The 72,089-nt window shown below is 34.9% G+C and overlaps 1 protein-coding gene across 1 annotated transcript; it reads left to right on the top strand.

Annotated features, from left to right (window-relative positions):
- The first annotated feature begins 17,017 nt into the window (after positions 1-17,017).
- LHX5 (LIM homeobox 5) lies at positions 17,018-57,717 on the top strand. The gene is made up of 5 exons (XM_053700548.1): positions 17,018-17,190; positions 20,045-20,268; positions 38,078-38,355; positions 45,461-45,626; positions 57,353-57,717. The coding sequence occupies exons 1-5, from the start codon at positions 17,018-17,020 to the stop codon at positions 57,715-57,717; spliced, it is 1,206 nt and encodes a 401-aa protein (XP_053556523.1).
- The last annotated feature ends 14,372 nt before the right edge of the window (positions 57,718-72,089 follow it).

Raw genomic sequence — 72,089 nt, 5'->3', positions numbered from 1 at the left:
GTGCTTGGGAGCCCATAACAGCCAGTCTATACATAGGCATGTGCAGAATGTGTAAAATCCTAAAGTAGGGGAGCCTATTATCAGTGCAGTTTGCAGGTCCAATTAGCTATCTTTGTTCTCTTGCTATATTTATTTTTAGAAAAAACAGGAATGTTAGCTTAAGAGCCGGCCCATTTTTGGTACAGCATCTGGGTAGTGCTTGCTGATTGGTGTCTTAATGTAGCTACCAAACAGCAAGCACTACCCAGGTGTTTAAAATGTTTTCACTCTCCTAACAAGATGCGTGCAAAAAGCTGAAGTAAGAGTATTGCGTGCACGTGTATTGTATTCCCCCATAAAAAATAAATACATTTAAAAAAGTAAATGGAGCAAAAAAATAAAAATCTAATACCCTACTCATGCAGATATTTTAAAGTGCGCTGACCCAACATGAAAATATTAAAGTTTCCCATTCCAATGTTCTATTTCTTTCTGTATATATATTTCTAAATACTTAGAACATATTCTGCTATGTGCAGAAAATTGGAATGTGAAATATTTACAGTAAATACACTTTATTAAATATGAATATTGCATAATTATGCTTTTTCATGTTTTCATCTACTTAAAGGGACATTAAACCCAAAAAATTAGTTCATGATTCAGATAGAGCATGTGATTTTAAACAGCTTTCCAATTTACTTCTATTATCTAATTTGTTTAGTTGACTTATTATCCCTTCTTGAAAAGCATACCTAAATAGGCTAAGGAGCTTCTGATTGGTATCTGCACATGTATGTCTCATGTTATTGGCTCACCCAATGTGTTAACTAGCTCCCAGTAGCGCGTTACTGCTTTTTCAACAAAGAATACCAAGAGAATGAAGCAAATTAGAAAGTTGTTTAAAATGGTATGTTCTATCTGAATTCTGAAAGAAAAAAAATTCGGGTTTCATATCCCTTTAAACTGCAAAGGGCTCAAATGCACATGTGTATTTATCTGTAAATTCATATGTATCTCAATGTTAAAGTCCCTTGCCTGCCTTTTTTTTCTTCTAACACCTGAGACCTCATATATTTAAGCCCTTAGATAACTTTTTTTGTGCAACTTATCTTATTTAATAATTTTTATTACATAGTGTTATGAGTGTAACTGCACTTTGTAATGTATTTTTAATGCATTTTGTGACACCTTTTTGTTTCACGAAACAGTTAACCCGATCTCTAAGGTAACGATATTAACTTCAATTGCATTCAAGCAATCGCATTTGCTTTCAACTTGTACGAGTGCTACACCCGACGTGCGCAAACAGCTCCGATAAACCTTTTCATTTGCGCAACTGTTAGTGTGCCACTCATAATCTGGCCCATAATGAATAACAGTATATTGCACCTCCTGATACCATAAACACAAAAAACAGGATATACATTGCTCATTCTGTCACTCCTAAAAGTGCGAGGGCCCCCCAAAACATGGTGCCCTGGGCCGGTGCCCCTCTCACCCTGCCAAAAAGACAGGTCTGATAAGAACAATTTGAATATCAATTGATCAGACTTACGGCCACCATAATAAGATCCAGAAATTGTATGGAAAAAAACAAACATATTTCTAAAGGAAATGGGAATTGTTGTAGAAAGAAGCCCTGATTCACTGAGAAACGCATAAAAAAAAAAAAAAAAAAAAATCTGTATATGTATATTAAAAAATCCCTACCACAAAGTGTGCAATCCCAGGAATACTTATTTGGAACTCTACCTTATTTTTACATGCATGTGATTATCTTGTACACAATTCATGGAAGCGACCTTATGTTACAATGTTTATAAATAAGTCTTAAAGGGACATTCCAGTCAAAATTGAAATGCACATGGATGAATTACATCTTTGGACAGAAACATTTATAATATAGTCTACATAAAACTTGGCAAAAATGCTTCTAGTAAAATAAGGGTTAGCATTTGTCCTCTGCATGTGAAGTATAGTTAGATATTATCAGTGCACCAGACTCAAGCCCTACTCCAAATAAGGCAAATTGTGGGTGGAGTTTGGCTATTGAAAAACAGTTAGTACCTGAAATGGGCCAGCTGAGTGTTACAAAAAAAAAACCAAAACACAACTTTCCTCTCCTAATTATAATAGAGATATAACAGTGCTCTTTTAAATACCCCATCAACAACTGGCAGCAAAATGATGGTAGTAATAACTGCAAAGATCTGCCACCCTCTGGACTTTTAAAAATGAAAGGTGTATTTATTCAGTGAGGTTTCTGGAATAAACAGACAGATCTGAGGAGGGGGAGCCGTTTATCCCTGAAACATCACTGAATTAAAACAGCTGTGATTTTAAAAGTCAAGAGTATATATATATATATATATATATATATATATATATATATATATATATATATATACATATACATATATACATACATACATACACACACACACACATATATATATATATACATACACACACACATACATACACATATACATACATACACACACTTGACTTTTAAAACCACAGCTGATTTTTTTATGGTGGCCGTAAGTCTGGCCAATTGATAATCAAATTGTTCTTATTAGACCTGTCTTTTGGGCATGGTGAGAGGGGTAGCGGCCCAGGGCCCCATGTTTTGGGGGGCCCTCGCACTTTTAGGAGTCAGGGAATGAGCAATGTATATCCTGTTTTGTGTTTATGGTATCAGGAGGTGTTACATACTGTTATTCATTATGGGCCAGATTACGAGTGGCACACTAACTGTTGCGCAAACAGTCGGGTGTAGCACTCGTACAAGTTGAAAGCAAATGCGATTGCTTGAATGCAATTAAAGTTAATATTGTGACCTTAGACCATATATATATATATATATATATATATATATATATATATATATATATATATAGTGGGGGGGAAAAGTATTTAGTCAGCTACCAATTGTGCAAGTTCTCCCACTTAAAAAGATGAAAGAGGCCTGTAATTTTCATCATAGGTATACCTCAACTATGAGAGACAAAATGTGGAAAGAAATCCAGACAATCACATTGTCTGATTTGGAAAGAATTTATTTGCAAATTATGGTGGAAAATAAGTATTTGGTCAATATCAAAAGTTCATCTCAATACTTTGTTATATATCCTTTGTTGGCAATGACAGAGGTCAAACGTTTTCTGTAAGTCTTCACAAGGTTTTCACACACTGTTGCTGGTATGTAGGCCCATTCCTGCATGCAGATCTCCTCTAGAGCAGTGATGTTTTGGGGCTGTTGCTGGGCAACACGGACTTTTAACTCCCTCCAAAGGTTTTCTATGGGGTTGAGATCTGGAGACTGGCTAGGCCATTCCAGGACCTTGAAATGCTTCTTATGAAGCCACTCCTTCGTTGCCCGGGCGGTGTGTTTGGGATCATTGTCATGCTGAAAGACCCAGCCACATTTCATCTTCAATGCCCTTGCTGATGGAAGGAGGTTTGCACTCTCACGATACATGGCCCCATTCATTCTTTCATGTACATGGATCAGTCATCCTGTTCCCTTTGCAGAGAAACAGCCCCAAAGCATGATGTTGCCACCCCCATGCTTCACAGTAGGTATGGTGTTCTCTCTCCTCCAAACACGACAAGTTGTGTTTCTACCAAACAGTTCTACTTTGGTTTCATCTGACCATATGACATTCTCCCAATCCGCTTCTGGATCATCCAAATGTTCTCTAGCATACTTTAGATGGGCCCGGACATGTACTGGCTTAAGCAGGGGGACACGTCTGGCACTGCAGGATCTGAGTCCCTGGCAGCGTAGTGTGTTACTGATGGTAGCCTTTGTTACGTTGGTCCAGCTCTCTGCAGGTCATTCACTAGGTCCCCCTGTGTGGTTCTGGGATGTTTGCTCACTGTTCTTGTGATCATTTTGACCCGACAGGGTTAGATCTTGCGTGGAGCCCCAGATCTAGGGAGATTATCAGTGGTCTTGTATGACTTCCATTTTCTAATTATTTCTAATTATTGCTCCCACAGTTGATTTATTCACACCAAGCTGCTTGCCTATTGCAGATTCAGTCTTCCCAGCCTGGTGCAGGTCTACAATTTTGTTTCTGGTGTCCGACAGCTCTTTGGTCTTCACCATAGTGGAGTTTGGAGTGTGACTGTTTGAGGTTGTGGACAGGTGTCTTTTATACCTATAACAAGTTCAAACAGGTGCCATTAATACAGGTAATGAGTGGAGGACAGAGGAGCCTCTTAAAGAAGAAGATACAGGTATGTGAGAGCCAGAAATCTTGCTTGTTTGTAGGTGACCAAATACTTATTTTCCACCATAATTTGCAAATAAATTCTTTCCAAATCAGACAATGTGATTGTCTGGATTTGTTTCCACATTTTGCCTCTCATAGTGGAGGTATACCTATGATGAAACTTACAGGCCTCTCATCTTCTTAAGTGGGAGAACTTGCACAATTGGTGGCTGACTAAATACTTTTTTTCCCCACTGTATACACACACACACATACTATATATCTATATATCTAGAGGTGTATTTATATTTATATTAAAACACAGAAGAAAAAAAATGTGAATCAGATTACATGTATGCAAAAGGAGGTACCCTGTGCCCACAGTCTGCAAGATGGTCTGACCCAATATTACTGTATATAGTGATACTGTTTAACCCACCAGTACTGTATATAGTGAGTCAGTGACACAGTCTGTAATCTGCCAGTGAGATGGCTTGCCTGACCCTATCCGCCCCAGTACTTTATACAGTGACCACAGTAGTCTGTGACATGGTCCAGCCCCCCCGTACTGTATATAGTGGTACTGTATAGTGACACTGTTTACTCCCCGCCCCCCATGCTGTACTAACAAGGTCTGTAATTTGCTGGTTCCACAAACATACACACATACATGCATAAATACATACACTGTCACATACATACACACACACACATAAACACCAATGGGTAAAACAGAAACACTAACCCCTGTATTCAGAGACACTAGTGAAGCATCATGTCACACTCACATGATATCAGTGCAGGCAGTGGCAGGTCAATGTTTTTTTATTGTAAAATATTTGTTTTATTAATTTTTTTAACCTGGGCCCCCACCCTTGGGGGCTCAGTCGCAATTGCGACCTCTGCACCCCCTGTAGTTTCGCCCCTGTGTGTGTGTATATATATATATATATATATATATATATATATATATATATATATATATATATAAATAAGTTTGTCCCCAAAATGGGAAATGTCACAATAAAATGAGCTTTTTTTCACCTAAATCCAGGAAGTGCGGTCATCTATACTGGATATGCCTCACTTTACCTGCACCCTGGTGGTTGTCCCTATTGGTGTAGGGCTATGATAGATTAGAGATAGCTGTTAAAAATAAAAAAAACACAGCAAAAAAAATGTGTGAGCTAATACCATATAGCATCAAAGTCAGGGCCGAAACTACAGGGGGTGCAGAGGCCGCAACTGTGACTGGGCCCCTGAGGGTGGGGGCCCAGCTTAAAAAAAAAAAAATTCAAATAAAAAACGTTGACCTGCACTGATATCATGTGAGTGTTTCATGATGCTTTACTAGTGTCTGACAACAGGGGTTAGTGTTTCTGTTTTACCCATTGGTGGGTGTGTGTGTGTGTGTGTGTGCAGGTAGGAACATGTATTGTGTTTCTGGACAGCACTATTCATATTCCTGTCTGCACACCCTGCAGCATGTGTAACTTATAAGTGTTCTGTATTTTAATGGACGGATGGCAACCCTAATTATACAGTACGGGGGGGGCTGGACCATGTCACCGACTACTGTGGTCACTTTATAAAGTACTGGGGCGGGTAGGATCAGGCCAGCCATCTCACCGGCAGATTACAGACTGTGTCACTAACTTACTATATACAGTACTGGTGGGTTAAACAGTGTCACTATATACAGTAATAGGGGGTCAGACCATCACACAGACTGCGGGCACAGGGTACCTCCTTTTGCAGACATGTAATCTGATTCACATTTTTTTTCTGTGTTAAATGTAAAAAAAAATAAAAAATAAGATGTGTATCAAATTTACCTTTTTTGGGGGGAGGTGGTAGTGGGGGGCCCTTCTTAGCTTCTTGCACCTGGGCCCTGTGGTTTCTAGTTACGCCTCTGATCCAAGTTTATAGGTGTTTTGTTTTTGTTTTCTGCTGAGATCAAGGGCACATACACATTCAGCATTGATTGGAGAGTATGCTCTATGGACTTTGCATATAACATTACCTGAAAGATCTGTGATCATGCTCATACAGTATCAATGTTACAATTACGTTAGATAAGCTTTTTTTCCATTAGTATGCAGTCTATACAGAACAATTAATATTTACTCAAAAAAAAAAAAAATTAATTAAAAAATCTGGCATAAATTGTTAAAAATAAAAAACATTAAATTTAAAAGGGCATATAAACTGCTCTATTTTGTTACAGCAGATTTTTTTTAAATGAATTCCCTTCTTTCTTATATGTTTATCCCTTTTAAACACATATGTAAACTGATGCATAGGTCTGCACCTCTGCTAGTCACAGAAAATCCTAGTGTATTTAACCAATCAGTAGAGGTAGAAGGACTATGTGCAACTACTGATTGGGTGGTCTGAATGTATTTTTCTCCTGGGCATGACACAGAGTGATCCGAGTATGTGAATATGCCCGTGTGTTTGACCATTTAGCATGAGTGAAACCCCTATGGCAAAGAAGTATTTGTAAAAATGGAGCACTTTATAAATGGGTTTAAAAAATGAATATTGCTCACACACACACACAATGATATAAAAATATTCAGATTCACATCGACATCACTGTCTCCTATTTTCCCGCTATGAAACCTTCCTTTTGAAGGGACATTAAAACTGAATTTCTGATATGTTAAAAAAATAAAAAAAAACACTTTTGCAATATACTTCAGTGATTTATTTTGCCCTCTTTTCCTGCAATTTAACTCTGAAAAGATTTCCTCCCAGTCACTGTAAGAAAAGAAAGCCTAACCCTACTAGATTATATGCAGCATTTCTCCCCAGAACTTTATGGTCGGCATTATGCTCTTCACCACAGGAAATTTTGATCATTCACTGCACCATCCAGTTGGAAAAGGTTTAGTGCAATCAGTCACTAAATCCATAGACTAGTTACAGTAGTTTAACTTTGCCTTCAAGTCGATTGTGCTTTATGAGGTTTGTCTTATACGTTGTTGCTCTGCATGACAGCAAAGGCTGTGACTTTTGCATGTCGGCAACTAGCTATAGGTAGTATAAGGTATACTCTAAGGTCTGTGCAGCATATTGTGAAGGGGGATATCTTCCCACGTGTGCTCTACAGCTTTACAAATTGTATTACAAATGACTGATCCCTGGCTGTCTAGAGTGGTGCATGACCTCCATGGAGGGCTCTGGTTGTTGTGTAATTTGTGCCTCATATCTCACAATCACAGTAAAAGAAGGTGGTTTGCACTAGGGTTAAAGTTGCAGATAGCACATATTGCAACAGCATAAAGCTGACCGGCTTCACTCCTACAAGTGCTTCATCATAGGCAAATCTGAGAAAAACCCTTTTGGGGATGGATGGGTTTGGGAGTCTCAGATTTCCCAAGGTCTAAAGCAGCAGAAAACCTAAATCCACTATTGAACTAGCAGATACCGGTCATGTTTAGCAAGTGAAAAGAACCCCACTGCATGAAAAAGCACTTGAGTCGCTTGTCCCATCCCCCATTTACCCAACTGGGCAGCCAGAAGAGACCTCAAAAAAACTTTTTTCAGCATATTGAAAATCTTTATATATTTGGAATATTTATTTCTAAATAATCACAGTTAGTTCATTTATGGCTGGTCCTCGCATGTACAATGATGAGCTAGAGATCATTTACTGAGAGTGCTGATAGTTGTAATCAGCTGATGCTACAACACACAGGGTATCCGAGTGAAATCACACTGGGGGATATCCTGTAAAAACTAACTAGCCAGACAAATGTTTGTCTGCAAACAGAAGGCTGGTCAGACTAAACTGCTTGAACTTGGGTTTAACCCCATTTATCTAAATAAAGCAACTTTTTCAAAATTGAGAAAACTTTATCTGAATCTTGATAAAGTAGGTATGATTGACTTTCAGACAATGGTTCAAAATATTGTAGACCCCCTTACTGTTTTAGCCACAGTAAGAGTAGTCTACCTCAGAATAACATACAAGCCAAATCTAAACATTTAACAAAAAATCTTGTCTGCTGCTATTGTTTTTCCACATTCAAACTCAAACCACCTCTTGCCTTATTTGCAGGGGCCAATCCAGGCCTACTTATTGAGAAGGCAAACTAGCCACGGTCATTACATTAGTATAAATTGCATGATTTTCCAATTATCTGCTGAAGCCAATTATGTACAGATATGTAGCAGTGTTAGCATTGAGAAGTCTACAAGGAACATTTCCAGTTCTTAGAATTGGAAAATTAATAATTTTCAGAGCTAAAATTACATGAAAAGGATTCAAAACAAACAAAAGTATATTATTGCAAAGTTGTTTTACTATACTTTACTAAATCACCAAACATTTTATATAAGCATATCTAGATGTACAAGGCCTGATTCTCTAAACTCTCTCGTCTGGTGAGATTCTCTAAGAAGCCGTGTCAGTATCACCAAGTCCCTCAGGGATGGTTATAAATACAGGGAGTGCAGAATTATTAGGCAAATGAGTATTTTGACCACATCATCCTCTTTATGCATGTTGTCTTACTCCAAGCTGTATAGGCTCGAAAGCCTACTACCAATTAAGCATATTAGGTGATGTGCATCTCTGTAATGAGAAGGGGTGTGGTCTAATGACATCAACACCCTATATCAGGTGTGCATAATTATTAGGCAACTTCCTTTCCTTTGGTAAAATGGGTCAAAAGAAAGACTTGACAGGCTCAGAAAAGTCAAAAATAGTGAGATATCTTGCAGAGGGATGCAGCACTCTTAAAATTGCAAAGCTTCTGAAGCGTAATCATTGAACAATCAAGCGTTTCATTCAAAATAGTCAACAGGGTCGCAAGAAGCGTGTGGAAAAACCAAGGCGCAAAATAACTGCCCATGAACTGAGAAAAGTCAAGCGTGCAGCTGCCAAGATGCCACTTGCCACCAGTTTGGCCATATTTCAGAGCTGCAACATCAATGGAGTGCCCAAAAGCACAAGGTGTGCAATACTCAGAGACATGGCCAAGGTAAGAAAGGCTGAAAGACGACCACCACTGAACAAGACACACAAGCTGAAACGTCAAGACTGGGCCAAGAAATCTCTCAAGACTGATTTTTCTAAGGTTCTATGGACTGATGAAATGAGAGTGAGTCTTGATGGGCCAGATGGATGGGCCCGTGGCTGGATTGGTAAAGGGCAGAGAACTCCAGTCCGACGCCAGCAAGGTGGAGGTGGAGTACTGGTTTGGGCTGGTATCATCAAAGATGAGCTTGTGGGGCCTTTTCGGGTTGAGGATGGAGTCAAGCTCAACTCCCAGTCCTACTGCCAGTTTCTGGAAGACACCTTCTTCAAGCAGTGGTACAGGAAGAAGTCTGCATCCTTCAAGAAAAACATGATTTTCATGCAGGACAATGCTCCATCACACGCGTCCAAGTACTCCACAGCATGGCTGGCAAGAAAGGGTATAAAAGAAGAAAATCTAATGACATGGCCTCCTTGTTCACCTGATCTGAACCCCATTGAGAACCTGTGGTCCATCATCAAATGTGAGATTTACAAGGAGGGAAAACCGTACACCTCTCTGAATAGTGTCTGGGAGGCTGTGGTTGCTGCTGCACGCAATGTTGATGGTGAACAGAACAAAACACTGACAGAATCCATGGATGGCAGGCTTTTGAGTGTCCTTGCAAAGAAAGGTGGCTATATTGGTCACTGATTTGTTTTTGTTTTGTTTTTGAATGTCAGAAATGTATATTTGTGAATGTTGAGATGTTATATTGGTTTCACTGGTAAAAATAAATAATTGAAATGGGTATATATTTGTTTTTTGTTAAGTTGCCTAATAATTATGCACAGTAATAGTCACCTGCACACACAGATATCCCCCTAAAATAGCTAAAACTAAAAACAAACTAAAAACTACTTCCAAAAATATTCAGCTTTGATATTAATGAGTTTTTTGGGTTCATTGAGAACATGGTTGTTGTTCAATAATAAAATTAATCCTCAAAAATACAACTTGCCTAATAATTCTGCACTCCCTGTACATTTTGTACCTTGGGAACAGTATCTCATTAAATAGCTTTGTGAGAGGGGAGAGACACTTACTTTACACTATAGTGCTCAGTAAACTAAGCTGATGATTTCTCTCCATATCAGCAAGTTTTTGATAATCTGACTGTTACTGTCTCAGAAATGGCATTGGTTAAAAACTAAAATCTGAGGGGCCAATTTATAAAGCACCGTATGGAGCTTGATGCCCCTGTTTCCCTGCGGGCCTTCAGGCTCGCCGGAATCAGAAGTTATGAAGCAGCGGTCTAAAGACCGCTGCTCCATAACTAGTCCACCTGCTCTGAGACCACGGACAGAAATCAACCCGATCGAATACGATCGGGTTGATTGACACCCCCTGCTAGTGGCCGATTGCCCGCAAATCTGCAGGGGGCGGCATTGCACCAGCAGTTCACAAGAACTGCTGGTGCAATGATAAATGCCCACAGCGTATGCTGCCGGCATTTATCGATGTGCAGCGGACATCACACACTACATCGTATCATGTCCACTCGCACTATGATAAATCTACCCCTGAGACTCACTATAATTAGGTTTTTATTTCCTAAATGTAGCAAGTTGTCAAAATATTTTCACTAATAGCTGGCTTGAACCAACTTTCTATATGCAGGTTGGTTGTACAAAAAGGGGACTTGGACATTTATTTTTTCTATTTACCCAAGTTTGCAAAGTGACCTTTAAACACTAAATACTTTTTATAACATCACGTGGAGGTTATTCCCCGCCTCCCTCTAGTCATGGTGCCTCTAACTTGAAACCTAGATCTCACTGCATTCCAGTGCTGACCGGTTTAGAAACTCTACTTCAGTGAAACCTAGATTCCAAAACGGCTTCACCCATAATTAGAGGGAGGTGCATGAAATGTTTTTAGTGTCCCTTTATTCTGTAATATTCCTTTTTATTTCAGTCTTGAAGATTCATTAAAGGGACATGAAACACAATTATCTTGCATGATTCAGATAGAGCATATAATTTTAAATAACTTTTCAATGTACTTGTTTTGTTTCTTTGCATCCTTTGTTGAACAGCATACTTAAATAGGCTTAGGAGCAGCAATGCACTACTGGGAGCTAGATGCTAATTGGAAGATGAACATATATGCTTCATGTCATTGGCTCACCTGATATGTTTAGTTAGCTCCCAGTAATGCACTGCTGCTCCTTCAACAAACAAGACCAAGAGAATGAAGCACATTTGATAATAGATATAAATTGGAAAGCTACTTACAATTGTATGCTCTATATAAATCATGAAAAAGAGAAGTTCATATATAGGTTCTATCATGCATATGTTAGAGCAAGAAGTCAGAGCTTGGCATGAAAAAGGTAAAGTTAAAGTAATTCAAATGTACATTAACCCTTCCCATCTGGACATATTTGTCTACATCGGAACAAATGATGGGATTGTGTCAGGGGGAGTGCCTACGATGCTAGGTACCCCCTCCAGCCCGCAATCCCTTTCAGAAAGCACCTATGGCTTCAGTACAGCCAAAAAGCTGGGACGTTCTATGCCGTCCTAAGGGCGCTAAAGCCCAGTGCAGTTAGGACGGCATAGAACGTCCTAAGGGCAGGAAGGGGTTAAAAACGAATAAAAATGCATGTTTTTGCAGAACAAATACTCATCAACTAATAAGAACAACTATATTTGTATTGGCTATCGGAGAAAGTCTCTACAAGCATACAAAAAAAATAAAGTTATTTTATTAAATATAGAATGTCTTTCAAAAAAAGATTTAAAAAGTGTACATTTGTAAAATGGCCTCAAGAGCAGCAATGCACTACTGGGAGCTAGCTTAGGATATTTAGCTACACACATGCCTCTCCTCAATGGCTCAGATGTGTTCAGATAGTTCCCATGCACAGCTGCCCTAAAGCTGACTTTATACGTTTAACCCCTTTGCAATGATTAAACAGTGTTATATGCAGGTAATAGTGCAATAATAAAATGTGCATTCAATAATGAAAAAGAGCATTTTATTTGTGCATATTAATGTCCACTTAAAGGGACACTGTACCCAAATGTTTTCATTAGTGATTTTCTTCATTCTCTTGGTATCTTTATTTGAAATGCAAGAATGTAAGTTTAGATGCCTGCCCATTTTTGGTGAGCAACCTGGGTTGTTCTTGCTGATTGGTGGATAAATTCACCCACCAATAAACAAGTGCTGTCCAGTGTACTGAACCAAAAAATGACTGGCTCCTTAGCTTATATGCCTTCTTTTTCAAATAAAGATAGCAAGAGAACAAAGAAAAATTGATAATAGGAGTAAAATGGAAAGTTGCTTAAAATTGCATGCTCTATCTGAATCATGAAAGAAAGAAAAAAAATGGGGTTCAGTGTCCCTTTAAGGAGACGGTAATCTTTTATGTTCTCCCTTTTAATGTGTCCAGTGTTATATATTTTACCTAATGTAGTGTATAAAATAGTTAACAAGCAGCTCTTTCCCCTTTATTTTCTCATTTGAAATAGCTGATTTTGCCTATTGTATCCCCACCTATACTGATCATTTCAAAACTTAAAGGGACACTAAACCCAAATGTTTTTATTTCATGATTCAGATAGAGCATGCAATTTTAAGCAACTTTCTAATTTACTCCTATTATCAGTTTTTCTTCCTTCTCTTAATATCTTTATTTAAAAAGCAGGAATGTGATACATAGGAGCCGGCCCATTTTTGGTTGAGAACCTGGGTTATGCTTGCTTATTGGTGGGTAAATGTCAGCCTCCAATAAGCAAGCGCTATCCATTGTGCTGAACCTAAAATGGGCTGACTGCTAAGCTTTACATTCCTGCTTTTAAAATAAAGATAGCAAGAGAATGAAGAAAAATTCATAATAGGAGTAAATAAGAAAGTTGCTTAAAATGTCATGCTCTATCTGAATCATGAAAGAAAAATATTGGGTTCAGTGTCCCTTTAAGTTCTGGTTACAAAACAAAAAAAACAAACACAAACGTTTTGATAAAATAATGATCCCAGTGAAATACACTACTGGCTTTTGATTAAACTATAATAAAGATGACAAGGAGGGCTTTGTATAAATAATTACATATCAATGAGTTATTCTGTCACTGAAAGATCAGCCCCACTGAATTGGGTTGTGTTACCAGAAACAGGTATTTCATATACATAAATATACCTAAAGGAACAATTTCCCATACATTTTTATACTCTGCTGCTGGTAAAACAAGTAATTGGAAACACATGAAGGAGAAAATTTTTACAATACACTGTCCTTTAAAAAAAAAAAAAGGCAACCTGTGTCTCGAAGTTTATGAATTACAGTTTAACCCTTCTTACTTTGTTTCAGCAAGGTTACTTTATAATAAAATGCAATATCAATAAAAGTATAGACCATTATAATACTGCAGATTTTTATGTTGTCCAGCTCTAGTTTCAGACTAAGAGAAAAAAATCCAAATTTAAAGACCAAATAATGTGCTGGTTTTTTTTTTTTAAAAAAAAAAAAGATTTTTTTCAAATTCTTCTTTACATGATACAAATAACTATGTTTTATGCGTAAAATTTGGCATGTAAGACCTGTCCTTTCAGCACATAATCCTAATGCATATCAGAACATATACATTTCTGTTCCTCCTAATACACAAACATTAGGACAGAATAAATGTATTTCCATATCACATAAACACACAGACAAATAACCGACCTCTTTATACACCAAGAATAGAAACAGGTTAATTCTACCTATTCCACAGGTATCAGGAGTTGGACACCTACCTATACCTACACTGTTGCCATGCTTAGTTTTCAATATTTTGAAATAAAGTAGCTTTTTATCTTTACCTAATTAGTGCACACTTTGGTTTTATTGAATCAGGACACCTATCAAGTACCTTCCCCTTATTCGCAGAGGTCTGGACCCCTCCCTTATAAACAAACATCAGGACACTTGCCTTACTTCCTCCTAAATCACAACACATATCCCCAACCACCTCGTAATACAGAGGCCAGTTAATATACCATACCCTTGCTCCTATATTCAGACATTAGGGCACATAATGTTTCTGCTAATGCACAGTTATTAGAGGACAGACAATTAAGTTCCTTCACAATGACATTGGGACAATATACATAGTAAGCAAGAAGCAGCCCTTGCCCCCTCCTAATACAAATACATCAGGGTCATATCATTAGGACAGATTCTTCTCACCTCATCCAGATCAGGATAATGCCGTCATTTACATAAGAACTGGTTTATGTGTTAGTTTAAAAACACAGTAAAACATTGAAAAGTACAATTTAGCTAAATGTTGCTCCATGTAATCTCTGTTCCAGATTAGATGATGTATTTACCTACAAAAAAACTTGTGACAAAGAATGTAGCACTAGGTTAAATTGTTACAATATTTTGATATATTAGATGACATTTTTATTCCATGTATTTTATATTTTGGGATTATTCGCATATAAAATGGATTAAAAATAGAGTTGTTATACCATTTTCTCGCCCAACCTCCAATGACTGGGGTTAGAAAAGGAGTTTAACCTCCTAACTTCCAGAGATGGTTGCAAGAAAATTGTATGGCCCTACTGCTGATACACAGGCTAATTCTAAATCAGATTGGTTTCAAACCTGGTTTTGGGCAGTTACCTGAATGAAAAGGGCATAACATTTTCATTAACAAAATATAGTTAATGATATAGTTTATATGAATTCCTAAATTTTCACTTTGCGAAATAGAAAAACATGGATTTTTATTGAAATAGTAAGTTATTTTATTTTATTAGTTGATTTTTTTGTAAACATTGCTTTTAAAATAATGCGATATATATATATATATATATATATATATATATATATATATATATATATATATATATATATATATATATATATAACATTTTGACTTATGATACAGCGTCAAGATTTTAAGTAAAAATTATATTTACCTGGCTTGATTAGTTTATTACTCACCTGTTATTTATGCTGAAGACTGCCATGTTTTCTATCATTTAACCCATTAAAGCTATCACTGATCATGTCTAACCCATATGGATTTAATTGAGTTAACTCTATTGTAACCTCTTAAGCCATGAAAGCGTTATTGGATGGTTTGCTTGCAGTGTCCAATAAAGGCAGGGGAGGGGGTCAGGAATTTAGTTTTAAACTAATCTGCTGTTTGCAACTCAAAAGGACAGTAGGTGGTAAGTCTCTGCTGGACACCAAGGTAAATAAACGTAGTATTAACTTAACAATGTATATGACTTCATCATGAAGCTGTTTCTCCTCCCAGTTCATCCCCTTCAGGTCTGAAAGGTTCACTAAGGCGTTATATTCGCTACTGAAAATGTAAATGAGTTGTGGGATTTTGTAACACACCTTTTCAGAAAGGCTGTAGCTCTCATTAACCAATAAGGGCTATGATCTTGTGTAGGTGGCTAATAAAAGGGCAATAAATACTAATTAAGCTAATGATATAATTAGACAATTCACACAAAAAATATTACAATGAGGCTCTCTCAAGTGTTCAGTATGCACTAAGGCAGGTAAAACAGACACTGGTAAGCAAAGAGTTTAGTTTATCTATGTTAAGGAAAAAGTTATGTTACAGGGAAATTTCAGACTTCTGAAAAACTGTCTAAAACCAAAAGTACCTCCTTCCAATTTATTTTTTTGGTGAATGCATTTGTGATATATATATATATATATATATATATATATATATATATATATATATATATATATATATATATATATCCCTCACTGCACACACACACATTATATATATATATATATATATATGTGTGTGTGTGTGCAGTGAGGGAATAAAACCTGCTGATGGATCTATTCTACATAACAAAGCTGTGAGTTTAGGACCTGGAACAGAGTATGATGATCACTTAATGCAAAAGCCATTGTTTAAGCACATGCATAGCTTCAGGGTCCAATTCATTTGGCTGCTGAGTTGCGATTAGTACTTCCCACTGTAGTAAGGTTGCATCTACCATTTTAATGAAAGGTGAATGTTACCAAAACAGAGGAGAATGGAACTATCTGTAGATATGCATGAAAACAAGCATTGTCCTTTTTAACAAATGTGATCGCGCTGCAGGTGCCATCTCCTTTTGTGTCCCCACCCCAACTACCTGCCCCTTAACCCTTAGGCTACGAGGGAGGTCTTCAGCACAAGCCTCTGTAGCAAATAAGAGGTTAATGAGAATAATAGGCTCAGCAGACCTACAACAACTGTATCCACCTAGATCCAGCCTCCCTTGTTCTAAGCAGGTTAGAAATGCAGAGCAGGAGCATCCCTGTGATCCCTCCTTGTCAAACCAAGGGACCATTCTCCAGCCAATGTAGCCTTGCTATAAATTAACTGGTTGCTATGGATACCGGGCACTGATTGGCTCAGGGCAGCTTACGTTGTAGGAGACGTCATTAAATCTGAATAAGGATGCGCGAATTACCAGGCTGGGCACACAAAGCTGGTTATGGGGTATAGAGGGGGACTTGGAGAAAGTATTTGCAAGACAGTTTTCTAGGACATTTGTTTGTGTCCACACAGGGGGACGTTTAGCAGTGACTTGGATTTGAACACAAATAATGAGGATATAAATCAGAAGGACACTGGGGCTCCTCATCACCTGCACCACTAGACCTGGAGGAATTGTTGTCCCTCAAAGTCGCTGGGTGTCACTGCACCTTAGTGATTATCAGGACCACCAGCTGCTTGAGCTCCAGCAGTAGGGCTGTCTGGAGTCTATGTGGAATTTGCTTTTGTAAAGAGGTCCAGGTGTAGGATTTCTGCTTCAGCCATGATGGTCCATTGCGCAGGGTGTGAGAGGCCCATCCTGGACCGGTTCCTCCTCAATGTGCTGGACAGAGCCTGGCACGTGAAATGTGTGCAATGCTGTGAGTGTAAATGCAACCTGACCGAGAAGTGCTTCTCCCGTGAGGGGAAACTCTACTGCAAGACTGACTTCTTCAGGTAGGTACCTACTGTCTATGGGCCAGTTGGTAATCACTTTATATCCTATATAAGGGAAGATTCCTTGTCCCGTAATTATATGAAGGGAGCTTGACTGCTAAGGACTCTAAGCACAAACATTACTGCATTAGAATATTTGTTTAATCTCATTGCAGTATTAATGTATATTTATATAAAATATTTTATCAATATAAAATCCTTTCTTTTTTATTCTATTTTATGTAACATTTTTGGAAATGTGTGTGTATACACACACAAATTATATATATATATATATATATATATATATATATATATATATATATATATATATATATATATATATATATATATATATTGTAAACTGATATAGTATAGTCATTTATTAATTTAGAATATAAAATACCAAGTAATGACTCAAGTTTATCTATTTTACTAGCATTTTATTTAACATTTTTATATAAGAAAATATATTTTAAAAAAACTTGAATTTATTAAGTACATTACATTGTTAGTAAAGTGTATAATGAATGCAATATCAGAATTTTGGCAAGACGAATATACAGGTACATATTTGAATATATAGTGGCATAAGAAATGACCAAATATAACTAACTTTATTTTTGGGCTGACCCATTTACTTATGAAAAACTTATACTGGAGTATAAATCTTCTTGCCTATACCCTGCAAATAATACATTGACTCCCTATTTAATCGTTTCCAACGAAAGCTGATTTTATTCTTCAAATAACCTTTTCTCTTGTTTACAAAAGGTTTGTTTAAAGGGGAAATAAGGGTGGTTAAAGTAAGCTGTTGACAAACAGACTGTGTCTTTATCATGTAAAAATGGGCCAAGCTCTTGCACTGTTTACATTTTAATGACGAGTTTAAAGCTGCCCTATTAAATAAGGGATTTTTGCATCACTTTCTTGGTGAAACCGCTTTATAAATCCAGATTATTTGGTAGGTTGCAGGGAAGAGGTTAATTATGTGACCTGCACTAAAAACAAGTGTGTCCTATAGAAGGAACTAGCTAGTGACCGATTGTCCCCTCCCCACTAATGTGGAAACTCTTTAGGAACATTTAATGATTTTTGATAAGGTGCAGGTGAGCTAATTATTTTCCTGGATAAGGCAGGAATGACTTATGACCTGTAATTCAGTCACTAAATCAAAGTCAATTCTTGGATGAGGCGAAGTGGAAGGAACTGTCAACTTGCAGTGTAATTCTTAGATAACTATACTTTTTTAATTTTAAAGAAATAATTGGATAAATATACCTTAAATCAACTTTATTTATATGTATAAATATAATATATTGGGACATAAATACGTTAAATTGCTGCTACTTTTAATAATATGTGAAATAACATGTATTCTATTTAAATTTTAGTTAATATAAGTAATTTAAGTAGAGTTTTTTTTTTTTTTTTTTTTTTAATCCGGATATTTATATATATATATATATATATATTTACATTTCATATAGAAAATACATGAAGAGCACACATATATATATATATATATATATATATATATATATATATATATATATATATATTAGTGTGCCCTTCATGTATTTTCTATATGAAATGTAAATAGATTATGTGTGTGTATATATGTGTGTATATATATATATATATATATATATATATCTATATATATATATATATATATATTCTCAAATCTATTTACATTTCATATAGGAAATGAAAGGAGAGAAACACTGAGATATATATTGCCGAATATATATATATATATATATATATATATATATATATATATATATATATATATATATTACTTCAGATAATATATATTAAGGAAATAAGAACTCTGAATTTTGAGGACAGAATCCAAAGATAAATAAAATTTAATCTTAGCCTAGTTATATGTACAATATCTTCTTTTTTTTATATTATTATTTCTATCCCTTTTTAAAAGCTGTTTTAAATATTGTGTATTTATACTTAATACACAATTTTGCATTCGCAAGTGAAAAATAGATAATACATTTAAAACAAAATATAACATTACACGTAGTCTCATATGTGAATGCAGTAGTTTAAATACAAATTAAAATTCCACAGAAAAAAACGAAAACCTTTTTTCTATACAAAAAAACAACTATTGTAATGATTTAATTTGTTTTCAAATTTTGTAGCACATATATTTGTTTTTAATATTTTATTATTAATACAATAATCTGGGCGTTCTATAACATCCAAAATATAAAGAATCAATAGGGACAAATAAACCATATTTAGTGAGACTGTCTCAAAAAATATATATTTTCGCATTTGTTTAAAATAACACATCTCTGAGTTTCATTAGCCGTAAACGTTTTAGGGTGCATATATGTTTGGTTATTTTTATTACAATGAGTGGTTTTATATTTATATACATGTGTGTTTACTATGTGGTTAATTTAATAATGGCCGTATTACTATTGTAAAATCCCACCTGCATTTTATATATGAACAGTGGTGCCCTAACAAAGGGTCATTTTCTAGATAAGTAGAATTTATATTGTGTGTCCACATTTCCTTGTTAATGTCCAATTTAGAGACCAACATCAAAGCTCATAAATACAGTTAATGTGGGGATTTGTGTGTATATTTTGGGATTTATTGGTAAATCTATTCTCAGCAATGGCTACATGGACAATAATATTCTTTAGTGATCTTTAATCTGACACTCCATTTTTATTTACATTTTTTTGTTCTCTTTTCCAGTCTCTTACTATTTTTTTATTATTATTTTGTCACAATTTTATTTAGACCAATTCCTGATTGTCTAGTGCAGATAACATAGTATAAGTGTACCCCCTTTCCTTCTGAATTCCCTGCATACTCAGGTTGTTTTCTTTTGCAGGAGGTTCGGTACTAAATGTGCAGGCTGCTCCCTAGGAATCTCCCCCAGTGACCTGGTGAGGAAGGCCAGGAACAAAGTCTTCCACTTGAATTGTTTCACCTGTATGGTGTGTAACAAACAGTTATCTACAGGGGAGGAACTTTACATTATAGATGAGAACAAATTTGTCTGTAAAGAGGATTATGTCAGCAACGGTAGTTTAAAGGAGAGCTGCCTTAACTCAGGTAAGTCAATTTGCACACCCAAAAACATCTATATAGGAAGAGGTTCCCTCAATGTGTGTGACTGAACACATATGATGAATTGGCCTGACGTCTATGTTTCATGAGAGAATTACAAATGTTGAGTTTGTGCCCTTGGTTGCTATAGAGGAAAGCACAAAGCTAGACTGAACTATATTTCTATGCACAAATAGGGTTTAGTAGCATGATTGTGTCCTGTATTTATTTTTCCCCTTTATTAATAATTACAGACACACACAGGCACTGTCACAGAAGCCCTTTAATAGAGGTCATGATTTGTTAATCTCAGGCAGAGCTGAGATACACAAACACCCCCTCCTCTTGCATGCCAGCCTGTGGGTGGGACTGAAAGCAGAGGAAGCCTTACAGTCTGGACATTAGCACAAGTGCCAGACACACCTGCTTTTGTTAACCAGCCAAGAGCAGAGAGCGCTTCCTACATCCAAGGGCTTCTGGCACTTAATAAAGCCAGTGTAACCCTTTAACAGCTTAGCACTTTTATACCCTATGGGGAGGGGTTTGCATTAGGACCATATTATCAGCTTGGGTGACCAGAAGCTTAGGGTTGTTTATTATTATTATTATTATTATTATTATTATTATATAATACTAATATATATATATATATATATATATATATATATATATATATATATATATATATATATATATATATATATATAAAAACACACATGTATTATGATTATTAATTTTAATTGTATTATATGTAATATTTTTACTACAGAACCTTCCTCTTTTCATATTAAAAAAAAAGATATTGCTAATGCTAAATTTAATCTAGTGTGTGTGCACGATTCTTGTGGGGCAAAAAGAAACACAACAATGGATAGATTAATACAGCTGAATTGTTTTTTTTTCCAATCTGAAAATAACACTTTTAAAGTGGCATACAGATAGGGCTAATAGGGTTCAGAGTGGGGAACCAGCACACAATGAGGTCCTATAACTTACACTTTTACAACCCATTCACCTCTTCATTTATATCAAAAGACCTACAGGTTTGGTATCAATCTTGGAAATATTTTTTAGATGTAATTCTTAAAGGGACATGACTTTTTCATAGAACATGCCATTTTAAACAACTTTCCAATTAATTTATATTTTCACATTTCATCATTCTCTTTGTATCCTTTGCTGAAGGACCATCAGTGTACTACTGGGAGGTAGCTAAACACATTGGATGATCGATATGACAAAAGGCATATATGTACAGCCACTAATCATCAGCTAGCTTCTTGCAGTGGATTGCTGCCTCTGAGTCTACCTAGGTATGCTTTCAACAAAGAATACAGAGATATATTTTATGCTCTCTCTGGATCATGAAAGAAACATGTGTGGTTTCAGTCCCTTTAATGCTATCTTGATAACTATTCTAACATTGAGTGTGGTTTAAACTTGTACATTATGTGTGCGGCTGCCAGACAAAAACATAAATCATTGACATGTTTGTTAATACTGGTTAAAGGGACAGTATACACTCATTTTCATATAACTGCATGTAATAGACACTACTATAAAGAATAAGATGCACAGATACTGATATAAAAATCCAGTATAAAACTGTTTAAAAACTACTTAGAAGCTTTCAGTTTAGCTCTGTTGAAAAGGTAGTTGTCAAGCCCACTGCAAGTGGGAAATAAGACACTCCCCCCTCCCCCTTCTTTTGCATATGAAAAGACCCTTTACACAAACAGGAGCAAGCTGGAGTAGGTAGCTGATGGTATTCACATAAAACTTTGGGGCTTGGTTAGGAGTCTGAAAATCAGAGCAATAAACAAAATTATACATTTTTAAAAAGAACTAACTTTATGGACTTTATAAATAGATCATCTACAAAATATTTATGCAAAGAAAAAATGAGTGTATAATGGCCCTTTAAAGGGACAGTCTACTTGAAAACTGTTATCGTTTAAAAAGATGGATAATCCCTTTTATTACCCATTCCCCAGTTTTTCATAACCAACACTTTTATATTAATACACATTATACCTCTATGATTACCTTGTATCTAAGTCTCTGCAGACTGCCCTTTATCTCAGTTCTTTTGACAGACTTTCACTTAAAGGGACACTGAACCCAAATTGTTTCTTTTGTAATTCAGAAAGAGCATGCCATTTTAAGCAACATTCTAATTTACTCCTATTATCATTTTTTCTTCGTTCTCTTGCTATCATTATTTGAAAAAGAAGGCATCTAAGCTTTTTTTTTGGTTTCAGTACTCGGGACAGCACTTTTTTATTGGTGGATGAATTTATCCACCAATCAGCAAGGACAACCCAGGTTGTTCACCAAAAATGGGCCGGCATCTAAACTTACATTCTTGCATTTCAAATAAAGAAACCAAGAGAATGAAAAAAATTTGATAATAGGAGTAAATTAGAAAGTTGCTTAAAATTTCATGCTCAATCTGAATCACGAAAGAAAATTTTTGGGTACAGTGTCCCTTTAAGCCAATCAGTGCTGACACATAAATAACTCAATGGGAGTAAGCACAATGTTATCTATGACTCACATGAACTAGCACTTTTTAACTGTCAAAATGCACTGTGATAAGAGGCGGTTTTCAGTGGTTTAGAAATCAGTATGAGCCTACCTAGGTTTAGCTTTCAAAAAAGAATACTGAGAGAAAAAAGCAAATTTGATGATAAAAGTAAATTGGAAAGTGCATGCCCTATCTGAATCATGAAAGTTTAATTTTTACTAGACTGTCCCTTTTAAATCTTTACTACTGCAAAAATAATTTTCATATATAAGTTAAACAAAATCTTCTGTAGGACAGCAACTAGAAATCTCAGAAAGATCTAGTTTAAAAGTTGAACTCGGCATAGGAATTATGGAGAAAGCTTACCTGTAAAAAGGAAATGTTTTGGTTAGATGTGAATAATGACTTGTTAAAGAGACAGTCAACTCCAAAAAATGTTATTGTTTAAAAAGATAGATAATCCCTTTATTACCCATTCCCCAGTTTTGCACAGCCAACATGGTTATATTAATATACTTACTTTTTTTTCCCTCTGGTTACCTTGTATCTAAGCCATTTCTGACAGCCCCCTGAACACATGACTTTTTATTTATCTATTGACTTGTATTTTAGCTAATTAGTGCTGTGTTGTGCTGACTCTTAACATTGTTCTCACCCCCATGGAGTTTTGTTTTTATCTATGTGGCCCACATGAACTAGCAGTCTCCTGTTGTAAAAAGCAATTCAAAATGCATGTGATAAGAGGCAGTCTGTAGTGGCTTAGAAATAGGTAGAAACTTAGAGGTTTAAATGTTATAAAGTAAATTAATATAACTATGTTGGTTGTGCAAAGCTGGGGAATGCGTAGTAAAGGCATTCTCTATCTTTTTAAACAATCATTTTGGTGAAGACTGTCCCTTTAAAGCCAGGAATTTCAGCAGCTTTAAACACTTATCAGGGAAAATAGTCTTCGCTACAAAAAAATAAAAAAAATAAAATAAATAGTATTTTATCCAATGAAAGTTATATATTTACATGTATTGTTACATTCATTAACTTATATAGCATTTCTTCCTTTTCATTACCTGAGTTGAATTAATGTATTTTACATTGTCAGTCTTTAAAGCACTGGTGTGTGTGTGTTTGAGACAACACAGTATGTAATTTGTTTTGTTTTAAGAGAATGAAGCCATAGCCCCTTCAGTGTATTTTCACTGAAGATATTGAGTTCCCATACATTCTGCACACACTGTATATCTCTCCTTACAACCTTCTATACAATGTACTTAAAAACAGAATTTGTACAATATTTGCTACCTTTTGCTTACAATCTATATTTTTGAATCAGTTACTAAAAGCAATGGAAAGAACATGCACCCTGAAAAGGCATTGGATAGTGTGTAATACTTGTTACTACGTCTTTATCAAATTTAAAAAACCACCACAACCCATAATCCATCAACAGCTGCTGATAAATGTAATTTACAGGTAGGTTCTACTATCAGTGTAGAGGCGCCATTCAGTTGAATCTTATAGTAACCTCTTGATCATACCTAGGTTGCACTAGTAAAGTAATTGTGGGTCTAACAAAGTCCTGGGTGTCTTATTGTCATATTAGTATGATATTTAAAGGGACATGGAAGCCAAAAAGTTTATTTCATGAAATAGGGCATACAACAACTTTTCAATTTTACTACTATTTTTAAATTTGCTTCATTCGCTGGTTTTCCTTTGCTAAAAGAAGCACTGCACCATGGGTGTCCTATCATATTTTTCTTTTTTCTTTTTTTGCTACCCCTTAAGATTTTTCCACCAATGATACTGCTCATGTGAAAGCTACATTAGCACATTCCACAGATGATCCTAAATAATCAGTGGAATGCACTGGCGTAGTTTGCTCATGCGCATTGTCGTCAGTAGCAAAATGTTTACTCCCCGCATTTGTTATTTATTTTTCTTCATACAGGCTAACTGCACCTGCATGTGCTTGGTGGGGGTGGGGCTTTTACACCTATGGACTGTAGCCCCTTCTGCTCCCCTCAAGTCACTTACTGACTGTCATACTCCAATCCTTTTTCTCATGCCATTAAACACTTTGTAGCCATTATTGTTACACCCTGGCTACAAAGATAATCGGGACTGGAGTATATGACAAAGTCAGTAAGTGACCTGAGGGGAGCAGAAGGGGTGACATTCCATGGGTGTAAAAGCACACACTTGTGGTTTGGTGTTTCAAGCACTCCCTGTTTTGTTAAACTGCCTGGGTGCTCTCTATTTATTGTATGGAGAAGATCAATGGAAGAAGAGGCACTCACAGGACTTAATGTATTCCAATATTCATAGTTTTATTGGTTTTTTTATATCAAACATAGGATTAAGTCAACATTTTGGTCCTCACAGGGACCTTTCTCAAAACTGTGTTCAACCTAGGGACAGTCTAGTCATCAAAATTAAACTTTCATTATTCAGATAGGACTTGTAATTTTAATCAACTTTCCAATTTACTTTTATTATTATTATTATTATTATACTTTATTTATAAAGCGCCAACAGATTCCGCAGCGCTGCCCATGGGTACAAGGATAACAGTACAATGGAGAAACAATACGATAAGACAAAATTTTACAGACAAAAACGGGGAATTGAGGGCCCTATTCCCGTGGGAACTTACAATCTAGATGGGTAGGATGGGAAACAGGAGGTGGGGACTGCAAAAGTGAGAATCATATTAGTGAGGAGATAGAGGGCAGCTGTTAGTTCAGTGAAGTTAGTTTGTCAATAAGTCGGGTGATATGCTTCCCTGAACAGAAAGGTCTTTAGGGAACTTTAAAAGAGGAGAGGTTAGGGGCAAGTCTGACAGGACGAGCAAGTGCGTTCCAGAGGGTTGGTGCCGCCCGAGAGAAGTCCTGTAGTCTAGCATGAGAGGAGGTGATGGTAGAGGACGCAAGAAGCAGGTCATTGTTGGATCTTAGGGGGTGGGCAGGAGTATATTTGTTGATAAGTGAGGACAGGTAGGGTCGGGCAGCATTGGTGAGGGCTTTGTAGGTTAAGGTGAGAATTTTGAATTTAACTCTGTTGTGAATGGGGAGCCAGTGAAGAGACTCACAGAGAGGTGCAACAGAAACAGAGCGTCGAGAGAGGTGGATTAGTCTGGCAGATGCATTAAGGATGGATTGGAGGGGAGAGAGGTGGGAGAGAGGGAGGCCAGTTAGTAAGTTGTTACAGTAGTTTTTTTTTTATTTGATTTTTATCATCAAATCATTCTTTGTTATCTTGGTATTCTTAGTTGAAACTAAACCTAGGTAGACTCATATGCTAATTTCTAAGCCCTTGAAGGCCGCCTCGTCACATGCTTTTTTTTTTAAATTGCTTTTCACAACAAGAGACTGAGAGTTCATGTGGGCCATATAGATAACACTGTGTCCATGCCCGGGGAGTTTTAGCACAACACAGTACTAAATACAAGTCAGTAGATAATAGTCATGTGATCAGGGGGCTGTCAGAAGATGCATAGATACAAGGTAATCACAGAGGTAAAGTATATTAAAGTGAAGGTCAATGTTCATCAATGAGTGCCTGGTTTTTAAAAATACTTTTAAAAACAGGGGCACTTTCATTGATGAAAATTTAACATTGCACTGGATTTGAAGAAATACTTACCTTTTACTCCTGCAAAGCCGGATCGATGATCCCCCTCCTTCTTCTTCCTGCTGTAGACCACAGCAATGACGAAACTGACTTCCTCCAATCACAGCCAGGCATCATGAGATGGAAGCTCTGGAGGGGAAGCCATGATTGGAAGAAGCCGGTTTTGTAATTTCTGACGTCAGTACAGAGGAACTGAGGCTGAGATCGGCGTTCCGGTTTTGCAGAAGTAAACGGTAAGTATTTCTTCAAATCCAGTGCAATGTAAATTTTCATCAATGAAAGTGCCCCTGTTTTTAAAAGTATTTTTAAAAACCGGGCACTCATTGATGAAAATTGACCTTCACTTTAATATAACTGTGTTGACTATGTATAACTGGAGAATGGGTAATAAAGGGATTATGTATCTTTTTAAAACAAAAAAAAATGTTTTTAGACTGTCCCTTTTAATTTGCTTATGTCTTAGGGACAGTCAACACCAGAATTATTGTTGTTTAAAAAGATAGATAATCCCTTTATTACCCATTCCCCAGTTTTACATAACCAACCAACACTGTTATATTTAATATACTTTTTACCTCTGTGATTAAATTGTATGTAAGCATCTTCTGACACCCCCTGATCACATGACATTTTATTTATTATCTATTGACATTCATTTTAGCCAATTATTGCAGTGTCTGCCACAAGCCATGGGCGTGATCACAATGTTATCTATATGGCTCACATGAGCTAGCTCTACCCTGTTGTGAAAAGCAAATAACAAAGCATGTGATAAGAGGCGGCCTTCAAGGGCTTAGAAATTATCATATGAGCCATCCTAGGTTTAGCTTTCAACTAAGATTACCAAGAGAACAAAGCAAAATTGGTGATAAAAGTAAATTGGGAAATTGTTTAAAATTACATGCCCTATTTGAAACATAAGTTTTTTTGGGGGTGTTTTTGTTGTGTTTTTTTTTTTTTTTTTTTGGACTTGGCTGTCCCTTTTTTTAAATTCACAAATTTTAAGACATAAACACATTAAGATTGAACACAGTCTTGAGAAAGCTCCCTGTAACCACTGAAACATTGACTATGTTGGATATCAAAAACCAATAAAGCTATGGATATTAATCAATTAAGTCCTGTGAGTGCCTCTTCTTCAATTGATGATTATATATACTGTATATCTCAAAATCCCTTTTAAAAGAACAATTACTGATAGGTGACCTAAAAGTAGGAGAGTGTGGCAATATATGGATTGATTATTCTTCAGATCAGTAAAATGCATTTTATATTTTGTTTAACCACATCTTTGTGAAGAAGCATGTAAAATTATATATATTTTTATTTTTTTTTATAAATCTTTTTCCTTTATGAAATTCAGATATTACAGCCTACGTTCAAAATAAAAAAATTGTGTTCATGTATTATGGAAACAAAGATAACTGGTTGTTGTATAGATATTTCACTGGTGAAATATGTAGTTATCCCCCTTTTATGATACTGTTTTAATTTGAGTCACATTCCTATTGTGATCAGGATTTACTCCAAGTAGTGCAATTCATGAGGTGACTTGGTCCCACAGAATAATATTGTTAAGCAAGTCTTGACCCTGTGGTTTAGTTACCATATAAGAACTTTCAGAACATTTGCCGTAGCCAGCTACACTCAAACGCTTCACTGCCAGTGCGCAATATACACCATATTCCCATATACAGTTAGTCCTGTAACATTCTAGTAGCAGTCGCTGCTTACTGTGTCTTTTGACTACCAAAATAGTTAGCATGTTCAAATTTTATGTGCACCTTTTCATAAAATAAAATGTAATGATATGTATGTATATATATATATATATATATATATATATATATATATATATATATATATATATATGAACAGTCCAAAGCACAGGCACTCAATGGTCTTTATATAAAAAAAATCCAGTTTTATTAAGTCAAAGTTAAAGGGACACTGAACCCAAAATTTCTTTCATGATTCAGATAGAGCATGACATTTTAAGCAACTTTCTAATTTACTCCAATTATCAAATTTTCTTTATTCTCTTGGTATCTCTATTTGAAATGCAAGAATGTAAGTTTAGATGCCGGCCCATTTTTGGTGAACAACCTAGGTTGTCCTGAGGTCTGAACCAAAAAAATAAAGATAGCAAGAGAACGAAGAAAAATTGATAATAGGAGTAAATTAGAAAGTTGCTTAAAATTGCATGCTCTATCTGAATCACAAAAGAAAAAAATTGGGTTCAGTGTCCTTTTAAAAAGACAACTGTGCTTTTGTCAAAATTACAACAAAGAGAACCTAAAAAGCAATGACTATTTTTCTTTGGTGTACTTTTGACAGTGCCTGTGCTTTGAACTCTTCTGGTATATGCTTTACAGTGCATTCTATAAATTTTGGTGAGATTGTGCTATCCTTTTTTGGATGTGTGTGTGTGTGTATATATATATATATATATATATTATTATTATTATTATTATTATTATTATTATTATTATTATTTACATAGTATAGCCAAAAAAATAAAACCACACACAACAACCTGATATGTCCTTTGGTACTATGTATATATGTGTATATATATATATATATATATATATATATGTGTATTTATATTTCATTTTTGTGCAACCACCTAATATGTTGGCATTAAAGTATAATAGCATAACAAAGCAGTGGCTTGGACTGGCAATGAAAGGCCACCATAAGTAAAGAAGCCTACATATATATAAAAAGGTGATGGTTGTGGTTGTTGTTGTTGTTGTTTTTTGTAACTATTTGGAGTAACATAGGCTGAGATGGAACTGTTTGCTATTTTTCATACCAAACTTTTACACAGTGCTGACATAAACATAGACCACTGTCGGCAGATAGAACATATATAAGGACCATGACCCATGTTACTGCTGTAGAAGCCCTAAGCTCTCTTTTTAATGTGTACATTTTTATTGTATTTTATTTGGGATTGATGTAATTTGTTTAATACGTCCACATGTAAAGCATGGGTTTCAAACAGCTGCTGAAAAACTATAACCTATATTAAAGGGACACTGAACCCAAATTTTTTTCTTTCATGATTCAGATATAGCATGCAATTTTAAGCAACTCCTATTATCAATTTCTCTTCGTTCTCTTGCTATCTTTATTTAAAAAAAGAAGGCATCTGAGCTAAGGTGCCAGCCAATTTTTGTTTCAGGACCATGGACAGCACTTGTTTTTTTGGTGGGTGAATGTATCCACCAATTAGCAAGAACAACCAAGATTGTTCACCAAAAATAGTCTGGCTTCTAAACTTACATTCTTGCTTTTCAAATAAAGATACCAAGAGAATTAAGAAAATTTGATAATAGGAGTAAATTAGAAAGTTGCTTAAAATTACATGCTCTATCTGAATCACAAAAGAAAAAAAATTGGGTTCAGTGTCCCTTTAAGCAATGTATGTGCCTTTAAAATAATACACACATCTCTACAATAGAGCTGATGGGTAGATAAGTTATTTATTTTTTATTTAGGTTAAACTATGTAAATAGTATATATTCTTAACATCTTTTAAAGTCTAAAAATACTTTTGAAAGGTCTAGAATCTGGTCAATTTATGACCATGAAGTGGCTGTTGCATTTTGTCTATCTAGATCATTAAAATGTCTTCACTTTGCAGTTTAAACCAGTTTGTAAATGTTCCTCATTGGTTAGATGCTGCTCCTGGTCTTCTCTCACATCCAATTGATTGATTCAGATGTTTCAAATCTTTGGATGACCTATTACTCTTTGCATAACATTTAGTTATAAATTAAGTTCTTTTTATTTGCACCCCCATAGTCACCAGAAGATTCAACTAGGGAGTGTTATCATGGATTTTAAGAAGCTCAGAAAAACATCCATCTGATTATGGAAATATGCAAGGCTGCTAAGTATTGCAACAGAAGCAGGGGTCCTGATGCCTTTGCAACACACTTACTTGAAGATTGCTATGTATGAGGGCTTTTTTTTTTTTTTTAAATAAATTGTTTTGTTGATAACAGTGAATTAAGCTGGATATTTTGATACATGAGGGTGATTCCTACATCTGAAACTTGGTTGTCAGACCTAGCTCCTCTGAATATTTGGTTTTATTCATAGATTTTTAATCTTCAAGCTCTATTCCTTTAACCCTTTGAGTGCTAAGCACTTTCCCACCTGGGTGCTAAGGTGATTGAAGGTTTTTTTTTTTTATTTAAATTTTTGAACATTTTTTGTTAACTTTTTATATATTTTTTTTTTTTCAGATCCCCAAGACTTACATCATTGGAAAGGTTAGGCGATTACCTTTCCAAAGATGGGTCTTGGGGGTCTGTAGCTGCTTAGATGCCTGAGATACAGGCGTCTAAGCAGCATGCCCCCTTTCCCTATACTTTGTATTGTCAGTTTGTCAATAAAGTTGCGCGGTGACGTCATCACGTCATTGCGCGTGATGTCACTGCGCAAAATGGGAATCCCCTGGCGTCGTTAGCACTCAAGGGTTTAACAAGACCTTAAATGGACAGTCAACTCACAAAATTGTATTGTTTTAAAAAGATAGATAATCCCTTTATTACCCATTCCCCAGTTTTGCACAGCCAACATGGTTGGATTAATTTACTTTTAACCTCTGATTACCTTGTATCTAAGAGTATTTTGACAGCCCCCTGATCACATGACTTTTTATTTATTATCTATTGACTTGCATTTTAGCTGTGTTGAACACAACCCACGGGCGTGAGCACAATGTTATCTATATGGCCCACATAAACTAGCAGTATCCTGTTGTGAAAAGCAAATAAAAATGCATGTGATAAGAGGCTGACTATAGTGGCTTAGAAACAAGCAGGCATTTAGAGGTTTATATTTTATAACGTATATTATAACAATGTTGGTTGTGCAAAGCTGAGGAATGGGTAGTAAAGGCATTATCTATCCTTTTTAAACAATAACAATTTTAGTGTTTCCTGTCCCTTTTAAGTACTCCCACACTTTCTGTTTGGTTACAGAATTTTTGATTCTCAAGGATTAAGATTTCTCAAATTAGAACGTTTGTGCTATTCTGGAGGATTACAAACTTGTTGCCACTGACAAATTACAGTGTTTGGTCCAGTGTTTCACCAATAGTGCAAAGGGAGGAGTTTCCTGATTCCTTATCTATGATTCTATGTTAATGATTTTAGATATTCTCCAAAGTGGTATGGTTATGGGTTTTCATATTTCCCCAATAATTCAGGGTTTCTACACCTCCTTTTTTTTTTTTTTTTATTATCCAATGAATTTTTGTCTTTCGCTTTAAAGTTATTACAGTCATTAAACCAATGGAAACAATCCTATCTTCAATTATCCCATTACTTCTTAAGGAATATATATATATATATATATATCTGTGCACCCCTCCCTTGTTCCCAGTTTGTCAGGCTTTGAGAGCCTGCATTGTGTGGCTGTGTTAGGGACTCAGGTGTTGAAAAGGACCTTGACGTGGTGCCTGAGCTTGTCCCATTTGGCCAGATGCAGTGACTAACCTTTCCATTTTAAATCTTAGCTGGTGAGTGCTGGGTTTCCTTTATGTGTTGTATTTGTTTTGTAATATGCCATGGCTGGCATGTTGCTGGGTCATGGGATGTGTACCTGGTCCGGTTTTGTCAACAAATGCAAATGTTTATATCATTTTAAATGTTGAATTTTTGCTTGAGTGTATATATATATATATATGTATATATATATATATATATATATATATATATATATATATATATATATATATATATATATATATATATATATATATATACACACAAATATTTCTTTTTTCTCTTTTTTTTTTTTTTTTTTTTTTTTTATCTAAATGATAGATCTAATGTTGAATATTTGTATATCCAACATTCAATTGAGAGTGCAAATATCATAAAGCATTTAGGGTCAAATTACGAGTGGTGAGCTAACAGTTATGTGTAAGCGAAAAGGGATTTATTGAGGGTGTTTGCTCCTGTTGGGTTTACTGATCGTATTACAAGCTGACAGTAAACACGATCGCTTGGGAGCACAACTGCGATTTATGCTAGAATGGTTACCGTGTCCTTAGAGCTATGGTTAACTGAAAAAGTGGGTTTACAGTGTTTAGTATCGGAGCGAAGCTAGTATTATTGCGTATGTGCGAAAGTTAGTATTGGGCTCACAAGAACGAGCACGGATAAAAACGTATAGAGCGGGTGGGACCGCTCTTATGTGTAAGACTAATCGAAGCTAGCAGGGGGAAGCTAGCAAAAGGCACAGAATATCAAATATAAAAATGATCAATTTTGGAACATTTTCAGTAAAAAAAAAGGTTAGCGACTATACTGTATGTAATTCCTAGAATCCATAGCATTCTTTGAGTATTATAAAATTAACTGTCCGCTTCAGTTAACCATAGAGCGTCATTACATTTTATGTGCCAGATAATCACACATCCTCTAGTTTAGAGGTAGACTATAGTGCTGACTTAACAGGGGCAGAACTCATTGAATTTTCTAAGAAAAGGGGAGGAACCTTGAAATCCCAGAGATGAGATGCCTTCTATAGAAAGTAATGAAGCTCTCTGGGATAAAAAAAAAAATCACACAAGAGAGAAGGTAACTGGAGAACCACTGGGACCGATATAAGGCTCGGTTTGCATCAATTCCAAATTAAGCTGAAATGTTTTCAATACAATTTTTTTTTAACTTGCTTTTGTCTATCTTTTAGTATATATTACTTTTATGTTGGTTAAAATAAGAGTATTGTGAATTTTGAGCAAACTTCACCTGCATACAGCTGACAAGACAAATGAGTGAGACCAGCTTGTTTAAAATGCTTAAAAATGTTCACAAGACTGGTGAGAGCTTCAGACATGCCCAGGGAACTGCTTTGTCCCTCCCACTTTTTGAAACTGACAGTTTACAATAGAGAAAATACAAATTGCATTGTAATTTTTTACAAAGCATGATCCTAAGTTATTAAAGTAACACAGAAACTTTCAAAGCATAAAGATAATGTGTAAAATCACTGCTGGATCAAATTTCCAAATGAATTAAATTACAAATGAGTGCAAAGCTTAAATGCAATAATATTAAAATGACCTAATATGAAATGTATAGTAATATAAACTACAATGCACAAAGTGTAAATGTAACTAAACTCTCATATCATGCAGTTCTATATTGCACTGGGCTTGTCTCTGCTTCACATACATAAATTAGAGAGATCTTGCCGTGCTGGAGAGTTCCACCATTTTTCTTTTTAAATTCAGTGAGTTCAGCCTTTGTGAAGTCTGATCTACAATTTCTCTCCAAGCTGGAGAATCTCTGAATGTCAGGGCCTCAAGGGTGGCAACCCTACTCAAGGCCCTCATGAAAGCAACATACCCTCATATAACTCTAAGTAAAATGTTAGCGCTTTATAAATCAGTGATTATCATCATCTACACCCCCTTCAGTTAGGCAAGTTCTAACATGTTTTATCTGTATTAATAATAATCTACTCATTTTGTCTGCCTTGTGTTATAAAGAGAATGTGATTGCTGTGTTTGTATATAGTACATTCTTTTTGATATCATAGTTAGAAAATGTAAAGGTGCTCAATAATGTGCACTCACTGTAACCAAAGTTATCCTCCATGGTGCTGCATCCAAATAAATATCCAAGCACTCTCTGGTCTATTAAAAGTAACTTATTATCCAAAATCCTAAAAAAACATAACGTTTCCTCCACTGACACCTTTTTATTAAAGGGACAGTTTAGTATAAATTAAACTTTCATTATTCAGATAGGACTTTTAATTTTAATCAACTTTCCAATTTACTTTTATCATCAAATTTGCTTTTTTCTCTTGGTATTCTTAGTTTAAACTAAACCCAGGTAGGCTCGTATGCTAATTTCTAAGCCTTTGAGCGCTGCCTCTTATCACAGGCTTTTTAAATCTCTTTTCAACACAAAGAGACAGAAAGTACACGTGGGCTATATAGATAACACTGTGTTCAGGCACAGGGGGTTATTTAAAGGGACAGTATACACTCATTTTCATATAACTGCCTGTAATAGACACTACTATAAAGCATAAGATGCACAGATACTGATATAAAAATTCAGTATAAAACTGTTTAAAAACTTACTTAGAAGCTCTCAGTTTAGATCTATTGAAAAGGTAGCTGGAAAGCCCACTGCAAGTGGGAAATAAAACACTCCCCCTTCTTTTGCATATAAAAGACCATTTACACAAACAGGAGCAAGCTGGAGTAGGTATACATCAGTATTCTCATAAAACTTTGGGGCTTGGTTAGGAGTCTGAAAATCAGAGCAATGTTATTTAAAAATAAGCAAAACTATACATTTAAAAAAAAAAAAAAAAAACTTTATGGGCTATATAAATAGATCATCTACAAAACATTTATGCAAAGAAAAAATGAGTGTATAATGTCCCTTTAAGATCTAGCACAAAACAATGCTAAATGCAAGACAATAGATAATAAACAGTCACAGTCATGTGATCAGGGGGCTGGAAGAAGGTTCCTAGATACAAGGTAATCACAGATGTAAAAAGTATATTAATATAACTGTGTTGGTTATTCAAAACCGGGAAATGGGTAATAAAGGGATTATCTATCTTTTTAAAACAATAACAATTCTATGGTAGACTGTCCCTTTAAATGGACAGCAAACAGACGGTCAAATTAATGTTTTGGTCAGGTTTGCATCTGTTTGGATTTTGGATAATAAAAGCTACTTTTAAAAGACCAGAGAGTGCTCTTTGTGTGTGTGTATGTATATGTATATATATATATATATATATATATATATATATATATATATATATATATATATATATATATATATATATATATATATATATATATATATATATATATATATATATATATATATATATATATATATATATATATATATAAAAATCTCTTTGGAAGTGAGAATAAATACAAGGCAACATCCAACAAAGATGTAAAACATTAATCTCTTATTTATTCTTAAATAATAACTTAATTTTTATTAATAATTTGATCTCCTTTTTATCTTTTATAATTCTAAATCTATTCCTTTTTTATATAGCTTCATCCCTTTTTTTTTTTTTTTTTTTTTTTTTTTTTTTTTTTTTTTTAAAACCTTTTTTTTTAGCTATAATTTTTTTATAATAAAATAAACACTTAATTTGCCTCCTAATGTTTTCAGGCATGTGCAACCCGCACAGCATATTATCTGAAAATATGAAGATAATGCATTTCCTGATCAGATTAATTTGTAAACTGTATGTTAAACCAGTGTTTTTCAACCAGTGTGCCGTGGCACACTAGTGTGCCGTGAGAGATCCTCAGGTGTGCCACGGCAGACTTACAACAGTGTGACATATTTTTTAAACTTTGCTTGTTTTTTACTCCCAGTGCAGGGGTAGTTTGTAGGAGGCATGGCATAACAGCACAATACATACAGTATGTGTGTGTTTGTGTGTATGTGTATATATATATATATATATATATATATATATGCTGTATTAGGCTACAATGTGTGATTTTTTTAAAATTTTGGGATTGGTGTGCCACAGGATTTTTTAATGTAAAAAAGTGTGCCACGGCAAAAAAAAGGTTAAAAATCACTGTGTTAAACAACTGTGTACCGTCTGGAGAAATGGAAAGAGCGAATGCAGGAGTCATGTAGAAGGCTTCTGGCCTGTTTATTTCTGCATGTATTTTCAGCATAAGTAGGAATTTCATAACATTAACTGTCTAAAATAGATTTATTGACTTTAGGAAAAATAATCCATTATAATTGAATAAGTAGTCCAGAGAATGTACAGAGGTGCCACTATTGCAGCAAAATAAGTCACAGTCCTTCGGCAGTATGCCCAGGTCAGCTCTTCTTAAACAACGATAAACCTCCACAGCACTGCAATAAAGCAAAAAGAAGGCACTCCAATGGCACAATATTATTCAGACTATACGTCCCCTCACAGCAGCTATCCCCATGAAAGGATCTCAAAGTGCAAATGAAACTGAGAGAATTTGGAGCTTCCCAGCTAGCTCACCACAGTTCTCAGGTGTTTGGATCCTCTAGATCTTGGATACTTCTTACTGTGGGATATATAATTTGGCTTCTGTAAGACGATACCTCCATGACTCCTGAATTTGTTCAATTTGCCTTCCAGGCCTTAGGTTAAACAATCCCTTTGTGACCATGCCAAAGCCAAGCTTAAAGGGACATTAAACACACACATATTTTTTTCTTTCATTATTCAGATAGAAACTTTTTAAAAATTGTATTCTCTAATTTACTTATATTATCAAATTTGCTTTGTGCTCATGTTTATTTGAAGAGATATATCTAGATAGGTAGCGTGCACATATCTGGAGCATTACATGACCGGGAATAGTGCTGCCAATTAGTGCTCTTGCTAATGTATAAATTGTTGCAAAACTGCTGCCATATAGTGCTGCAGACACATGCACGTTTCTGAACTTGTCTTCCTGCTTTTCAACAAAGGATAACAAGAAAACAAAGAGAATTTGCTAGTAGAACATACAATTTTAAGCAACTTTCCCATTTATTTCTATCTGAATTATGAAAGGGGTTAAAAGTTAAGTCATTAGACCACATTGTTCTTGGGCTTCTTTTGAGTGTGCTTGGTGTAGTATATAGCTTGTGTCACACAATCACATTTAGCAGTTTACTGAATGCAAACTAAATTTTATCAATGTAACTGGAGGCCAATTCTCTGGTATCTTGGTCTTCATCTTCATTTCATTGATATGACTTTTTTTATACTCCCTAGACACTTGTGTGTTTTTCTGAGATAAAAATCAGCTGCAAATTAACAGAATAAATGGAAATGATTGTGATGGAATTGGTGTGGTTTTGTTTTTGTGCAGTAAAGCCTATATCCTAAATAAGACAAATAGATATCTAAGCATTTTACATTGGGAAAGAGAGCAGATCTGATGAGCACAAAATCACATTTGCTAACCCAGGGCTAGATTACAAGTGGAGTGCTATTTAGTGTTTTCACAGCAGTAGCACACATAATAAAAGTAAAATGTTTACGAGCGATACCCAATGCGCGCTAACTTCAGGACTTTAGATATTGCGACTGCGCTAACTTCTCCCCATAGACTTCAATGGAGTGTTTAAAAAAACAACAACAAAAAACACTTAAAGCTTGCGTGCTAATCCAACACCGCCTAAGACCAAATATTATTCATATTTCACATTCCAATGTTCTTCACAAATGTTTTTTTTTTAATTTAAAAAAAGTATATATATATATATATATATATATATATATATATATATATATATATATATATATATATATATATATATATATATATATATATATATAATCACATTATTTTTTTTAAAGTCATAACCTTTATGCAAGGTCTTCCTTCGCACTAACCCGGCAATTTACTATCATCTTGTAATATGCAAGGAATGTTAGTTGACAAAAAGTGTGCCAATTGTAATCTAGTCCAGAGTAAGTATAGATTCAGTACATGTAATCTTATGAGTAAATTCCACTACTAAGAATAACTGGAGTAGTGTCTGTGCTAACTGTGAATAAGAACACAATTACATAGAGTATGTTGATTTCATGATGGGCCTTTAGTCCTTGAATAATTTTGTATAATTACATTTTTGTTTTCAGTGTCCTCTTGTACAGACAGAAGTTTATCTCCAGATCTGCAAGACCCTATACAGGAAGATGGCAAAGACTCAGACCATTCCACCTCCTCAGATAAAGAGATCACAAATAATGAAAATGAGGAGCAGAACTCTGGTACTAAGAGGAGGGGACCTAGGACCACAATCAAGGCCAAACAACTTGAAACCCTCAAAGCAGCTTTTGCTGCAACTCCCAAACCAACGAGACACATTCGGGAGCAGCTTGCTCAGGAAACTGGACTCAACATGAGAGTAATACAGGTAGACGTATTTCATATCTGTTATACTCTAACAAATGTTCAGCTAGTGGACCTATTTCTTTATTTTGTACAATTGACAAGTATCCTGTTGTAGCTGTGGCTAGTGTAGTGTTTGTGTATAATTCTGTGCATTAGTTTGTAGAGTTCCTTTGGTGCACTTTTTGCTCTGTATACATCCAGTCATAACTTATAACTGTTCTTTCCAGAGTTCTTTATGTTCATAACTGTTTATTCAGTTATCATTCTCAAAGGCATGTGATTGTATACTACTGCCAGTAAATATAATGTCTTTCTGTCAAACTTTAGTAAAAGGAGATTTGTGTTTTTTCTTCTTTGGAATTAGCCAGTTTTTCAAAACCACTCCATTTCAACCATATTAATACATAATAATAATAATAATAATACACATTAATAATAAATCTACAGTGCAAAGTTCTGACACACAATCTCCCAAAGATCTCCTCCTAATAAAACCTAAGTAAACTAGTATATGTAACTGGGAGCTCCTAAAACAAATCAGGCTGAACTGTGGTGATATATTAAAATATCAATATATTAATTTGTTTTTACAAAATGAAATGTAGGATAATACATTAACATAAACAAAAATACCTAATAGTTGTATGGACCAGTACCATAGAAAACATATATGCGCATAGAGCAATAAGAATGTCCAAGTTGTGTGACCAGTCTTGATAAAGGCCCTTATGAGGGCTGAAACGCGTTGATGAGGTGTCATTAGCTTAAATTTAATCCAAGATTGCATGTGGTAAGCTTTTATAATACTGGAGGCTTTTATTTATACTTTCACTTTTTTTGCACTATGTACACAATTTTTTTTTTAGGTACTACAATCTTCAGAGTTTTTCTATGAATGAAGACTATGGATATTATATATGATTTTCATCACTCATTAGGGCACTTTCTGTATTGGATACATCCTATTTTTTTATTTTTTTTACAGCTCCTCTATGTTTTAAGGTTTTCTATGGTAACCGTCCATACAACTATTAAGTGTTTTATGGGTTGTTTTTATGTTGAGTATTATACTACATTTAATTTTGTAAAAATAAATATATTGGATTTTTAATTTTAACATATCGCCATTCTATCACACTGCAGCCTGATTTATTTTAGGCACTCCCTGTTACTTATAACCATATTAATGCACCGTTAGCTGGTTTATTTATAGACGTAATATACGTTTTGTGGTTTGTATTGGTAAAGTTTTGTTTTTAAATACCTGGTCTTTGTTAAAAATGAAATGTAATATAACAGTCAATATAAACTATCAAAAATAAAAATTTCGACATGACCTATTGTACCACTAGATTACTTTTTGGGAGCTAACTTCTTACATGTTTAAACTTAACAGGGAAACCAGTTAATGAAACAGAAGGTGGATTTTAATGTAATAATTAAATAAATCCTAGATTACAAGCGGAGCACTAATGATCACTATCAATATCAAGGGACTGAGTTCAGATTAGTGAGTAATCTTGTATTACAAGTCCATAGAAAAACAGAATTACCAGAGAATATTTAGCATGGCCAAAAACTCTTTAGCATTTCCTATTCTCTTAATGGTAAACACTCTGATTACAAGCTTTACTTAACAGCGCTAAAAAAGTTAGAGCAACTGGAATGGACCATTAAATACAGTAGAATTGCATAATTAGCAAGTGCATAATAAAATGACAATACAATAACACTTACTCTGAATTTCAAATAAGCAGTAGATTATTTTTTTTTCTTCTAACAAATTTTATTTTTTCCCCATTTGCTGACCCCCTAAAATCACGTGACAGCCATCAATCACAGACATATATACTTATATGTTGTATGTGTATGCTCAGTATATATTATACTCAAAGTGTATATATAAAAAGATTGTGTAAAGTTTCATTTTATATATATATATATATATATATATATATATATATATATATATATATATATATATATATATACACACACACCTTGGAGTCCTACCGTAAAGTATTTTTTTGCTTTTCCCAATATACTCTACTTCTGGAAATAGACAGTCTCCTCAAATTTGTATTTTTTGATATCTGGACAGTGACTAAATTGAATGAAGCACTATTTTCAGTGCTTTGATTATTGTCTTTAGTGTCCATAAATTGACAATGAATCCTAGCAGCCTGATGAGGAAACACATAGTGCTTGAAAATTGCAGAATTGAACAATGTGCAAAAGACCATTAGTCCCTTTCATTAAAATCACCAACCAGGGGACAAAAAAGGTCATTAAGAAATGTTTGCACAATTAAAACAAAAAATAAAATAAAGTGTTTGTTGGGAAATCTACTGCTCACACTAGTGCACAAGTATTTATAGCCACAAAATTATATGCAATAAATATAAAACATAAAACACTGCTCTAACAAATCAAGTACCGATCTGTTCTATGCACATAACATTTTGGAATCCTAGTTCAAATGTTTCCAAATGGGAATGATTCCTTTTATCCTTTAATGTTCTTGTGTTGGTGTTTTGTTTTTTTCTTTACATTTGGCAACAGTCCCATTTTATCCTACACCCTTCCCCTAAACCCTCCCCTATTATTCACTTTGCTTGGTTGGAAAAGATTGGTGTTTTTTAATCTTCTTTCTCGAGCAAAAGAGTCAGGTCCTTCCCTTGTCTCTCAGGCAGGGAGTCCCCATTCATCCCACTGAAAGAGTTGTAATCCGGATCCTATAAGCCCTTTAGAGGGTCTTGTACAGGATATGATGCTTTTGATAAAGTAGTTTTCATGTTTGATGGATTTCATGTTCCTTCACTCTCGGCTTATCCCAGTTAGAATTCCTCCAAAGTTCAGAGTAATCCCTTAATTTTAGAGGTTGGATATAAGAGAAACCAAACTAAGTGGATGAACAGTTATTTTTAAAGAACAATTGCACACACACATTATTTAATTAATATATATATTTTTTTACTAAATGGAGTGTTTGTTTGATATACATCTATCTTGCCTTGTGAAGGATGCTTATTATGCAACTTGTTTTGAAAAAAAACTATCTATATAGATAAATAAATGTGTATTTAGCACAGAAATATTTGTTAATATAATCATATTTTGTATTAACCAGTATAGGGGAGAGGGGGGCATGGAAGTCTTTTAAAGGGACAGTAACCTCAAAATTAAACTTCTGATGTAGGCAGAACATACAATTTTCAAAACCACTTTCTAATTTACTATAATCTCTTAGAATCCTTTGCTTGAAAATCCTACCTAGGCAGGTTCTGCAACAGCAGAGGTGCTAGCTGCTGATTGGTGGCTGCACATTTATGCCTCTTGTCACTGGCTGACCTGATGTGTTCAGGGGGCTACTAGCGGTGCATTGATTCTCATTCAACAAAGGATACCAAGGGAACAAAGCAAATTTGATAACAGAAATAAATGGGAAAGTTGTTTAAAATTGTATGCTCTATCTGAATCACGAAATGCACATTTTGGGCTTCATGTCCCTTTTAAACTTCATGGATTTAAACTTCCTTTTAAATGTATTTATTTTTAATCCATTAAACTTTGATCTCTGACAGTGAGAAAATGTACAGAAAACCTGTCTGTAGGGTAAATAAAGCTATCTTTAAATACATGTTAAGTGATCTCTTTGTGTCTATTTAAAGGGACACTGTAGTCACTCATTTAGAACTGGCTTCAGCACAGGATATAAGATTAGTTAACATGCTTTTAAAACATAGTTTTTAACATGGCAGCACTTAAAAGTGTAAAGTTTTAAATAACAACATAACTGAAAAATACATCTGCATATCATTCTCGATAGTTTTTTTGCTTTAAACAGAGCCATCTCTATACCTTGTTCTGCTTGGGAGCAAGAGACATAGGAAGAGCGTTTTCTGTATAACCATTTAAGTGAAATTACTCTCAAAAGGGGTACATTAGCTGGGTATCCGCACAATCTTAAGTGAAATTTCAATCTGTTGAAGTTAAATATTTGAGACTGCTAACTATGGTTGGTTTTAGGTTGTAGTGGACGGAGAGTTGAAGGGGTCATTTCATTCTTGGACCCATGCAGTAAAATTTCTTAAAATGGCCTTTGCTTTAAAGGGACAGCCTACAATATAATGTTCATTGTTTTAAAAGAGAGATAATCCCTATATTACTTATTCCCCAGTTTTGCATAAACGCAGTTATATTAATATACTTTTTACCTCTGATTACCTTAAGAATCTTCGACAGCTCCCTGATCACATTAAGTTTTATTTATTATATATTGACTTTGCATTTAGCACTGTTTTTTTTTTTTTCTCTAAATATTAAATCATTCCTTGGGTGTGAACACAATGGTATCTATATGGCCTAATTGAAATAAGAAAAAATTGTGAGGATTCAAAATTACATTATAATAACTAAAGAGCAAAAGCTCTAAAAATCACCCCTCTGATGCGGACCCTAAAGAAACCTTGATCATAAACAGAAATAGAAAGAGAGGAGGTATATGAGATTTTTTTTACCTCCACAGTTAGGGAATTCAGCACTCTTTTAGAAAAATTAATCAAATAATCATGTGACACGGATAACTCGGGTACAAGCTTCAAACAAACTTGTTTATTACCCAATGTATAGGGAAAGCTACCACACAATAAGTAAACATGCCTAAAGTAAAAACAGTCCAAGTATATTAACATGAGCATATTGTGCACAAGAGAGAATTCCTGGCCAGGAAAAAGAAAATATAAGTGTACATTTGTTTTTCAGCATAACACATGGTTTCCTTTGCAGCATGATATGTAAACCGGCATTTAGAAATGGGCCGCGGTAAACACCGCATTCAATGTCCCAGCTGACACAGCAGGACAGAAAGGAGAGGGAACTCTTCACTTACTTCCTTTTCCACATATGACCTCACACATCCCCAGTCACCTTACTGTAAGACTTTAAGGAATGGCCAGTGGCATCAAGGGATCCAAGTAATTGTGAGACCTCAGACTTATCTATATGCAGCAAACAGAGAATATTATCTATATGGCCCACATGAACTAGCAGTCTCCTATTGTGAAAAGCAAAAAAAGCATGTGATAAGAGGCTGTCTATAGTGGCTTAGAAACAGGCTGAAATTTGGAGGTTTAAATGTTATAAAGTATATTACTATAACAATGTTGGTTGTGCAAATCTGGGGAATGGGTAGTAAAGGCGTTGTCTATCTTTTTAAACAATAACCATTTTAGTGTAGACTGTCCCTTTTAATGAAATCTTCTCTAGATAATTTAGTATTTAATTATGCTCCCAAAGCATCCCTGCAAGATCTGCTGAGACAAAAAAAAATCATTATATATTGACACTTATTAACTAAGGACACAATAAAAAAAAAATGTAATGCTATAGAATTTCCTAGCCTTGACTGCAATCGTGAATAATATGTGATATTGCTTCTGTTTTGGCCAACAATGACTTAAACCTTTGTTATGTTAGTGTCTCACTCTCCCCTTCTCTAATCAAGGGCAACATGCAGTGTCCAATGAATTTAGTACAACGCTTTTATTTGACTGATATTATTATTCTGATTCTTTTTTATAATTAATACATCAGTCCTTTATGGTTAAAACCCAGGCTAAAAAAATATTTTCTTGTTTTCTAAAAGTGCAAGTCCCTTTACTCAGCTTACTCTATGATATGGTTATATATAAATATAATAGATGTAAAGATAAAGAATGTGTTAATGAACTTTGTCATGGTCATAGTTATGTTACAGCAGCTCTTTATTTTTTTTACTGAAAGAAACAATCTTGTTTTGTCATTCACCAGTAAGGCCATTTTATATTTTACGGTATAATAAACTGTACTTCCAAACCTTCATTCTGCCAGCTGCATTTATAGCATTTTTGTAACCGTTCCTTTATCTGATAAATGCCAGATTTTTGTAATACGATAAAAAAGAGAAGGGTTTAATAACCTAATACATGGAAATGATACCCCCCCCCCCTCCATAATGTTGCAATTAGTACATTTAAGACCAGCATATCTTAGCAAAACCATAGGTACAAAGTTGATTTACCATTAGACTATCCTGCTACTTTATTTTAATTTGCCCTTAGGTGTTTCCTTCTCAGCTGAAATGTGTTCACAAATGAGCTCTCAATGCAAATGACCTTCCTTGGTGCTTTGTTTAGAATTCTACCTTTCAGAAATAATATTCATCCCATGCCTGCTCTTCTTCACCAAATTCATTTTTTGCTATTTATTTTCTTTCCTACACTCTTAAGAAAAGATGAGCACTACGCCTATTATTTATTATTATTAATAATAATAATAATAATAATAATAATAATTGTCTTTTTGTTCATATTTTAAAGGTAAAAAATGTGACCTTTTAAATGACATTAAAATGGCCCACTATGTTGGCACATTTTTATTATAGAACTTTTTGCTTGCATGGAACTATGTCTTTAACCCCTGCAAATGATCTATATCCCAGTAGTGCATTACAGCTCGGTTTTTAGAACCCCAACTTGTTTCTAGTCATACATTGCTGCTCCTGAGCCTACCTAGGTATGTTGTTTTTTTTTTTTAACAAATTACACCAAGAGAAAGAAGTAAACTGAAAAGTCTTTAATGATTCAGCTAAAGTATGCTTTTTTAAAGTTTGTCTTTCATGTCCCGTAAAAGGGATATGAAACCCAATTTGTTTTTTCTTTAATGATTCAGATAGAGCATGCAACTTTCTAATTTACTCCTATTATCAATTCTTCTTCATACTCTTGGTATCTATATTTGAAAAAGCAAGAATGTAAGCTTAGTGGCCGGCCCAATTTTGGTTCAGCACCTAGGTAGTGCTTGCTGGTTGGTGGCTAAATGTAAACAGGATAAATTCATATTATGTTCTTGATGTTGGTGTGTGAATTTTTAATTTCATTTTTGATTAAACTATTTGTCTACATGCAGTTCTTTAAGATTGTATTTATTTGTGTGTGCTATCCCTTTTTTTTCTCACAATGACAATCACTAATGGGGTGTGGGTTTTTTTTTGTTTTTGTTTTTTTTGTTTTTTTTTGTTTTTTTTTTGCAAACCACTTTTTAGTGTATCACTAAGCTTCCTTTTTTTTTCTACTTCTACTTTATAGGTTTGGTTTCAGAACCGAAGGTCAAAGGAGAGGAGAATGAAGCAGCTCAGTGCATTAGGTGCCAGAAGACATGCTTTCTTCAGAAGTCCAAGGCGAATGCGTCCCCTAGGAGGAAGGCTAGATGAATCTGACATCCTGGCATCTGGTCCTTACAGCTACTATGGAGGTAACCTACTGCATGGTTTTGCCAATCCTATAAATTCTAGATGCACTGCTGGCTTGGAGACCTCTGGAATGATGGAAGAAGCCTTAACCATTTCTCCTTGCTATTGAAATCCGAACTTGTGTACAAAAGTACTGCTCTTGTATTGATTGACAATAATTGTATGCCTTATGTGACCTTTTTGTACAGCGCTTTGAAATGTTTGGCTTTTTATAAATAAATGATCATGATTTTATACTAGCATTGGCCCCTTGTTGAAGGCCTCATATATCTTTGTTTGTAAGCAGTAATTTGTTCTTAGAGGGTCTAATATGTGCTTGTTACAATCAAAAGTAAATAATGAGAGGAAGTATTTACATTTTTTTTTTTTCCTCTAACTGTCCTGCACAAAAAGCTGGGAGTAGCATAAAGGAAGGTGTTATATCTTTTACCTAAAACACGTTTTCATTAAAAGTAAGGAAAAGCACATATACTGTTGGCTTTGTGTTACAGTTAGTAAAGGGTGGCACGGCTATAAAAACAGCCCAATTTTATTAAATGGCATGAATATTTAAATACAGTGTGAAATAACTGTCCTTGATGGCAATATCAAGAATAATCTTGCCAGCAAGAAACCTTAAAAATATTGAATGGCCAATCAGTGGAGCCAGTCCTGGTTGTTACTTAAGTAGACTAGTACGGGCTTTGTGTTAGATAAACTGCAAAACAATGCTAATAAATTATGCTGAAGTGAGTTAGATACAGATGTATTTATCAGAGTTAGTCTTGGGAAGTCTAAGGTGTGCATTTCCAGTTCTGAGACTAAGAAAACACAATTTTCACATTTTTAAATAATGAAACTATAAACATATTCTACTCCCATCTCAAGGTACTGGTCACCCTAATAAAGATCCAGATTAAATACTCCCTATTATGGAGAGATATGCAAAATCTTTCAGGTGTGGTTGTGGTGTGTTTGTTTTTGTTTTCTATTTGTTTTTGTTTTTTTATTTATTTTTATTAGTTTTTTAAAGATTTTATATTGTAATGTATGTGTGTCTCCTTTACATCCGGGAACACTAAATAGCAAGATATACAATTGCTAAGCTAAAATTTGCATTTCTAAAATTATTTGACTGACCTTGCAGTACTGAAGAGGCTCTACAGTCTAGCTAGATTGTCTAAGAAATCAATCAACTCTATGGGAAGTACGTTTCTATTAGAAGAAAATGGCTGCAACTTATCTTCTAAAACTGGATTTTAAAAGTTTCCATACTTTAAATCTTGAAACCACTAAGTGACATGGGTTACTCCATTAAAAAAAATATTGCCAAAACTAAAAACCTCAGTGTAAAGAATGTGGTTTGTCATTGCGTAATTTCTATTACTTATTAATAGATAAGTTAATAGATAAATATTACTGATAAATTGATGGTTCTATATATTGTAGCTCTTGATTATTAAAACACCAGCATTTTTTATTTTATATACCCGTACAAGCAAGACAGGGCAGAAAATGGTAAAATTGAAGTGATGGTCAGTAACATTGCTGTTAGTGTGAATTAGAAACAAACCTTTTCAGAACGCAATTTCTAAATGTTATGTTTCCGATTTCCTGCAGATCCCGTTAATTGGATGGGATATCGCTTATTAAATATACAGGTTGCCCTCAGTTTACGCCGGGGTTAGGTTCCAGAAGGAATGGTTGTAAATTGAAACCCAGTTTATAATGTAAGTCAATTGGAAGTGAAGGAGATAGGTTCCAGTCCCCTCTCAAAATTGTCATAAGTAACACCTAATACATTATTTTTAAAGCTTTGAAATGAAGACTTTAAATGCTTAACAGCATTATAAACCTAATAAAATAATCACACAACACAGAATATACACTTAAACTAAGGTAAATGAACAAAAACATTTGCTAAACAGCATTATAAACCTAATAAAATAATCACACAACACAGAATATACACTTAAACTAAGGTAAATGAACAAAAACATTTGCTAAACAGCATTATAAACCTAATAAAATAATCACACAACACAGACTTCACTTGCATTTTTCTGCAAACAGTTCTTTCTATGCATTCCAATCTGGACTGATTTATAGACAGAAATATCTTGTTCCTTTGAAATCTGCTCGATAGCTCAGGTCTGGTTAAACTGATTAATTTCAGCTTGCTTGGCTTTGCTGCAACACAAGCAGACAGCTCCATCTACTGGCTATTTTAATAAATGCACTGCTTCTCAATGCTTTTCAATAGCAGTCACATGACTGGAAAAAAAGGTTGTTATTCTGAAACGGTGTAAATTGAACCATTGTAAAACGAGGGCCACCTGTATATATGTGTAAATTTTAGGGATGAAGAGAAGTTTAATAAATCTAGACCATGTATACAAATTATACCTCTAAAATATCCTCTGTGGCCATGCACAATATAATTGAAAGTATTCCAAGACGATTTGGTAAGGCAAAAATGCAATTTTTTGACTTTAGCAAGCGCCTTTAGGTGTCCAAATTCAAAAGGTGTAAAAAGGTCGTGAATATGGATTGTAATTGCCAACAACAAATAGTGCTAAAAACCCACCCAAAACAAATCAGTGGATTGTCATCGACCCCACTGTAAGGCTTGTTCCTTCCTTCTATACCGACCATATACTGAGGGGTATATATGGGTATATTTGGTTGGCCACAGACTCTTAACATCACTGTAAAATAGGTGTTTAAAAGTAAGGGTCTATACAGATCCTTCTTTTTATACAAAAACAGCCTCTTCTGTCTCTGAGTGAGTGTGTAAAGGGTTTATAGATTCACGTGGTCTGTGTACAAAAAGTGTATGCCTCATGGCTACTCTTGTACAGCCCATATGGCCTATGTCCATTAACCAAAATCCTAAAGATACTGATTATAACAATGCCCCAATCTCCTATTGGCGCCAGTTTGCCTTGAGCTGTAAAGCTTGCAGGGCTGTGGGCTACTGTTTATAATTGATATAGTTGTAACAAGGATTTGTTTTTAACACTTAGGGCCAGATTACGTGTGTGTGTGTGTATATATATATATAAATCTAGATTGTAAATTCCCACGGGAATAAGGTGCTTAATTCCTCCTATATGTGTTTGTAAAATTGTGTCTTGTGTCTTACAAGTTTTATATCATAATTTTGAATTGTACCCATAGACAGCGCTGCGGAATATGTTGGCGCTTTATAAATAAAGTATAATAATATATATCTCTTATGTGTGTACATATGTATTTGTGTATATCGGTCTGTAAATAAATACATATGTACATATATACAGATGTGTATGTCTGTTTAAAGCCCTTTGCCTGCCTTTTTAACACCTGAGACCTCATATCTTTGAGCCTTTATAACGTTTGTGTGTAATATTTTATTTTAAATAATTTTAGGATGGTGTTATGAGTGTAAGTGTACTTTGTGATGTATTTTCTATGTGTTTTTGTGCAACTGTTTTTGTTTCGCAAAACAGTTAACTACACCTCTCAGGGCTCATAATCATTCTAGCATTTACTTTCAACTCGTAATACCTGCGGTAAGCCCGACGAACACAAACACCAGCTATAAACCCCTTATCGCTCACGCGCAAATGTTTTCTCTCCTCTTGTAATCTGGCCCTTAATGTGAAGTGTCGGTGTATAAACCTAGACTTAAAGGGACATGATAGCCAATTTTTTTATTTCATGATTTAGAAAGAGCATGTCATTTTAAACAACTTTCTAATTTACTTCTATTATCTAATTTGCTTCATTCTCTTGATATCACTTGCTGAAAAGCATATCTAGATATGCTCAGTAGCTGCTGATTGGTTGCTGCACCTAGAGGCCTTGTGTGATTGGCTCACACATGTGCATTGCTATTTCTTCAACAAAGATATCTAAAGAATTGAGCAAATTAGATAATAGAAGTAAATTGGAATGTTGTTTAAAATTGCATGCCCTATCTGAATCATGAAAGTTTAATTTTGACTAGACTGTCCCTTTAACTTTTATGTAGAGTGTGATGGGTTCATGCTCTTGACAGGTCCTGCTGCCCGTAAGGTCTATGTACCATGTGATAGCAGGAAGGAAATGCAAACTAACTAGGAGGTTGAGGAAATCCTTGTAATACAGCCTATTTTTTTCTTTATTACTGGTTGCAAACTCCACAGTTGCGGTTCATGGGCCCTCAATACAGGGCAGACAGCAGCCTTGCCTAATAATTTAGGCTCAGGGGCAATTGTCTTCCTCCTATTCAAGAAAGCTCCTTCTACCCAATGACATCACCTCTTGGATATGTTCTCCATAAACTCTCACAACAAAGTATATGTGAAAAATTTCCTTTCTTTTAATTTACTTTTCTGTTTCCAAAATGGCCGGTCGATGGCAAGACATGCTTAAACTGAAAGTAGCTCTATGAAATAACTTATTTACCCAGCAGCTACGGGTTTTATAAAGTTAATTAAAGAATGTTTTGAATATGCCCATGTAAATATAGTCCATTTCCAGTTAATATTTTAATATTAAATGCAGTTTCCCAATTCCTCTTTAAAATGTGTTCGCCGTATTATCTGGCCGCAGTGTGTTAACCAGAGTTGATTTTATACAGTACACGTACACCGGCACATTTCTTAAACTGAGAACTAAATTGTGTCTTTTAAAGATCAGCAGAAGATTGAGATTAAAAAATTATAATCTCTAGAAGTGAGGTTTATAGAGAGGGCAAAGGTATTTTAAAGATTTAGTCGTGGCAAAGCCTTGGAGAATGATTTTCATAAGGTCTCTTCCTGAGCTCTTTAATCTTCTTCCTTTCCCTTCCAATCCTCTAACAACCTCCTCTACCTCCCCTTCATTCACCTCTTAAAGGTTCCCTCCTTGCTTCTTCAAACTTTGCACCCTGCTGAAATCTAAAGTAAGAAAGCGGGTATTGTGGAGAAAACATGTAAGAGCTGCTCCCCCTCCCATCTCCTCTCTCATTCTCTCTCCCTTTCTGCCTCTGTAGTGTTGCAGGGGACAATAACACAGCTGCTTTCTTTGTACCTTATTCAGACAACAGTTGTTCCAATTACCTTCACATTCCAGGAACATATGGAGGGTGATTGGGAGAGAACAGGGTACCCTGCCTTTCTCTGTTTGTTTTCTTCTTTCTCTGAAACACAATTTACCTATTACAATTATCATTTATGTAAATCGCCCCTGAAATCCAAACATTAATAATATGCAGATTGGTTTGGTCAGAGAGGACTTTTTATCTCTTGAACAAGTTTTCCTCTTTTTTTTTTTATATTTCTCTTCTCTTTAATATGCTGGTTTTCTGTTTCATCTTTGTCTATTTTACGTTTTGTAACAATATTATATTTCTCTTGATTGTCGTAAGTTAGGAATGATAACACAAAGGGCAGAAGAAGTTAAATATCTTGAGGACATTTTTAAATATTCATATCATAATTAAATATTAGGAGAAACCAAGATTACATTCCAAAGGGAATTTTTCATTATTTTCTATCCTTTTTTATTTTTATCCTTCCCTTTTTTTTATGTCATTTTCTTATTTGTGCTCTTATGTATTTAAGTAGTTTGGTCTTGGTTTCTTTTTTAGTTTCTCTACATTTTATGATCTATAATGTGTTTTCCGTGACCTTCATTTTCCTCTCTGTTTTATTAAAACTGTCTTTTAGATGCGTAGTGGATGAATTGATAATTTATCTTGCTATTTTCATTCTCCCCCCACATAATCTGATCTCCCCCCTTTTGCTTCTGTGATCTGTTACAAGTTAGATGTGTCTTGTGTCTTTGAGCTGTCTGAATGGGGATGTCTGTTTACCAAGAAACTATGTATTCAATCCCCTCAATAGACTTGTGTGTCAAGAGATCACAGAATCCTTTTTCCTTCATTCTTAGCAAAGCACAAAACAAAAGACTACAAATGCATAGCTTTATTCCATCTACTATAGATTATGTAGTTCTAAATTCAATTAAAAAGATACAAGAGATTGTTTTACATTAGGTTCTCTTTACTTTTAATGTACTTCTTAATAGTTGGTAGTGTTAAATAAATAAATGTAAAATTTCTAAAATAAGGTGACTTTTTTTCTTGTAACAAAAAAATTGTAGATATTATGAATATAAATTAGTGTATAAAAAAATATATTTTTTTTAACAAACGTACATTATAGATTTCTTTAAAAAAAATTGTGTATATATATATACACACAGTATATGTATGCGTGTGTGTGTATATATATATATATATACACAGTATATATGTGTGAGTATATGTATGTATGTGTGTGTGTGTATATATATATATATATATATATATATATATATACACACACACAATTAAAATATATATGTGTGTGTATGTATGTGTGTGTATATGTATATATGTGTGTATATGTATGTATGTATGTATGTGTATATATATATGTATATATATATGTATATATATATATATATATATGTATATATATATATATATGTATATATATATATATATATATATATATATGCAATTAATATATAATTATATTATATAATTACAGTAGAACTAGATCTGAAATGGAGATCTGACATCTTTGTTGTGTGGGGGGGGTTCTTTTCTTCTTTTTTTTTTTTTTGTTAATTATTAAAAGCGCAGTTAAATTTGTTTTTTAATTAGGAATAAAAACTGGCTAAAAAAGTAATTATTTTCCCATCTGCTCCCTCCTGCATCCTTGTATTCTCCAGCTCCTCCCAAATCAGCCCTCCATTCTCGGCACACTTAATGCTTTGCCACACTTACAAATGGGTTTTATTCGGCTGTCTGTCTGATTTATTTCTGCTAAATGTTGAGCTTCTTATTTACCATTAAAAAGGGCATAAGTGCCCTGACACAATATGTGCTTGGGAGGTGTTTATCTCACTGTAAAGGACAATCGCAATTTTGTGAGATTTTATATACTCTTATAATACTTAGACATATGACCCAATTATGGATCAAATATAAATTGACGTGTTGTCCATAAAGATGTTGCTAATGTTGTTTTGTTTTTTGTGTTTGCAAAATTATTCTTCCCTTATTGAAATTAGATTTATAAAATCTCCCAATAAAAATTCTGCATGTTTTTACACTCATCTGGTATTACACTGCTATGTAAAAAAAAGATAATTAACTGAGAAATTCAGTTACCAGCTTCATATTTAGTTTAGCTTTTTTTTTATCTTGCACTTTTAAAACCTCTTGCTTGAATGTACAAGGTGAACTCTAAGATGTGAAAGTGAGGCTGCTTGAACATGCAAGTCTCTCCCTCAAGCAAAGTCTCTTCTCACCTAAATTGTTGTATTTCATTAAAAAAAATTTTTTTTTTGCTTTTTGCCAAGGAAGGCTGTGAGAAAAAAAAAAAATGTCACCTTTTCTATCTTGGTCCTAATTAATGCAAAGCAAGTTTTAATTTTTTTCAAACTCTTAATTCAGATGTGTGGCTTCAATTATTGTTATCTTTTTACTTTTATAATATCTTAACTGTGTTGAATGGAAAAAAAAAAGTTTTTAGATGATGTCACTGCCACTCTCATTCTTGGTAAATACTGGGCGCATCAGCACAACCTCCAATGGAATCACAACTCCAGCTGCCAATGCAAAGATTCTTAGGGCCAGATTACAAGGGGAGAGCTAATGAATGCTCCCACTCGAGCGTTAATTGAAAGTAAACTGTTTTCACTTGCATGCTAACCCAACAAGCGCAAAAAGCCTATCTTACAATATAGAGTGCACGTTCACATATTCCTCCAGTTAATGGAGGGGGAAAAAACCTAACACCCTACAGTTGCGCAAACCTAATCGCATATTCTCATGTATGCTTATGCTAACCGCCTGAAAAATCAAAATATTTCACATTCCAATGTTCTGCATTCAGCAGAATATTTTCTATTTTTCTTAAAAAAATATATATATATATATATATATATATAGGGGTTTTGTACTATTTGTATATCTATATACAGCATCTCACAAAAGTGAGTACACCCCTCAAATTTTTGTAAATATTTTATTATATCTTTTCATGTGCCAACACTGAAGAAATGACACTTTGTTACAATGTAAAGTAGTGAGTGTACAGCCTGTATAAAAGTGTAAATTTGTTGTTCCCTCAAAATAACTCAGCACACAGCCATTAATGTCTAAACTGTTTGCAACAAAAGTGAGTACACCCCTAAGTGGAAATGTCCAAATTGGGCCCAATTAGCCATTTTCCCTCCCCAGTGTAATGTGATAAGTTAGGTTACAAGGCCTCAGGTGCGAATGGGGAGCAGGTGTGTTAAATTTGGTGTTATCGCTCTCACACTCTCTCATACTGATCACTGGAAGTTCAACATGGCACCTCCATGGCAAAGAACTCTCTGAGGATCTGAAAAAAAGAATTGTTGCTCTACATAAAGATGGCCTAGGCTATAAGAAGATTGCCAAGACTGAGCTGCAGCATGGTGGGCAAGAACATACTACGGTGTCACAGGACAGGTTCGACTCAGAACAGGCCTCGGCATGGTCGACCAAAGAAGTTGAGTGCACGTGCTCAGCGTCATATCCACAGTTTGTCTTCAGGAAATAGACGTATGAGTGCTGCCAGCATTGCTGCAGAGGTTGAAGGGGTGGGGGGTCAGCCTGTCAGTGCTCAGACCAAATGCCGCACACTGCATCAAATTGGTCTGCATGGCTGTCGTCCCATAATGAATCCTCTTCTAAAGATGATGCACAAGAAAGCCCACAAACAGTTTGCTGAAGACAAGCAGACTAAGGACATAGATTACTGTAACCATGTCCTGTGGTCCGATGAGACCAAGATAAACTTATTTGGTTCAGATAGTGTCAAGCGTGTGGGACGGCAACCAGGTGAGGAGTACAAAGACAAGTGTGTCTTACCTACAGTCAAGCATGGTGGTGGGAGTGTCATGGTCTGGGCCTGCATGAATGCTGCCAGAACTTGGGAGCTACAGTTCATTGAGGGAACCATGAATGCTAACATGTACTGTGACATACTGAAGCAGACCATGATCCCCTCCCTTCGGAGACTGGGCCGCAGGGCAGTATTCCAACATGATAACAACCCCAAACACACCTCCAAAACGACCACTGCCTTGATAAAGAAGCTGAGGGTAAAGGTGACGGACTGGCCAAGCATGTCTCCAGACCTAAACCCTATTGAGCATCTGTTGGGCATCCTCAAATGGAAGGTGGGGAAGCGCAAGGTCTCTAACATCCACCAGCTCTGTGATGTCGTCATGGAAGAGTGGAAGAGGACTCCAGTGGCAACCTGTGAAGCTCTGCTGAACTCCATGCCCAAGAGGGTTAAGGCAGTGATGGAAAATAATGGTGGCCACACAAAATATTGACACTTTGGGCCCAATTTGGACATTTTCACTTAGGGGTGTACTCACTTTTGTTGCCAATGGTTTAGACATTAATGGTTGTGTGCTGAGTTATTTTGAGGGGACAGCAAATTTACACTGTTATACAGGCTGTACACTCACTACTTTACATTGTAGCAATGTGTAATTTCTTCAGTGTTGTCACATGAAACGATATAATAAAATATTTACAAAAATGTGAGGGGTGTGCTTACTTTTGTGAGATACTGTATATCTTTATATAGATATATACAGATAAATATAGAAATATCTATTTATAAATACCCAGAACATATTCTGCTATGTGCAGAACATTGAAATGTGAAATATTTACAGTAAATATACACAGTATAACACTTTATTAAATATGGATATAGCATCATGTTTTCATCTACTTAACATCAAAGGGCTCCAATGTACATATATATATATATATTTGTGTAGTTATGTCTGTAAATACATATATGTACATATAAATACATATGTACACACCCATACACACTATATATATATATATATATATATATATATATATATATATATATATATATATATACATTTTTTTAAAGATAGATGTGTATGTATGTCTGTTAAAGCCCTTTGCCTTTATAACTTTTGTTTGCGATTTTTTTTTTTTCTTAATAATTTTTAGTAGATAGTGTTATTATGAGTGTGTCTATTTTGTAGTGTATTTTTTATGTATTTTGTGCAACTTCAGCTTTTTAGTTTTGAAAAACTGTTAACCAGAGCTCACGGTAATCATTCTAGCGTAAATCGAGATTGCACTTAAATGATCGTGTTTATTTTCAATAAGGTTAAATTTCACCTATAAAGATTTAAAACACAATCACATTTTGATTGTGATACACTTCTAAAGCAGGGTCTGTGCTACAATAAAGACTCAGTAGGCGAACATCTTAGGGAACCCCTGTAGGGTATGCTTCATAGTAGGGGCCAGTGTATAAATGTTTGGCATCATCATGCAATATAAAATACTCACCATCAGTGTACAGGCACCCAACATCATTTATACAGAGCAGTCTGTTATGATTTTTAGTGTATGAACCATCAACATGAATATACAATATGCGTGAATTGTACTGGTCTCCTAACCAAAACTTGCCAGTACTCTCCTGCAAGTTAATGTGATTTATTGTAGGGCCTGAAATGTTTTATCAGGATGCATTCACATCTTCTAAAACTCGCAGTTCCAGTTTGCAAGAGTCTACAACCACAAATTTAAGCTTCTTATCCTTGGTGGAAGAGAGAAAATCACCTCAAACTCGCTTGTTTAGGGTTATTGACTGGCCCTGCTCTCATGCAATTGTTTGCCCAAGAGCAGGGGGCAGGGATTGAACAACTGAGCTTTTCTGCATTGTTAAAGTTTGCCAAGTGGTGATTGCAAGTGGACAGGTTGTCTGCTTGTGAACTTGTCAGCTTGAAGCCTGATAAATGATCCCATTAGACATGCTGGTATTAATCTAGGTATAATGGTAAAAAGTTAAGAGGTCATCCTGCCTCCAGATTTGTGTGTTTTATATATTGTCACCACTGTTTGTTTCCTTATGCAGAGCCACCACTGATTTGTTAAGTTGTGGAGAGCCACCACTTTGGTACGTTATGTCATGCATAAATTAACCATTATAGCTATTATAATTATAAATACATCAGATTAACAGTCAAGAATTTGACGTGATAATGGAAATCTATTTTATCTATTGCTGCTTAACACATAACTAGAATATTTTTTTATGAAGCGGTAATGGTAGAGTATATAATTACTTGGGGGGGCGGGCAAAATGTGTCTTCACCTGTGTAGCCAATATCTTAGCACTGGCTCTGACTAAATGGCAGCAATGTTTGCATAATTGAAAAGCATTGATGCAAAACTGCTGACATATAATGCTCAGGACACATGAACGCTCCTAATCCAAAAGATTTCACTCTGTTTCCTAATATCAGTGACAAACCATTCAATATTACCCACTATGTTACATCAGTTTGAGCTCTTATTATGTACTGTTATATATTTTTTTTCTTCCTACATTTGTGCAAAATAAATTAATTACTTCTGATTCCTATAGATTAGCAACATCATGCTCACATTTATAATAATTAAAACTAATATATAATATAATGGGGCCTAAAAAGACATTAAATGAGGAGTATCAAAGAGAAAACTACTGTATATGGGTCTAACACAATACAAATCTAAAATATTGTTTATCTCTTTTAATGCAATAAAATGTTTTCAAATTAAAAATTGTATCTGATAAAAAACAAAGACCAATTGCACATATTGTTAAGCACACTATTATTTACTTTACCCATCTGATTATTTTACTGTCTTTCTTGTTGCTTTCAGATTACCAAGGAGATTATTATGGAAGTGGAAATTATGACTTTTTCCCACATGGACCTCCTTCACAGACACAATCCCCAGCTGATTCCAGCTACCTACAGAATTCTGGACCTGGTACAACCCCTCTTGGTCCACTAGAACCACCAATTTCAGGCCACCACCCCTCAGAAAACCAAAGATATGCGGACATGATATCCCACCCTGACACTCCAAGCCCAGACCCTGGGATGACTGGCACTCTTCATCCCATATCTGGAGAAGTCTTTAGTAGTGGTCCAAGTCCTCCATTTTCTATGTCTAGCAACAGTGGATTTAGTGGCTCTCTACCGCATCAGAATCCTGACATTAATGAGGGTACAGTATGGTAATTATGAGTGGATTGTGTATCAAAAACTGTTTCTTTTTAACCAGAAGTCTACCTTCTGTTTGTTTCATCATACATTTGGCTCAACAGACAGTAGCATCAAAACCTGCCTGGTTCAACCATTCCTGATGTACTTTCTGCTCTTCTTAAACTTAAAAAGAACCAATCTGTTTGGAATGTACAAACCAAAAGCAAGGATGACACTAAACCAAAAGCCACCTCCACAACCGTTAACGTAAACCTCTAAGATGAGTTTAACTCTTCTTGAACCACTAGAATAATAGAACAATTCCTGTGGATTAGAAGCATCACTGGGACCAACAAGGCGCTGAAACCAAAACTCACCTCCAAATCAGATGAAGATGAAAATTGCCTCCTCTACTCACTTGACTGAAGATTGTTACAGCAACTTTTCTAATTTAGAGAGACAAAAGTTCTTTATATCTGTATTCTGTATATGTTATTGCAATACCTTATTTTACTGAAGTTATTTTGTTAGTCACTAGAGTATCACCTTGTAACTTAAAGATTTGCCAAACAAAAATAATACAAGAAATATATATAATGTAGAGCAACACAATACAGAAACCAGTGTCCCTGTGGCATAAATAAATTTAAAAATGGTCACAATCTTATAAACAATGTTAGATTAAAATACCCATCTATTATTTTTAGTTGGTCAGACTCTAAAAAAAAACCCCATATCAAACAGATACCTACAAAAGCCTGTTCATTTAATTGTACCTCTTTTAAAGTAATACAATTGCTCTAAAAATCATTTGAAATTACAATAAATTTGAATAAGGATCAACATGAACAGTTAATGTAAATCCACATGATAATGAAAGGATTTGATTAAATTATTGCACTTGCTCCAAGTTTTTGCATTATTTAGACTTAGCTGGCATTAACCCAAAATGGTTATGAAATATTCGTTTGATGTACAGACCCGTAATATTTTTATTCTTGCTATTGTATCCCAATGAAAAACTATGGCCACACCAACATGAAACATCACCAGTTTAAACCAAGACCTAAAATTTTAATGGGCATTATTTATAATAAACTAGGTGATGTTAGACTGCCCTCTAGTGACTAACTTCTGCAATGCAACACTTTCACATCTCAGCTCAATTGGACATCATGTGTAGGGATGGGCAAATGTGTTTATATCCGAATTCGAATGTTAGAACAAATGTTATTGTAGAAATTCGATTTACATAATAGAATGTTGATAAGAATGAATATTCTTAAAAATTCGATTTTCGAATGTTATTTACAGTTTTCGAATGTCACATTCATAAAACACAGAATTAGACTAGAAATACTATTTTGAATTTGAATGTCACATTCAAATCGAATATCACATTCGAAGCGAATATCACATTCAAATCGAATATTACATTTAAAACACAGTATTAGACTAGAAATACTATTTCAAATTCGAATGTGACATTTGAATGTAGCATTCAAATTCGAATATTACATTTATTAAACACAGTTGTAGACTAGAAATACTATTTCGAAGTTGAATGTCACATTCGAATTTGAATATTACATTTGGAAATTGAATCAATACATAGCTAAACATTCTATTATTCAAACTAATATTTTCGAATTTTATTGAAAAATTCAAAAACAAAAATTCAAAAATAGAATGTTATATAACGATTCGAAATTCGATTCGAACGAACGAATGTATCAACATTCGTTTTAAATTTCGAATTTTTAGAAACATTCGCCCATCCCTAATCATGTCCCTAGTGTTTCTGCTTTGCAAATCATAATGAGGTTTTTATTAGTAATATATGCAAGCAATATTCCCTTTTGATGTGTGCCTGCAATAAGTTTATTTGCTATTATGGGCCCAGAGACCACATTTCTGTGGAGTGTGGCAATAAGCTATTCACAAGCAAATTATAATATGCACATACTACAGTATAAACAGAAAGACTAGATAGACGGCCTTATCCAACCATTTACTTCAGTCCTAAATCCATCCATTTTTCCAGCTAATGTCTGGTCTGTCCAAAATACCACAATTAAACTTCTGGCAACATTTTTTTTTAAATACTTAACAAATGTTTCTGCTGTCTCATTTGACCTTTCTTTCACATGTATTCAGTTTAATACTTTAAGAAGGGCAGGGCACAACAATTCTTGTGGCGGAAAAAAAGAAAACCCAGTGTAATATGTCTAATAAATAATCAGTGAAGGATTGTATAGTACTTACAATATAAGGGGTTTACTAGTGAAGACGTCTGTTAGAGCAGTTTTATTTTTTTAATGAATTCTTTGCACTATTTGTGTTTAACCTCTGCTACAGACACTGGGCATTGCCTTACTGCTCTGGATGAGGAAACATCTGTGATTGGGGAATACACACACATACCAGTCTTGATTGGCTTAGCTGCCGGATATTTATCTGAAACAGAGCATAAGCACATGATGTGAATTTGTAAAACAAAAAATAATAAATAAATAAAGTAATAATAATAAATTGCTTTTTTTTTAAATAGAGCAATTTATTTTTCTTCACTGGGATTTCCCTTTATGCAGATATTTAAGAGGGGATAGTTTTCAGATTGTCATCTCGTCCTGTAAAACCAACAAGGAACCTTTCTCTTGAGTGTACTACTGAACATATAGGGTCAGATTACAAGTGGAACGCAAATGTTTGCACGCAAGCGATAAGGGTTTTATCACGGGTGTTTGCGCTCATCGGGCTTATCACTCATATTACGAGTTGAAAGTAAGTGTTAGAATGATTACCGCAACTTCAGAGCTGTGGTTAACTGTTTATGTGAAACTAAAAAGTTGCACAAAACACATCAAAAATACATTACAAAGTATGGTTACACTCATAATAACGCCAGCTAATAAAAAATATTTTAAACAAAATATGGCACACAAAAGTTATAAGGGCTCAAAGATACGAGATCTCAGGTGCTAGAAAAAAAAGGCAGCCAAAGGGCTTTAACATAGAGATACAAACATATACATCTCTAAATCTGTAAAGTATGTATGTATAAATATAAATATATATATATATAAATATCTATATATATATATATATATATATATATATATATATATAAATGTATTTCTAGACATATAAACACATAAATACATATGTACACATATATAAGTGCATTGATTGGAGCCCTTTGCAGTTAAGTAGTTGAAAACATGTAAAAGCATATTTATGCAATAATTATTTTTAATAAAGGTTTTATGTATTTACTGTAAATATTTGTCATTCCAATGTTCTGCACATAGCAGAATATGTTTTATGTATTTATAAATAGATATTCCTATATATATCTGTATCTAGCTATACCTATATATAATCATTTATATATAGGTATAGATATATATTGTACCAAAATACCATCAGATATATGTACTGTAGAAATATTTATTTATGAATACATAGAACATATTCTTGTATGTGAAGAACATTGGAATGTAAAATATTCATATTTTCATGTCGGGTTAGCGCACATGAGAATATGCGATCAGGTTTGCGTAAGAGTGGTGTGTTTTTTACGCTTTTTTTGCTCCATTGACTTCTATGGGGAAATACGTGAAGGCGTACGCAATATTCTAAGCTTGGCTTTTTGCGCTCATTGGGTTAGCGTGCGAGAGAAAACTGTTTACTTTCAACTCACCGAAGAGTGCAAAAAGCTTACTTCTAGCACAATTAATGCTCAAGCCCCCAAATGTAATGGCATTATGGTTTATAAAATGCAAATCAAAAAACTTACATTTGATGCCCTCCTGGTACCAAACCTATCAATAGTCCCTACAGAGGGTCAGCAAAATTGGGGACAAATGTAAACCGCTTTATAAAGTTATTCCAATAATCTCTCCTTCCTACAGTAACTTCTGTAGGATTAAAACTAGTTTTAAATGCAACTGTTTCAAGCACATCTATATCAGTGTTATGTTAAAGAGACATTCAACACTAATTCCATTTTAGAAGTTTAGTATTGCATGTACATGCAGTGTAACTTAAGTTCCAAGTGGCATGCTGATGCTAGTGCAGGTCACGATAAGCAGTACCACCGTACCACGCTAACATTAGTGTGCAACTTGATATTACAAGTCCATGGTAAATCATGTTTACTAGAGATGGGTTAACGCGGCCGACATCACTTAAGCTCAACCAATACTTTCAATGAATATTGCGACTGTGTTAAATAGCTCTGGTGTTGCGAGTTAAAAGTTATAGTTTGCTCTCGAGCGAAAGCCGAAACTGTACTAGAATATTTAGCACTACTTGAAGACCTTGAAGACATGAAGTAGAGTGTAAGGGTTAAAAATAAATAAATCACAGAACACATCAAAAACACATTAAAATAAAGTATTACACTCATTTATACACTTTTTTTTTTTCTATAAAAAAAAAAGTTTTAAAGGGTTAAAAGGATATGGTATAAGGTATGGTGTTTGACTGGAAAGGGCTCCAATCTGTGTGTGTGTGTATATATATATATATATATATGTGTGTGTGTGTGTGTGTATATCTGTGTATACATGTAAATACGTATGTGTACACATACATATGTATACATATAAACAGACACATATATACATCCATATCTGTATATATTCATATAGATATATAGGTATAGATATATTGGGGGGGGGGAATCATATTTTTTTTTTATTTTTATTTTTTTAATAAAAAGAACATTTTCTTCTATGTAACGCACCTTCGTCCTTAGTGCAGTTGGTCTAGCGCAGTGTCGGATCAGCACGCGAGCAAAGACTAATGTTTTTTTAGTGTGACCATAGAAGTCTATAGGGAGAAGAAGTTAGTGCGGTCACGATATCTGAAGTCCTGACGTTAGCGTGTCTGAGTCTCTCGCGCTAGCTTTTTACTTACAATATGTGTAGTAATCTGGGAGTGCTAAACCACCCCCCCGCCATTTGTGCAGTTAGTGCACAAATGGGGGGGGGGGGTAAAAGAACGCGCCACTTGTAGCCTGGCCCTTAATGTTTAATGTCCCTTTAACACCAGCTTAAATGCTTATATATTATATATATTATGCTGTTTTCTTTTAATGTGTTGTTGATGTTCCTCTTCTATGGACAATATTGATCAATAAAAGCACAAATATATTCAGAAATTAAGGAAGCCCAGGATACCACTATGTACTATCCAAGCTGAACTGTCATGGTACAAGAAGAAATAATAATATATTTTTTGTTTAAAGTCTTATTGCAGCCAGCACCAATCAAGGTGTTAACTTTTCTTTTTTTTCCACTTTATAATTTATTTTTTATTTGGTCGAATATAAAAAGGACTAAAACTTGTGAAAAACATTCTGTCTTGGAGAGGAGGGGGCAAGCCACAATTGCCCTTTTTGCTGTGTTATATTATGAAGCTTATAAGCTTCAAATTCCTTATTTTGTATAAAGAAACAAATGAAGAAAAAAAAAATCAAATAAAGTAAGTTTTGTGTTTTCTGATTATTTATTGCACCTTGTATACTTGTCTTTTATTTATGAAAAAAGATAGTTATCTAAATGAAACTAAATGATGAAAGATGAATCGCTGCGCCCTTAAGATGCCACTCAAGGAGAAAAATGTTTTTAATGAGTCAAACCATTAACTTAAATATAGGATTCCACTTAAACCTGTTTTAATGAATATAAGTGCACTCACTATTCAGAATCCACTACTGGGTAAGAAATTAGCTTATTGTTAAAAAGACAATTGCAAAAGATTTTTTTTAGAAGGAAATAAACATTTATTTTAGTGTCTTTTCATAACAGTCTTGGGAATGTGGGAACAAACAGTGGGGGTGGACAAACGTTTTTGCACATTCAATAAAATTATGGGAATTTTAATGTTATAAATGTCACATTTTCCATTCCATATTCCAGTATTCAATTATTAGCATTGTAGTGTTTATTTTCATTGGTTTCAATGTAAGACTATAATAATCAATATTCAAATGTAACATTTGAATATTACAGTGGATATTCTAATGTTAACATTCTTTCTATACAAATAAAGTAATAAATAACCAGGAGATCATTTTCCCATTCCTAACAAATAACAGTCACTTGTTGATTTTCTTTTTTATTTTATCATTTTTACAAAAATATTTGCCCATTCCTAACAAATCATTGCCACGTGTTTCTTTGTTTTTTGTTTATTTATTCTTTTTACTTCAGGAATTTGAGGTGAAGATCATGTTTGAAATCCATTGAGCATTTTTTCACATATCTTTTCCAGTGTTTCACTTGTGGGTGAGGTGTCCAATATATGATATCTCCCACATCAAACAGGAGCTGTTACCAGCATTGAAAAACTTTGTAATACTTAGGTGTTCTAGGGTGTTCTACAGGCATGGTCAGAATTTTTCACTAACAACAGCTGTATTCATAAAGACTTGATTGCCACAAAGCGGTAACATAAAACTCATAACGGGGCTTCCGGAAGTGGGAGGAGTTGCAGAAGGCGCGCATGTTGGCATCTCTGTTATGCTAGAGCTACTGCTCACTCTCACGTACCATTTTCGGCCATTGGTGGTAACTTCATCGGGCACTACTTGCTGGAGGAGGGCGAGCTGTCGAAAGTCCTCCCCAGCACTGCATGGTCGGAAGCTCCCCAAAAGCTACACAAGCTCAGTCGCTGGAGCCACGATCCAGAGTTAAGTATAGTGAACCAGGGAGTAACAATGTAGAGGCTGCCAGAAATACAGTATCGTCTGCCTGACATACCATCAGTGTAACCAGTGCCAAACTTTGGGCTATTTCACTATCATCATCCTACCTTTCTTTTTAAACCAAGCCCCAAGGAATACAACAACGTGGATCCTCCCAAGACCCCAGGGGTTCGTTAGACCAGGGGAAGCGGATCATACCGCTCCACCGGGTCTTCTGTGACCAGGATAGGAGAATTGAATAAACTAAACTACTAATAGCCCTTAAAAGGGCCTTTTGTGGGGCATTGCCCCAAAGAAATCAGCTCTTTTACCTGTAAAAAAAATACAAACAACACCCCAACAGAAAAACCCACCACCCACACAACCAACCCTCCAAATAAAACCCTAACTAAAAAAATCTAAGCTCCCCTTTGCCCTGAAAAGGGCATTTGGATGGGCATTGCCCTTAAAATGGCATTTAGCTCTATTGCAGCCCAAAGCCCTAACCTAAAAATAAAACCCACCCAATAAACCCTTAAAAAAACCTAACACTAACCCCTGAAGATCCACTTACAGTTTTGAAGACTGGACATTTTATTTTGTGTAACTTAGTGTTTATTTTTTTGTAATTTAGGTAATTGTATTTCATTTAGTTAATTGTATTTAATGTAGGTAATTTATTTAATTGTAGTGTAAGGTTAGGGGGCCTATTTAACAATGGTCTGTCGGACCTGATCCGACAGTGCGGATTAGGTCCGACAGACCTTGCTGAATGCGGAGAGCAATACGCTTAGGTTAGGTTTTATTTTACAGGTAAATTTGTATTTATTTTAGCTAGGTAGTTAGTAAATATTTAATAACTATTTACTAACTAGTCTACCTAGTTAAAATAAATACAAACTTACCTTGTAAAATAAAAATAAACCCTAAGCTAGATACAATGTAACTATTAGTTATATTGTAGCTAGTTTAGGGTTTATTTTATAGGTATTTAGTTTTAAATAGGAATTATTTAGTTATTAATAGTAGGTTTTATTTAGATTTATTTTAATTATATTTAAGTTAGGGGGTGTTAGGGATAGACTTAGGTTTAGGGGTTAATAAATATAGTATAGTGGCGGCGACGTTGGGGGCGGCAGATTAGAGGTTAATAAATGTAGGTAGGTGTGGCGATGTTAGGGGCGGCAGATTAGGGGTTAATAATATTTAACTATTGTTTGTGAGGCGGGGGTGCGGCGGTTTAGGGGTTAATATGTTTAGTATAGTGGCAGCGATGTCAGGAGCGGCAGATTAGGGGTTAATAATTTTATTTTAGTGCTTGCGGTGCGGGAGGGCCTCGGTTTAGGAGTGAATAGGTAGTTTATGGGCGTTAGTGTACTTTTTAGCACTTTAGTTATGAGTTTTATGCTACAGCTTTGTAGCTTAAAACTCATAACTATTGACTTTAGCATGCGTTACGAATCTTGCGGGATAGGCTGTACCGCTCACTTTTTAGCCTAAAAAAAAAAGCTTGTAATACCGGCGCAATGGAAGTCCCATTGAAAAAAGACTTTACGGAAATTGTGTAAGTTAATTTGTGGTACGGCCAAAAAAGTGTGCGGGACAGCTGTACCTACAAGACTCGTAATAGCAGCGGTAGTAAAAAAGCAGAGTTATGAGCCTTAACGCTGCTTTTTTACTCATAACGCAAAACTCGTAATCTGCCGTCCCCAACGTCATCGCCCCTATACTAAATTTATTAACCCCTAAACCTAAGTCTAACCCTAACCCTAACACCCCCTAACTTAAATATAATTAAAATAAATCTAAATAAAACCTACTATTAATAACTAAATAATTCCTATTTAAAACTAAATACTTACCTGTAAAATAAACCCTAAACTAGCTACAATTTAACTAATAGTTACATTGTATCTAGCTTAGGGTTTATTTTTATTTTACAGGCAACTTTGTATTTATTTTAACTGGGTGGAATAGTTACTAAATAGTTATTAACTATTTACTAACTACATAGCTAAAATAAATACAAATTTACCTGTAAAATAAAATCTAACCTAAGTTACACTAACACCTAGGGGCCCATTTATCAAGCTCCGGATGGAGCTTGAGGGCCCGTGTTTCTGGCGAGTCTGCAGGCTCGCCAGAAACACTAGTTATGAAGCAGCGGTCTAAAGACCGCTGCTCCATAACCCTGTCCACATGCTCTGAGCAGGCAGATAGACATCGCCACAAATCAACCAGATCGAGTACGATAGGGTTCATTGACACCCCCTGCTGGCGGCCGATTGGCCACGAATCTGCAGGGGGCGGCGTTGCACCAGCAGCTCTTGTGAGCTGCTGGTGCAATGCTGAATACGGAGAGCGTATTGCTCTCCGCATTCAGCAAGGTCTGTCGGACCTGATCTGCACTGTCGGATCAGGTCCGACAGACCATTGTTAAATAGGCCCCCTAGTCTTACACTACAATTAAATAAATTACCTAAATTAAATACAATTACCTAAATTACAAAAAAAACCACTAAATTACACAAAATAAAAAACAATTTACAAGATATTTAAACTAATTACACCTAATCTAATAGCCCTATCAAAATAAAAAGCCCCCCAAAATAAAAAAAAAATCCCTAGCCTAAACTAAACTACTAATAGCCCTTAAAAGGGCCTTTTGTGGGGCATCGCCCCAAAGAAATCAGCTCTTTTACCTGTAAAAAAAATACAAGCAACACCCCAACAGAAAAACCCACCACCCACACAACCAACCCTCCAAATAAAACCCTAACTAAAAAAATCTAAGCTCCCCATTGCCCTGAAAAGGGCATTTGGATGGGCATTGCCCTTAAAATGGCATTTAGCTCTATTGCAGCCCAAAGCCCTAACCTAAAAATAAAACCCACCCAATAAACTCTTAAAAAAACACTAACCCCTGAAGATCCACTTACAGTTTTGAAGACTGGACATTTTATTTTGTGTAACTTAGTGTTTATTTTTTTGTAATTTAGGTAATTGTATTTCATTTAGTTAATTGTATTTAATGTAGGTAATTTATCTAATTGTAGTGTAAGGTTAGGTGTTAGTGTAACTTAGGTTAGGTTTTATTTTACAGGTAAATTTGTATTTATTTTAGCTAGGTAGTAAGTAAATATTTAATAACTATTTACTAACTAGTCTACCTAGTTAAAATAAATACAAACTTACCTTGTAAAATAAAAATAAACCCTAAGCTAGATACAATGTAACTATTAGTTATATTGTAGCTAGTTTAGGGTTTATTTTATAGGTAAGTATTTAGTTTTAAATAGGAATTATTTAGTTATTAATAGTAGGTTTTATTTAGATTTATTTTAATTATATTTAGGTTAGGGGGTGTTAGGGATAGACTTAGGTTTAGGGGTTAATAAATATAGTATAGTGGCAGCGACGTTGGGGGCGGCAGATTAGAGGTTAATAAATGTAGGTAGGTGGCGGCGATGTTAGGGGCGGCAGATTAGGGGTTAATAATTTTATTTTAGTGCTTGCGATGCGGGAGGGCCTCGGTTTGGGGGTTAATAGGTAGTTTATGGGTGTTAGTGTACTTTTTAGCACTTTAGTTATGAGTTTTATGCTACAGCTTTGTAGCTTAAAACTAATAACTATTGACTTTAGAATGCGTTACGAATCTTGCGGGATAGGCTGTACCGCTCACTTTTTAGCCTAAAAAAAAAAAGCTTGTAATACCGGCACAATGGAAGTCCCATTGAAAAAAGACTTTACGGAAATTGTGTAAGTTAATTTGCGGTACGGCCAAAAAAGTGTGCGGGACAGCTGTACCTACAAGACTCGTAATAGCAGCGGTAGTAAAAAGCAGCGTTATGAGCCTTAACGCTGCTTTTTTACTCATAACGCAAAACTCATAATCTAGCCAAATGTGTTTTCCTAAGGTTAAATCAATTTACTGAGGGCAAAGCTTTTACTAATCTAAAGGAAAAGCACCCCCTATATGGCTGGTCACTGTGCAGAAATATGTCTACATAAGTAAGCGCTGTATGGCATCAATGTATTAATATGGTAAAACTTGCCTTATAGTAATCATTCCTTCAGCTTACTACTAGTTACTCCTAGTTTAAAATGTGGTAACTAATGAGTTGAGCATAGAGGGGAAAGAGATGCTGACAAATTTGAAGGGAAAACCTCCCTGTTAACTATTGAAGATTATGTCTATTAATATGTTTGTACAATCTTTTTTTTAAGTGTTAAGGCAATCATGTATAATAATGGTTCACTTGTTATTTGATAGCACCTGTTTTATCCATTACTGTATTAACTGATATACAACATAATTATGTGCATATAACTTCTTTATAGCATTAAGTTAATATTGCTAGATAATTATCTCTAGAATAAGAAGATACTTCATCTAGATACAATATACAAGATGCTATACCTAAGCCCCAAAGTTGACTAAATACTGAGTGCTTGTAAAGATAATCCTGTGCAAGCCTATCACAGCAAACTTTATTAGTTCTTACAAGTAAGCAGGGTAAGCTGTTGCAATCTAACACTATTTGGAGAGCAACCCCCCACTGATAACAGCTAATAATAAATACTACAAACTGAGGGGGTTTTGTTTTTTTTCTCCTTTCCCATTATTTTTCGCACTTTCACATCATTCTGGTACATAACAGTACTGTAATCACTCATGTTAGCCCTTCTACAGTCATCACACACCTCTTCCCTGCTTAAACACTGTTCCTATTACATACCCCACACCTACTTTGTAGTGAGTTTCACATTATATTTAGTCCCCGTTACACTCCTCCCTTTCACTTGCACGTACACACTTTTTTTTTTTCACTCTGTTATCGTGTCATCAGTGGATGGACAGATTCTTAGTGTCCAATAAAGCTGCTGCGTTTAATATGCCGCCTAAAACAAAAGATAAAAAGCAGAGGAATAGCTTCGGTAGTGCAGAGTTAAGTATCTAAGAAAGGCCACATGTTAACACTACATTAATTGATACAGATTCATTGGCCAAGCAAATTTCCGATATCTTCTTTCCTTAATTTGAAGGGGTAAAAAGAGATATTTAGGCCCTTACAAATGAAGTTAAATTATTTTCAAGTAGGCTAATAGATATTGAAAATAAAATCACAGTCATAGACAAGTTACAACAGATGCAACAAGATTCTATTGAGCAACAAACGAAAATAATTCAAACATTGCAGTCCCGTTTAAATGAACAGGAAGATAGATCACAAAGAAATAACTTTAAAATAGTAGGGATCCCAGAATCAATTGAGTTTGCAGATCTTATGTCCCTGGTTTCAGTACGTCTACCACAAGCTCTGGGAGTAGGTGAGGAAGTCCTCTCTCTTACTATAGAAAGAGTCCATAGACTAGGCCCCTCTTTTAGCAAGAACAATCAAGTTATGCTAAAGAGACCAATTATAGTAAAATATCTTAAATTCCAAGACAAGCAGAAACTGTTGACCTTGTATCATCAAAATACAGCATTTGAGTTTGAAAATAACCGTGTTCTGATCTTTCAGGATTTCTCTAGTGATACGTCTAATAAAAGACGAAAATTTGCCCCCTTATGTTCACAACTGATTGAAAGAGGCTTTAAAGCCACAATGATCTATCCAGCTAAAAAAACGGTTACTTATAATTCAAAAATAGTCATCCTTGAAAGTGAGGAGGAAGTCAAACATTTTATTGAGACCTTTCAGGGTTTAAGTACAGAACTGTAAACAAACTAACTGTTGGATCGTATGTGGAGGTGTTTCCTTCCTTTTTCTTTCTTTTTCTTCTCTCTTTTTTTTTCTTTTTTTTTTCTCTCTTACTGCACTCTCTACCCCTCTCAAAGATTTTAATTCCCACCTCCATTATTTAACGCAAGATGAAGAATATACTTACGTTCCTATCATGGAATGTGGGTGGGATATTGTCCCCTGTTAAGATGAAAAGAATTACCCAATATCTTAAGAAATTCACCCCAGACATTGTTTTTTTACAAGAAACTCATCTAAATAACCTAGAATCAGACAAACTGCGGATGGGATGGATAGGTGAAGTAGTCTCGACTCCGGCGGTGGGGAGGAAGAGAAGGGTGGCATGCTTATTTAATAAAAAATTGGATTTTAAAATAATTGAGCAGATTCAAGATCCAGAAGGCAGATTTTTTCATTTTAAAAGTAGAAGTTCAGAGCTCCTTGTATATCCTTTGTAACTTATATGCACCCAATGAATACCAGCCTATCTTCTGGGATCAGTTATTTGCCAGGTTAATAGAGTCTTCAGACTCCAAACTTATTTTGGGAGGAGACTTTAATTGTGTGTTCAACCCATACCTGGACCGACTAAGTAATTTAAACAGACAAAGATACATCAAAGAGGCAAAAGTGATCTCTAATTTCACTAAAAATTTGAAACTTAGGGACATATGGAGACTTCAACATCCGGACGAAAAATCCTTTACATGCGAATCTAAGACGTTTAAAACATTCTCAAGGATTGACATGTTCCTTTTACATGAATCTTTCCTGGGTTTTGGAGTCTCCTCTACAATTGCAGATATAATTTTCTCAGACCATGCTGTGATCAACTTGCATTAGAGCCACTTGCAGAGCTTTGTAAAATGTCACTAGATGGCATTTCACTTGGGGGAAAAAAGCATACCTTGTCTTTATATGCAGATGATATTCTCTTCTTTATGGGCAATACGAAAAAAAAATACCTTGAATACTAGAGATCATTAATATTTTTGGTAAATTCTCGGGATACAAAATTAATCTTCAGAAATCAGAACTCCTCTGTATAGTGGAAAAGAGAGATAGTCTTCGTGATAATCTTTTCTCTCAAACAGATCAGAAAATTAAATATTTAGGCATCTTTCTATCCGAAAATCCCAATGAATGGTATTACTTGAACTTTGTGTCTCTATGGCAAAAATGCTTTTTACTCTTACAGAACTGGTCCACTCTAGACTACATCTGACCCTCTCTGTTAGGATTGCTCTTATTAAAATGATCCTCTTCCCTAAGATATTCTTTGTTATTCAAGATATTCCTGTACTCTTGAAGGTCCAGGATATTAAGAAATGTAATTCTAATTGCTCACGTTTTCTTTGGGGAGGGAGGAAACCCAGAATGTCCATTAATATATTATCACACTCTAGGAAAGATGGGGGTTTCGCCTTCCCCAAAATTAAGTTTTACAACTGGGCCTTATTAAGCAAAATTGCCTTAGATTGGTTGTCCGAAGCGGACTATATTACAAATCTTACAACAGAGGAAGCCTTGGTTTCCCCATATTCTTTAAAAGCTCTGCTGCACAATAACTTAGATCTGACCATGAGGAAGAGAATACCAAAATATACAATAGCTAATACGCTATTGGCTTGGAATAACATATGTAAGTTCCTAAAAATCGATAAAAGAATATCCCCATATTTACCAATAAGAGGTAACCCTCAACTCAGTACCGCGCTCAAATCTTTCATTTTTAAGAAATGGTCTCAAAAGGGACTTAAACTTATAGAACAATTAATTGATTTCCACTCTAGAATGGTTAAACCATTTGAACTTCTAAAATTGGAATATAATATTGAACGTATGGACTTTTTTGCGTATCTACAGGTATGACATTATATCACCTCAAACAAACTTTTACACCATAATTTTTGGTCCCATGGAAGTCTAGGTGCAGCTGTGAATTGGTTTAAAGCAGATTTACATTC

Source organism: Bombina bombina, chromosome 2 (genome assembly GCF_027579735.1).
Source record: "Bombina bombina isolate aBomBom1 chromosome 2, aBomBom1.pri, whole genome shotgun sequence".
Taxonomy (NCBI): domain Eukaryota; kingdom Metazoa; phylum Chordata; class Amphibia; order Anura; family Bombinatoridae; genus Bombina; species Bombina bombina.
Note: the sequence above shows the minus strand (reverse complement) of the source record. Positions and strands in the feature narration are given on the sequence as shown.

Excerpts from the sequence above, each read along its gene's own strand:
- LHX5 (XM_053700548.1), top strand. The coding sequence starts at position 17,018 with ATGATGGTCCATTGCGCAGGGTGTGAGAGGCCCATCCTGGACCGGTTC. Across the intron at positions 17,191-20,044 it reads TGCAAGACTGACTTCTTCAG|GAGGTTCGGTACTAAATGTG; the intron begins GTAGGTACCTAC and ends TTTCTTTTGCAG. Across the intron at positions 45,627-57,352 it reads TCCTTACAGCTACTATGGAG|ATTACCAAGGAGATTATTAT; the intron begins GTAACCTACTGC and ends TGTTGCTTTCAG.